Source organism: Meriones unguiculatus, chromosome 5 (assembly GCF_030254825.1).
Source record: "Meriones unguiculatus strain TT.TT164.6M chromosome 5, Bangor_MerUng_6.1, whole genome shotgun sequence".
Classification (NCBI taxonomy): Eukaryota; Metazoa; Chordata; class Mammalia; order Rodentia; family Muridae; genus Meriones; species Meriones unguiculatus.
Window position 1 is genome coordinate 113,312,158 of NC_083353.1, and position 71,630 is coordinate 113,383,787.

General features: G+C 41.8%; 2 protein-coding genes across 3 annotated transcripts; both read left to right on the top strand.

The window, feature by feature from the left end:
* Positions 1 to 26,329: 26,329 nt before the first annotated feature.
* On the top strand, positions 26,330 to 48,119 carry LOC110565035 (C-type lectin domain family 6 member A-like). Its single transcript, XM_060384177.1, has 6 exons — positions 26,330 to 26,529; positions 27,113 to 27,202; positions 28,692 to 28,793; positions 39,461 to 39,615; positions 46,329 to 46,441; positions 47,972 to 48,119. The coding sequence occupies exons 1-6, from the start codon at positions 26,505 to 26,507 to the stop codon at positions 48,111 to 48,113; spliced, it is 627 nt and encodes a 208-aa protein (XP_060240160.1). The 5' UTR covers positions 26,330 to 26,504; the 3' UTR covers positions 48,114 to 48,119.
* Positions 48,120 to 60,248: 12,129 nt separating this feature from the next.
* Positions 60,249 to 68,655, top strand: LOC110565034 (C-type lectin domain family 6 member A-like). 2 transcript variants are annotated; one of them, XM_060384172.1, is made up of 7 exons: positions 60,249 to 60,491; positions 62,653 to 62,754; positions 64,360 to 64,508; positions 65,304 to 65,416; positions 67,739 to 67,892; positions 68,270 to 68,385; positions 68,537 to 68,655. In XM_060384172.1, exons 3-7 carry the CDS (start codon positions 64,467 to 64,469, stop codon positions 68,565 to 68,567), a joined length of 456 nt encoding a protein of 151 aa, XP_060240155.1. In that variant the 5' UTR covers positions 60,249 to 60,491; positions 62,653 to 62,754; positions 64,360 to 64,466; the 3' UTR covers positions 68,568 to 68,655. The 2 variants fall into 2 exon arrangements, with proteins under 2 accessions (XP_060240155.1, XP_060240154.1); XM_060384171.1 differs by having other exon boundaries at positions 67,739 to 68,651.
* Positions 68,656 to 71,630: the final 2,975 nt, after the last annotated feature.

Genomic DNA, 71,630 nt, shown 5'->3' on the forward strand with positions numbered 1-71,630 from the left:
CCCAATGCCTTCCAGCGGTGATGACGCACTGCACAACCCTCTCCTCCCCACCGTGGCTGTGCTGAACCCCGTGTCCCCCCCACCCCTGCCACCCCCAGCTATGCCTAGCCCTTGAGGAGCCAGCCACCCAAATTTTAAGTTTTTTGCTGCCAGTCCCCCTTCTGTCTCAGGCACTCAGGCCCTCCTTCCTGCCCTGGGACTGTGGAGATGGGAGACAATATGGCTGCTCTTGTCAGTGGTTCAGTGGGAACTGTCCATGGTGACTCTCCATCTTCAGCTGATTGCTATGGGAACCAGACACCTTTCCTGCTTCAGAAAGCCTACTTCAGCCCCCGTGGAAGCTGCCCATGATCAGGACAATATTTCCTGCTTCAGCCTCCTGCCTTCACAGTGGACTGTTTGTAAATTTTGGACTCTTTGTAGAGTTTATTATCCCTCAAGGCAGAACAGTGGCCAGACCCCTGCCTGGGAAAGCTCCAGCTGCCCATCTTCTCTCCCCATGTCCAGACCTCTGTAACTGTCATCTCCAGCCCCTCAGTAGGACTCACCCCAGATTATGCAATTTGAGGCGAAAAAATCTGGACAAAACCCCCACCAATCCCTGAGCAGGAAAACTGACCCACCCCTGAGCTTCCCACTGAAACTCACCATCGCTGATACGAAAACCTACCAATCCTTGAAGAGGAAAGTCCACCAATTCCTGAGTTCCCCAAGATCAGGATATGAAATCCCACCAATCCACACTCTAGAAATCCTTGCTCTAGAAGGCAGTGTCCCCTATGAATTCTTATATAAAGGTTGTGTCTGTCCTTTCCCTGCTGCCTTTATCTGGGAGTAGAGGCAGCCATTTCTAGATTCATCCCTCCTCTCCTGGCTTTGTCCCTCTAATAAATGTCTTTAAGAGATTTACTTCCTCCTGTGACTCACTACTCATCAGAAAAAAAGAAAGAGAGACGAAAGAACAAAGAAGGAGCAGAGCTCAGGCTCCTAGGCTCCTCGGCTCCTCAGCTCATCAGGAATTAGGGCAATCCTCTCCTGGAAGCTGCAACATCTCTGCTGAGGAGACCTCCTCTCATGTCTCCTGATTCCTGGGCTCATGTGCCTCAGGATAAACTTGGGACACTCTCCCACCACAGAGCTGTGAGGTTTCTGGACTCCTGTGCCTCAGGATACGTGTGGACACAGTTCCACCTCAGAGCTGGGATACCATCCCAGTCCTCAGAGCTGTGAGTTCTCACAACACCTTCCACCTGATCAGGAAGGCAGGCCAGTAGTAGCAAAACACAAAAACAACAACATTTGGTGCCATGACTTGGATTTTGGCCTTGGAGTTGTAGGTTTCCTGGACACCCTTCCGTTGGAGAAACCGAAGGCAGGCCAACAAATCAACAGGAGAGTCTTTGAGTTATAATTATGGTCAATTAAGGACACATAATCCTGATAGATTTTATAATTGCCTTATGTCACCTTGGGATGGGCAGGTCATTCCATCTGCACTATCTCATAACTCCCAGACCCCATTCTATGCCACCTACTTTAACCATTCCTTTCTGGGCTACCTTCCACCCACAATCCCAAGATACTCACTTGTATTCTTCCTCTGGACTGCCGCTTTCCACAACATTCTCCCGGTCTTGGTCTTTCTCCCTGCCCATGTGGTTCCTCTTCCAAGCTAACCTATGATCTCTTTCCTTCTTCTCTCCATGGCTCTCTTCCTCCCAAGATCCTCTCTGTCTTGAACCTTAGCCATGTCTACCCCATTCACCCTGCCTAGATATGTTGGCTTTTTATAGGTCAAACAGAAATAAATTTTTAGGAAAGGTCACAAACATCATTTTGGGGTACATGAATTGCTGATCTTTTGGGCAGCAACCAGATCTTGGGGGCCAATAATTAGCATCAGAATATATAACACCAGACCAACCTCCAACAAGACACTTAGGGAACATTACTAAACAAATTCTATGAGGCCACAGTCACTCTGGTATCTAAACCACACAAAGAGTCAACAAAGAAGGAAAATTTCAGACCAGTTTTCCTCATGAACATTGATGTTCTGAATAAAATACTCACAAACTGAACCTCAGAACACATCCTATGCATTATATACCAGCAGGGATGCAGGGATCGTTCAACATAAGAAAATCCATCAATGTAATACACTATATAATCAAGAAAAAGAGACCACATCATCATCTTACTAGATGCAGGAAAAGCCTTTGACAAAATCCAACACCCTTTCATGATAAAAGTCTTGAAGAGATCAGGGATACATGGCCCATACCTAAACATAATAAAAGCAAGCCAATAGCCAACATCAAATTAAGTGGAAATTCAACATAATCCCACTAAATTCAGGGTCAAGACTAGGCTGCCCACTCTGTCTATATTTCTCCAATATAGTACTTGAAGTTCTAGCTAGAGCAATAAGACAACTAAAGGAGATCAAAGGGATACAAATTGGAAAAAAAGCCAAATTATCCCTATTCACAGTTGATGTAATCATATACATAAGAGACCTCCAAAATTCTACCAGAGAACTCGTACAGCTGATAAACAACTTCAGCAAAGTGGCTGGATACAAAATTAAATAAAAAATAAATAGCCCTCCTATATACAAATGACAAATAGGCTGAAAAAAAGTAATTAGAGACACAACACCCTTCACAATAGCCACAAATAATATAAAGTATCTTGGTGTAACTGTAACCAAGAAAGTGAAAGGTCTGTATGACAATAATTCAAGTTTCTGTTGGGGAGCTTTTTGGCCCACAGCAGACTCCAGCCATTTCACCTGCTGCTGAGAACAGAGCACAACTGCCTCTGCTGAGTAGGAGTACTTCCTGGAAAAATGTCTGACGTGCAATTAAGCATTTGCCAAAGGCCATTAGGCTTGGAGCATCTTAAGATCTCTTAGCAGACATACTTGCGGTACCTCTCTTAGCAAAACAATCTTGCAGTACCGTGAATCATTACAACCCTATCTTGTGTAAACACTCTGTGGTCTCTTGTATCATAAACTATCCTGGTATCTCTCACACACAATAAAATACCTTGCTATTCTGCTATCTCCTGCATCCATAAAATATCCTGCTGACATATTTTCCCTTCCTGCCTTCTCCCTATAAAGTTGTGTAAAAAATTCGAATAAACGAAGGCCTTGAACAGACAGCCTGTCTTGGTCTTCATTCTTCTTATCTCTTGTCTTTCCATTCTCAATCCCCCATTCAGGGTCTCTGTTGACAGACCTGTGGGCCGGGTCATTTCTGAAAAAAGAAATTGAAAACGTTATCAGAAGATGGAAATCTCTTATGCTCTTGGATTGGTAGGATTAACATAGTAAAAATGGCCATCTTTCCAACAGCAATCTATAGATTCAATGCAATTCCCATCAAAGTATCAACACAAATCTTTACAGACCTAGAAAGAACAATCCTCAACTTCTAATGGCAAAACAAAAGATACCCAGAATAGCTAAAACAATCCTATGTAATAAAAGAACCTCTGGAGATATCTCCCTTCTTGACTTCAAGCTGCAATGCAGATCAACTGTAATAATAAAGACTGCCTAGTACTCGCATAAAAACAGAAGGGTTGATCAATGGAATTTGAAATCCAGAAATAAACCCACATACAAATGGACGCTTGATTTTTGACAGAGATGCCAAAATCATACAATGGAAAAAATGAAGCATCTTCAACAAATAGTGCTTGTTTATCTGGATGTCTATATGTAGAAAAATTCAAATATATCCACACTATCAACCTGCACAAAAATCAAGTCCAAGTGGATCAAAGACCTCAATATGAAACCGGATACACTTAATCTATTTGAAGAGAAAGTGGGAAAGAGCTATAAACTCATTGACACAGGTGTCAACTTCCTGAACAAAACACCAACAGCTCAGCTCTAAGATCAAGAATCAATAAATGGGTTCCTCTCGAAACTGGAAAGCTTCTGTAAAGCAAAGGACACTACCAACAGAACAAAATGGCAGCCCATAGATTGGGAAAAAATCTTCAACAACCTGACACCTGTCAAAGGGCTAATACCCAAAATAGTATAAATAACTCAAGAAATTAAACACCAACAGACAAAAAAATCCAATTAAAAATTAGAGTACAAAGCTAAACAGAGAATTCTCAGCAGAAAATTCTTGAATGGCCAAGAAGCATTTAAAGAAATGCTCAGCCTTGTTAGTCACCAGGGAAATACAAATCAAAAGGATTCTGAAGTTTCATCTTACACCAGTCAGAATGGCTAAGATCAGAAACTCAAGTGACAGCACATCCTGGCAAGGATGTGGAGAAAGGGGAATCCTCTTCCATTGCTGGTGAGAGGGAAGACTAGTACAACCACTTTGGAAATCAATCTGGACTTTGACAAAAAAATTGGAACAGCTCTACCTCAAGAGCCATACCACTCCTGGGCATATACCCAAAAGATGCTCCACCATACAACAAGGACATTTGGTCAACTACACTCATAGCAGCTTTATTCATAGTAGCCAGAAACTGGAAATAACCCAGATGTCCCTCAACTGAAGAATGGATAAAGAAACTGTGATACATTTACACAATGGGCTACTACTCAGTTCTTAAAAACAAAGAAATCTTGAAATTTGCAGGCAAATGGATGGAAGTAGAAAAAACCATTCTGAGTGAGGTAACTCAGACACAAAAAGAAACAGATGGTATGTACTCATTCATAAGCGGCTGTTAGCCATACAATACAGTATAACCATACTACTATTCACAGACCCAAAGAAGCTCAGTAATAAGGAGGGAGCAAGGGAGGATGCTCAAATCTTATTCAGAGGGAGAAATATAATAGTCAGTGGAATTGGTTGAAGAGCAGGAACAGGATAAGGGAGGGGACACTGAGGAAGATGAGGGTGGGGTCACATAGGAGGCGAGTGGGGGCGGGAGGAGAGAGGGCTTGAAGAGAGAAGAGAAACACTGGGTGGGGACATCTCTTGGACAAGCTGGAGACCTGCAATAGATTGAGCCCTGGGGAGATCTGGGGCTGCCTCCAGCTGAGACCCTTGTTGGCTGGAGTCATGAAGACTGGAGAGGCCAGCCTCTAACCATGCAAAACTCCTGGTGGAGGGAGGGAACTACCAACCTACTCACAAAAACCTCCACTCAGAATTTACCCTGCCTCCAAGATGTGCAGGGATAAAGATAGAGCAGAGATCTAGGGGATGTGCAACCAATGCCTGGCCCAACCTGAGACCACCCCATGGGAGAGAGCCAATCCCTGACAGTACTGATGACACTCTGCTGTGTGTGCAGATGGGAACCTGGCATGGCTGTCCTCCGAGAGGCTCTGTCTACTAAGGGATAGAAACAGAAACAGACTCCCAGCTAAACATTGGGCAGAGTGTAGGGAGCCTTGTAGAAGATTGGGGGAAGGATAAAAGGACCCAGAGGGGAAAGGAGCTCCAAAGAAAACCAACAGTCCCAACTAACCTGGCCCCAGAGAGGCTTATGGAGACTGAAGCACCAAGCAAAGCATATGCATGGATTAGATCTAGGCTCTCTCTGTATGTACCCAGTGGCCAGCTTAGCCTCCATGTGGGTTTTCTAGAAAGGGGAGTAGGGGCTATGTCTGAAATGGTCTCTGTTGTATACTTTTATATCACTTCTCCCCAGTGTTGTTTCCTTGCCAAGACACTGTGAGATAGGAAATGCACAGTCCTGATATGACTGGAGGTGCTGGGATGGAATTTGGCGGTTCTCCTTTTCTGAGTGGCAGGGGAAGAGGCACAGGAAGATAAGGGATGGATGGATGGAAGGGATCAGGTGGAAAGAAGGGAGGATGATAAGATTGAGAAGTAAGGAAAATAACAAAAATAAGAGAAGAAAAAAAGAACTAATGAATCATTAAAAACAAACAAACAAACAAACAAACAAAACAATCCCAAACCATGAGGAGCTCAGGAATCTAAGCCTTGTTTCCCATCTTCCCTTCTTCTCTTTATTACTTCTTGGCTTCTACTAATGAGAGAGTAACACCAGGCAGCAAATCTCATAAAGGAGACTTATCTGCAGGGTCCAGAGTATGGAGGGACAAATTCAAAGCTGGCTACCCTCACTTTCTGGAGATGAATGCAAGGGAACCAAGTAGAAAGAGCCTTTGCATAGGATGTATTAATGGGTGGACCTTTATAGGGCAGAGATTTACTAGGTAAGGAACAGTGGAATTTAAAGTCCTGAGACTGGGGCGCTTTGGTGGGTTTTCCTGTTCAGGGACTGGTGGCATTTTGTTCAGACTTTTCACCTATAATTAGCATATTATGGATGGTCTTATTGAAGGGCTAGAGATGAACTTTGTGACAATTACATAGGCTGGAAATGCTGCTCTGACAGGTCTGTGGAGCGGCCTGGCTGCTGGAGCTCCTCAGGTAGGGGTCTAGCCATTTCATGCCTGGAGGACTTACAAAATTTACAAAGTATCCAAACATAACAAAGGGAGTTGACATGATTCAGCCTGAATAGCCAACAGTGCTACAATGTTGATTAATAAAAAAACAGATGAAATTACCTACTTACTAAAAATATGAGAAGTAGTAAATATTCTTTATTTGATATTACATAAAACCCACACTGAAATGCCTTTCAGTAAGTGAAAGGTAGCAACTTTTGACACAAAAATTTTGATTAAGTTGTCATAGAAAAGAATTATATAGAAATTGCTTCCTTCTTTGCAGACATTTCCAGTAGCGCAGTAATGATGAGAAATGGAAATGTAGGCAATTCTTGCTCAGCCGTGAGCCAGTGAGACATTTGTGTGTGTGTGTGTGTGTGTGTTCAGATACATTCATATAAGTAGTTTTATATTTCAATGTGTGAAACAAAACTGCAGCAGCTTCTGAGGTGGCTTTCCCATATTTGTGGAAAACTTAACATTACTAATTCAGCCAAATCTCTTTAGAAAAAGAAAGCAGGGACAGCATTCTCTAAGCTGGGATAGCTGTTTTTAGAAAGATGGCTTCACTTCACCACAAGCCAATCTCTCTTTAACTCAACAAGATATTCTGCTAGCCCTGAATGCTGAGGTATGAATGAAATCATGGTGCTCTTTAGAGTTATGAGACAATTGGTCTGTAGTTAAGCAGGCAGTGGGTAGCAGTCACCAGTAATCTCTTTAAGGCAAGCCATTAAGTCTGTATCTTCTCCTGTCTTCTTAATCCCGGCGTCATCCCTGTTCCAAGAATGTTCTGATCCTCCATCAGAATACCCTCCCCGGTAAGGTGTCTTGTGCTTGGTGGTATTTGTGTAAGAGAATTCCGTGGTCTGAGCTGTTGATTCAGGCCAGAGTTGAGTTACATCTCTTCCCCACAGGGTGGCGCTCGGCACACTTCTGAATAAAACTCTTGTCTTTCTCAACAAACCCTCATTTGTTTGTTTATTATTTTATTTTTTGATTTTGGAGATACAGTCTTCCTATGTAGGTGACCCTGGCTGCCGTCAACTCACTATGTAGACCAGGCTAGCCTCAGGGTCACAGAGATCTACCTACCTCTGCCTCCCAGGTGCTAGGATTACAGGTGTGCACCACCATGCTTGGCTAAATCCTGTTCTTAATTTGCTCATCTGTCACTAACACCATTACCGATTGGAAGCTGGGCTGTTTCTGTAGTCTGTTGGATGTTGCTGTACAGTCGAATGTACCTATTTTGTTGAGAGTCTTTCAAAATATAAATGTATGCTAAGGTTTTCAGATACATTTGACAATTTATCAAGTTTTTTTTTCTCTTTCATCCTGTTCATGTAGTTAAATGCATTGACCATTTTTCACGTGCAACTAATTTGTACCTATTTTGATCAATCCCATCTGATCATGAGAAACAATCCTTTTAACGTCTGCTAAAAATCAGTTTGCTGGTTTTTATTTATTTATTTGCTGATTATTGCATCTATACCATCAAGAATACCAGCATGAATTATGTCTCCTTTTAATATATTCTTGCCTCACTTTGATATTTTTGCTATATTAGCTCCCTCTATCAGAAAACAACCTCAATCCAAGACATATGTTTTGAGTAAAACTTACTGCTTTCTAGAAGACACGATTTTCATCTCAATTGTCTTAGAGCATCGAAGGAGAAACTGAGACTCATAGCCAAACTTTGGACAGAGTTCAGAAAACCTTATGGGACAAGAGGGAGATAGAAAGACCTGGAGAGGACAGGAACTCCACAAGGAGCCCAACAGAGCCAAAAAACCTGGGCACAGGGGACCTGCAGAGACTGATACTCCAACCAAGGACCGTGGAAGCCTATAAGCTGCTCAGTCTCCAAGTGGGTTCCCTAGTGAAGGGAGCAGGGGCTGTCTCTGACATGAACTCAGTGGCTCTTTTATCACCTCCCCTAGGAGTGTGCAGCCTTGTCAGGCCACAGAGGAAGGTTATTCAGTCATCCCTGATGAGACCTGATAGACTAGGGTCAGATAGAAGGGGAAGAGGTCCTCCCTTATCAGTGGACTAGGGAAGGGGTGTATGAGGAGAAGAGGGATGAAGGGTGGGACTGGGAGGAGTGAGGGAAGGTACTATAGCCAGGATACAAAGTGAATAAATTGTCAAAAAAAAATCTTGTCCTGGTTTTCTTGGAGTCTCACTAGTACTCAGAAATCTCATACAACTCTATTTTGGACTGTGTTTCAACAAAAGCACCACTTTATGGACCCTTACTCATTTTACTATTTCTGTGCAATCCAAATAAAACACACTTACTTGAAAATAAAACTAATATGCACAAATGAGCCAAAAGAAGAACCATTTGTCTTTCTAGATCTGGGCAAACATACCACACTTCTGTTATCCATTCATTATTTGATGCACATGTAGGCTGTTTCCATTTCCTGGCTATTGATAACAGAGCAGCAATGAACATGGAAGATCAGAGTTAAAATGGATTTACCGTACACCAGCGTGGCTGTGCCTTTACTGCACACCCCAGGCTTACAAATACAAGTCCAGTGCCTGGAATTTGTCACCTCTTTTAGAGTTGTTGGACAATGAAGTCCCATAGACCCCTGCTAAACACAACAGGCTATTTCGGTTCTCTTGTTTACATTCAGCTCTTGACCGTAAGTCTCTGTTACTTAAGGTACCACATGCTTGAATCATAGATCATGGGGAAATCAAGCTGGTACTCATAGGAAAGCTTCATTCCCACTGGATAGCTTTCATAGTGCTGGGAGGCGTTTTCCACAGTGCTAAGAGAGAAAAATGATCACAATTGTATCTATGTGAATGTGCAAGGAACATTACTAAGCAGGAAAGACCTGCCCACAGATACAATGGCGGCATGAACACCATGAGAGTAATCAACCATTTCCTTATTGGATTTAGTGTCCACTCCTCAAGTTGGAATGCATAGTTGGTGCCGTTCTTGGGGCCAAGAATACATGACTAGATATGTCATAGGCCCGAGGGGGAGAACCTACTGCTTTTATTATTATTATTATTTGCTAAATTAAACTCTCTTCTAATGACATTGTTATACACATAGATTAATGCGCCTCTAACCCACCATCTGAGAAGCTTCTACTTGCAATAGGTGATGGTTCACTGAGACCCACAACTGGTCAAGTTGGAGAAAACAAGAGACTGTGAAATGCTCAGTCCTAATTGGGACATGCATATCACATCCTGTCTTCCCAAAGCTCAGTGTGGAAGAGCGGGTGTGGAGAACGTAAGAGCCAGAAGCAGTGCATAACTACAAGGAAGCGGTGTTTCCCGGACACGGGAAGGTAGCTGCCAATGTGAACCCAGTGGTTGCCGCACCATGCAAAATATGTCCACACTCCCAAGCAGCCTAATCTCAACAGGAGTAGGGGAGTTGGCTATAAAATGCTACATGTAGTCATGGAGCTCCTAGGAGCTAATAGCTGCTGAGAGAGGTAAGTCAGTTGTCGTGAAGAGGGTAGCTCTTGGTGATGCGACCATCCTCTGATGGATGGCCACACATTGAAGAGTACTTGAGCAGTGAAAGGAGAGGTTGAAAGTCATTGCCTGGTGGTCACCTCAGACCCCACCAGTCCCGATACACTGTATAACTTCTTCAGGTCCTCAGGTCACTGCCAGTTGGGCACACGGTCCTTGGTGTCCAGTTGACACAGGGCTCTGTCACTTCCCCCTGGTGGGGCTGCCTTGCCAGGCCGCTGTGGAAAAGGATGTGGCCAGTCCTGAGGCAACTTGAAGTGCTAGGGCAGGTTAGTGGGGGAGGGGCCTGTTCTGAGGGATATGGGAAAGGATAGGAGGGAGAAAAGCATACTGCTCCGCCTGCCATCTTTATTGCTCTCTCTGGAGCAATAAAGCTTGCTGTGTCTGGCCAGTGCCCAGTCACTGCAGCCTGCTTCTCTGAAGCAATCGCCCTTGGAGTTCTTGTCTTTTCCAGGGTATCATTTTGACTGCTTTCTTATTTCATTGATGAGATTTTTAATTTATCATCTTAACTAGGGGTCAGCATTTATCATGACCTGCAAAATTTCACATAGTATTTATGAAAAAATTTGTTAATTAGGTCAAAGCTTTCATTACGATGTGAAATGAATTTCTGGTCCACAGAAGCTTTTTTTTTAAATATATTATTGTTTAATATGGAGCATTTCCATCTTCCCCAGATACTTATTCTGTGCCCTTTTTCCAATCAATCTCCACTTCCTCCCGGACAACTACTGCCATGATATTTTTAAATTTCAAATTATTCTTATTCATTTTAGAATATTCTTCAATAGGATTATGATATACAACAACTGTATACCATAATTAAAAATGGGAGATATTTTAGATTTCTCCCTCATCTCTCCTATTGTTGTGCTTATGTTGTTATAAGATTTCAGACATTGAACTATAGAGTTCTGATAATTTGATGGAGCACTGGCTGCTTATTATGCAGTCACAAACTTGAGATTTTAACTTCCTCCTGGTTGTCTTCTGGAGATAGACTTAGAGGTACTTCTCATCATGCTAAAAACATCTGTCCGATGTATATATCTGACCTAAAAGCCATAGGTTTTACTATGGTATTCTTAATATCTGCCAATGCTGAGGTAGACTTTGACACAGGATTTAGGAATATCTTAGACCTAATCATTCTAGTTGCTTTGTTAAGGAACGTCCAAGCATCCAGTGTTTAGCACTAAAGCCATTAATCTATTTCTGCCTAACTTTCCAGTGTGACATGGAGGTGGGGTCTAAAAGTAGATGATGAGTGTACAAGAAGTGGCTGAGCTTTGTTTGTGGCTGATTGCCCACAGGAAAAGCGTTAGAGTTTCAGACCACAGACACACTTAAATTGTTCATAAAGGCTGCAAAACAAACAGCTAAGAAGAACTAATGTGCCTTCAGTTGGATGCAGTTTTACCTGTTACCTGCAGAATGTTGTTTATATTAGATTTGCTGATATGTTACTTTTCTGAGTTTTTTCATATGTATAATCTTTGTGAGACAGTAAATGCTTTGTTCTCATATATTCAGTTGATGTGCTTATGCCTTGGTTTTGGGTTTCCTTACTTTCCCTAATTATTAGACAAATTTTAAATTCTGTCTCTAGTCTGAATTTGTCTCAGCAGATTTTCACCTGGTTGACTCTATTTGGGGATCAGCTATGGACTGCAAGCTGAAATCCAGACTTGCTAGAAGCTGAAGTAAACCAGTCCAGCCAATGTGATGGCTCCATGTCTCTCCAACTGGTTTGCTAATTCGATAGTGCCCCATTTCCCAGCCAATGACTGGCATTTCAGCCTTCCTAAACCTTTGATGTCGACGGCCTCATGATCAGCACTGAAGTCACCTCAGAAGAAGAGATCCACCCAAAATCCCACCTAACAGGCTGAAATGCTAAGTCAGAAGGGGCTTCCTGACATTAGCTATTATCTTGGGGATCTGCTTAGCTGGAGTAGGAACTGGTATTGTAGCACTGGATGTACAAAGCCAGAATTATAATAGCTTAAAGACAGATATTGATAAAGATATTCAATGCCTTGAGAACTCAATCACCCATTTAGAAAAGAATGTTGATTCTCTGGTAGAAATTGTGCTGCAAAACAGAAGGGACTTAGATTTGTTGTTTTTATAGCAGGATGGGCTATGTGCACCCCTTAGAGAGAAATGTTGTTTTTATGTATACCAATCAGGAAAGATTGGGAATCCTTAGTAAGAATAACAGAAAGCTTGGAGACCCTAGAAAGAAAAAATTCCAGAGGATGGTTTAAATCCTGGTTTAATTGTCCTCCTTGACTAACTACCCTTATATCCACCCTGATGGGACCCCTACTCATTTTGGTTTTCACCTTTGGACCTTGTATTTTAAATCGCTTGATGGCTTTTTTGAAGAAATGCTTGGGACCAATATAGCTAATAGTACCCAGATCCAATTATGAAAAGGTAAATCTGGAGGATTCCAGGGGTCATATCTGGAAGACACAAGACTGGGTCTTCTAGTGATCCTTGGGAAGGGGGGAATGAGAGACCAAAGAATTGAAAATTGTTTTTATTGGGTATTAGTTTAAAGTTTAAAGCACAAGCCAGAATGAAGGCCAGCCAGGTGGAGACATGTCTAGCCACCTGCAGGGAAAGAACCAGCCTTACTGCATTCTTTCCTGCCCCCACTAGAGATACAATTGCTAGGAATCCAGCCCCTCTTCCCTAAGAATGGTTTGGGGCCTTCCTATAGCCAATCAACTCAAAACGCAGTAACTCCCTTTGTTTTTTGACCAATAGATGCTTAACAGGCAGGTATTCCCCTGCTTCAGGCAAGCTGGGAGGGACTGGACTCTTTAAATCACCCGCCAAACCTGAGCATGAGGCTTTTTGCTCTCAACCGCTCTGGTGGTGAGGGTATGAGCCCAAGCTAGATTGTAATAAAAAGATCCTCATGTGTTTTGCAACCAGCTTGGCTCTTGGTGGTCTTTTGTGGTTTCACAAATTGGGCATGACATAGCGAGCCTAAATCCAGTCATGCATGGTCCTTGGTTTGTGCTTCAGTCTCCATAGCACCCCTATTGAGCCCACATTAGTTGGCTCTGTTGGTCTTTTTGTGAAGCTGCTGTCCTCTCTGGGTCCTTCTATCCTTCCCCAAACTCACAAGGCTCCTTGGGCTCCAACCAGTCTTTGTCTGTGAGTCTCAGCATCTATTTCAGTTCTTTGCTGGTTGAAGCCTCTTAGAAGACAGCTATGCTAGGCTCCCCTCTGCAAACATAACAAGAGCATCATTGTTAGGGTCAGGGATTGGCTCTTTCCCATGTGTGAGTTTCAGGTTGGGCCAGGGGCTGTTTGGACACTCCCTCCATCTCTGCTCTCCCTTTATTCCTGCAGGTCTTGTAGGCAGGGTAAATTTTGGGTTGAAGTTTTTGTGGGTTGCTTGGTGTTCCACCTCCCTCCACTAGGAGTCCTTTCTAGTTAGAGGATGACCCCTACAGTCTCCATGACCCCCGTTACTAGAGTTCTCAGCTACAGTCATCCCCCTAACCTCCCTAAAGCCCACCCTGTTGTAGGTTTTCAGCTTGTCTCAGAAATGCCCCTGCCTCTGGTTTCTCTTCTCTCTGCCAGCCCTCTGTCCTCTCAAAGCCAATCTCTCCATATATGCTCCCCACCCTTGTTTTCCTTCATTTTGCCTCTCCTATCCTGTTCTGTCTCTTCAACTACTTCTGCTGCCCATTTTATTTTCCCTCACAAAATGAGAGTACTCTCCCCCCAAAACACATGAACCCACCCCAGCACATCCAGTCAAATCAGGACTGTGTACTTCCCTTTTTGCAGTATCCTGGCAAGGCAGTCCTGCCAGAGGGAAGTTATCAAAAAGAATGCAAGAGAGACTATATCAGAGACAGCTCTTGGTCCCTTTCTAAAGGACCCACATAGAGGCCAAGCTGGCCATTGAATATATATGTGTAGAGAGTGTAAGTCTAGTCCAGGCATGGCCCTTGATTGGTGCTTCAGTCTCTGAGAACCCTTTGGGCCCATGTAAGTTGGGACTGTTGGTTTTCTTGTGGTGCTTCTGTCCCCTCTGGGTCCTTCTATCTTTCCTTTGTCCCCCATCAACCACTCTTCTAAAAGGCTCCCTAGCCTCTGCCCATTTTTTGGCTGTGTGAGTCTCAGGTTTCTGATTGGATCCATTGCTGGGTGGAGGCTCTCAGAGGACAGTCATGCTGGGCTCCCATTGGCAAACACAGTAGAGCATCACCACTACTATCAGGTGTTGGCTCTCTCTGATGGAGTGGGTCTCAGGTTGCGCTAGGCATTGGTTGCACATTCCCTCAATCCCTGCTCTATCGTTTTTTTTAATTACATCTTATTTACTTTGTATCCCCTCCCTTGTATCCGTGTAATTCAGCTGTAGCCCCCTCTCTTGTATCCGTGCAATTCTGCCCTCCCTTCCTCTTCTCCTCCCCCATCCTCCCCAGTACACTGATAAGGGACATCCTCCTTCCCTTTCATCTGACCTTAGCCTATCAGGTCTCATTAGGACTGGCTGCATTGTCTTCCTCTGTGGCCTATTAAGGCTGCCCCACCTCAGGTGGAGGTGATCAAAGAGCTAGCCACTGAGTATGTGGCATCCCCTGTTCCCCTTACTAGGAAGCCCATTTGGAGAATGAGCTGCCATGGGTTACATCTGTACAGGGGTTTTAGTTTATCTGCATGTATTATCCTTGTTTGGAGTGTAAGTTTCAGAAAAGACCCCTGTGCCCAGATTTTTTGGTTCTGTTGCTATCCTTGTGGAACACCTCTCTCCTCCAGGACTTTCTATCTCCCCCTTCTTTCATAAGATTCCCTGCACTCTGCCCACAGTTTGGCTATGAGTCCCAGGATCTGCTTCAATACCCTGTTTGGTAGAGTCTTTTGGATGCCCTCTGTGGTAGGCTCCTGTCCTCTTTTCTATTTTCTCCCTCTTCTGATGTCCATCCCATTTGCTTTTCTGAATGAAGATTGAACTTCTTACCCAGGATCCTCCTTCTCACTTAGCTTCCTTAGCTGTACAGGTTTTAGTATGATTACCCTATATTATATGTCTAATATCCACTTACAAGTGAGTATATACCATGTGTGTCTTTCCACTTCTGGGATACCTCACTCAGGAAGATCTTTTTTAGTTCCATCCATTTGTTTGAAAAATTCATGGTTTCCTTGTTTTTAATTTCTGAGTAATATTTATTGTGTAAATTACCACAATTTCTGTATCCATTCCTCAGTTGAGGGACATCTAGATTGTTTCCAGATTCTGGCTATTATGAATAAAGCTGCTATGAACATGGCTGAGCAAATGTCCTTGTTGTATACTTGAGAATATTTTCGATATATGGCTAGGAGTGGTATAGCTGGATCTTGAAGAAGCACTATTCCTAATTGTCTGTAATAGGCCCAGGTTGATTTCCAAAGTGGTTGTATAAGTTTACATTCCCACCAGCAATGGAGGAGGGTTCCCCTTTCTCCACATCCTCTCCAGCATGGTTTGTCCCTTGAGTTTTTAATCTTAGTCATTCTAATGGTTGTAAGGTGAAATTTCAATGTTATTTTGATTTGCTTTTCCCTGATGACTAAGTACATTGAGCATTTCTTTAAGTGTTTCTCTGCCATTCAGTATTCCTCAGTTGAGAATTCATTGTTTAGCTCTGTACCCCAGTTTTTAATTGGATTTTGTTATTGATTTACCTTTAATATTGATTTATCTTTTAGTTAGACAGTGGTTATTCCTAAACCAGCTGTATACCCAAATCACCACACAGAGACTAGGATTTATTTAATTAACCTAGAACACAATGCAGGGCAATAGTTACTTCATCCTAAACTTCCATGGCTGCATAGTTTTCTCTCATTCAGCATTCCCACATTATATTTGCTTTTCATCATATCTTAGGTCAGGTTTACCTCTCCTCATGGTTCTAAACCCACTCCCCCTGATCTCTCTCTGACTCCTTCCCACTTGCTTCTTTCTTCTCCTCTCCAGATCAGGATATCCCACCCTATTCTCTGCATTGCTCAGCACTGGCTGGATTTTAATTGACAATACAGAGAATAAATGGTGGCATGTTTACACAAACTCAGGACAGGTGATGCTTAGAAGAAGCATCACAATGGAATATCTGGATTGAAACCAGATAGTGGGGTAGAGAAATCAACATTTGAATGAAGAAGGGTAAATTGTATACATTCTGCAAGAACATTATACCAACAGATTACTTGATTTGTTGCTGTTTAACTTCTTGAGTTCTTTATATATACTGGATATTAGCCCTCTGTCAGATATAGGGTTGGTGAAGATCCTGTCCCAGTCTGTAGGCTCTCATTTTTGTTCTGATGACAGTGTTTTTTGCTTTACAGAAGCTTTTCAGTTTCATAGGGACTCATTTATAGATTATACCCTGCTCTGTCATTATCCCTGGACATTGTTTCCAACTTCCCAGCACTTTAGCTGCAATGCCTCAATCCTCTGATAAGGATTAAGAACAACCAAAGTTACACAGTGAAACAGTTCTACTGCAGAAATGTGGAAACAGCCTTTTTTCTTTTGTAATAAAGCTTTAATTCTGAATTTTTTACTATTTTTTTTCTTTATTAATTGCACTTCATTCACTTTGTATCCCCCATGTGGTTCTCTCCCTCCTCCAGTCCCAATCCCTCCTTTCCTCCACCCTCTGCATGCATGCCCCTCCCCAAGTCCACTGATAGGGGAGGACTTCTTTTCCTTCCTTGTGATCCTAGTCAATTAGGTCTCATCAGGAGTGGCTGCCTTGACTTCTTCTGTGGCCTGGTAATGCTGCTTCCCCCTCCGGGGGAGGTTATTAAAGAGCAGGCCAATAAGTTCATGTCAGAGACAGTTCCTGTTCCTATTGCAATGGAACCCACTTGGATACTGAATTGCCATGGGCTACATCTGTGCAGGGGCCTAATCAAGAGGGAGGACTCTGGCTAAAATGCTCAATCCCTATCCAGAAAGGCAAACAGGATGGACATCAGAAGAAGGAGAAAAGAGGAAACAAGTCAAGATCCTGACACAGAGGACCTCTTATAGGCTCTGCCCTGCAGATTATCAATGCAGATGCTGAGACTTATGGGCAACCATTGGGCAGAATGCAGGGAATCTTAGGAAAGAAGTGGGAAACAGTAAGACCTGGAGAAGACAGGAACTGCACAAGGAGAGAAACAGAACCAAAAATTCTGAGCACAGGAGTCTTTCCTGAGACTGATATTCCAACCAAGGACTATGCATGGAGATAACCTAAGGAGACAGCCTTTTTTAGACCAGTCTTCATATGAATAACAGCTTGGAAGAGAAAGCTGGTGTCACAGCCCAGGGGTATGTGTCATGAATTGAGGATTCAAGGCATAAGCAGTGTGATTTACCTCATAAACCATTGTCAGATACTCTGATCTCTTTAGTGTCTCACCTTTGGCAATTCCTAGAATTGTGATACTATCTTAGGGCCTGATCAGACTAGCTTATAAGGACATAGATTATAAGGAATTCCTAATTAGCTAGATCAATAGGAATCATTCTCTAAAAAAAAAAAAAAATCAGATAGGTTCAGTCAAAGCAAAATAGCATTCTTCTTGTCTGTGTCTCCGTGTATACCAAATACTTTTAGCTTACTCTTCAGTGGTTACTATGTTCTCTGTAGTGAGTATTTGCACTTTTTTCTGTCGAGACAGATATTTTACATTTGTCTGCATGTCTGAATTTCGCTTACTCACATCTTTGCTTATGCTCTGACTTTCCATTTTCCCTACCAATTTGCTTCTTCTGTTTAATTTTATATTTTATTTCAGGACATGTTTTGGCTGGACCTTTTTCTGTCACATCACATTCTTTAGTAAAAGGCCTTTACTAAATAATCTAGAGGCTAAGGGAGCAGAGACTAGAGGGCAGAGTGTTAATGGCCCAGACAGAAATCAGTTAGGGGAGCGCATGCTGGAGATGGTTCAGGAGGCAGAGAAGCTTGTCTCTGCACAGCTGAGAAAACAGGGGGTGTTTTCTCTTCCTTGACAGTCAGTCAACTCAGAACTATAGTTTGTGCTTCTTCATTCCCTAGGGGAGCTGGAAACAGTTGCTAATGCATTTGTGGTAATAATTACTTCTTCCTCCCCTTATCTCAAACAACCACAGGAAAAAAGGTTTGGGGCTTTTAAAATTACTAAATCTATGCCATCATTATCTATAGGCACTCGTATGCTGTTACTTGAAAAGCTTCACTGATTTAATCTAAGTTTGATATCTGTTTGCAGGCCTGTAATTGGTTACTGGTGATTAAAGTCAGTCTTCAGTTCTTTTCCCATTCTGAAGTGGTGGGAGTGAGGGTTCCAACTGTCTGATCACATGGTTGGTCCCATTTCAAAACAATCTTGAAGACTGGTAAGACTCATCTCATTGTCATAAAGTAGGGCCTGGTTAAAATGGAATTGTTACATTTTACATTTGTTGCTCTGTAATTACATTTGGAATTTTAAAAATAACCCACAAATTTGCCACAGAAAATGTCCTATAATCAAAAGACTTTTAGAAGCTCTGTGCTAAGAAAGGAGGATAGAGTCCATATGTTCTGTATCTCAGTATCATAGTCATCCCATTGGAGACTGCCTTCTTATGAGTGTGGAGGTGCTGGTGATGATAGTAGAGGGAAGGTTCCAGATAATGTGTGTGAGGAGGGAGTGAGGACAGGCTTTATGAAATCAGCCTGCCTCTGATTTCACAGCAATTTCCACTTCCATTAACCTAAATTGGAAACTCAAAAGATGTTACTACTCAACTTTTCCAAATGTAAATTGAATTTTGTCAGATTAGACCAACAAGGTCAGTATGTTTCCTTGGTACCAGGCAATAATCTCAAGCTCAAAGATTATAACTCCTTCCAAAGAACAGGCTCTTTTCTTTCCAGTCAAATGTCAAGTCAGGTCCCATGTGAAAACATTCCACAAAGGCATTAGCTCTTTTCAAGGAATGCAAAGGCAGAACACACAAAAATAAGGGAAAGGAATGGATATATAGGCAAAAATGAGTAAAAGAAAATTAGTTGATACACAGCTTTAGGGATGAATGAACCATGCCTTCCTGAATGAAATCCTGTCGTTGGTTACAGAGGTCAGTCCCTTCCATGATGAAATGGAAAAGGTCCAGACTGCTCTGAAGTCATCAGCCCTGAAGAAAAGGACTCAATTGTCCCAATAGAGTCTCCATACCTATAGCTGAGAGAGAGTTGTAGAGTTAGGAGATGTGTTTGAAGTGGAAATTTACAGTTTCTTTGAAGACTGAATTTTGTCCTGTGATGTTTTTCTGCAAGCTGGGCAAGTGATGTTTTGCCCAGGTTGGCTTGTGAGAAGGCACGTGAAGTTTGCTGTGACCCCTCACCTGTGACAGTTAAGAACATCTGTGGGTAGAACTTTGTGGAGAGGATATATATAGAGGTCCATGGACAGGAGACATCACTTTTTGGATAGACATCACTACTCTGATCTTCATGCTTTGACCCTTGAATTTGCAGAGAGAATTGTTCCAGAGAGCTTCTCTGGACAATCCAATTTGGTCTCGAAGCTTTTGCTGACTTTGTGTTGGTACTTCATGTTGGCCTTTGGACTGGACTTCTGGTATCCTGACGACTGTGTCTGGTAATTGCCTACTGACCCATTGACCCTGATCAGCAGGAAGTAGATAAGAGAGGTCTACATCCCTTTTCCCTATCAATCTCCTATCTAAGTTGGGGGGATGTTGGAAGGGAGGTAAAGGTGCTTAAGGACCCTAAATAAAGTAGGTTTGGTGAAAAATCTGGCAGGCATGGTTAAGTTGCTCCATAAAAGGACCAACTCTCTACTTTGTCACTCTCTTGCCCTCTTTTCCTCCTATTCTCTCACTCTCCTGTTCTCTCCTCTTTCTCTGTCAGGGTTTCTCCTCTTTTCCCTCCCACTCTCTCCTTCTCTCTGTCTTCATCTCCATCTAATAAACTTCTTTCACATAAAAATCTGTGTGAATCATAGTTCATTAGTCCTAACATTGGTGCATTGGCCGGGAAGGGCTCTCCTGGTAGCACCTGGTTATGTCAGAACCACTTTAACAGGACTATGACACCTGCACCAGATTTTTCTTCAGTTCTACCTATCTCTAACCATCCCTTGACCATATATGACTTAAAAGGTACACTTTCTCTCTACTCTCCTGCCCTTACTGTGCACATCTGTCCCTCTGCTTGTTACTCAGACTTGGTGTCTTGCCGTGTTCTCCAGGCACCCAGGACAAGGGAGACACTCGTGCTGCACCAAAATTGGCTTGGGGAAACTAAAATGTTCATGCCAGACACTGAACCTGCTGGTTGGTACACTGACACAGTCTATTTCTAAATTATTGGTGTTTGGTAAACAATTATTGGGGACCCTGTGCACACACACTCAGATGGCTTTAGATTGTACCACTGCCTCAGGCCCACAGGTAAGGTTTTCAATATCCCACAGAATGCCTGCCTCGAGAGGCTGGATTGCAGAGGAGGGTTTTCAGTTGCACAGACTATTGATCAGCTATGCAATGTGCATGCAGAGAGTTTTGGGCAGCCATCTGGTCTCACTATGCCCCTATAGTCATGCACCCCACATGGTAAGCTTCCATGTTGATTTTAAAATAGAGAAACCATGCCATGCACTCAGCCCTCCCCCACTACTGCAATACACCACACCACACATTCTAAACACTGGCTCTTAAAATATTTCTGACCTCTAAGGTCGTACTTCCAAGCTTTTAAGTATCTTTTCTTCCTGATTTCTGTACACTCTGCTCTCTCTCTTCATATATATATGTATATTAGAGGTCAGAAATATTTTATAGCATATATATATGCTGTAAATTCTTATCTAAAAATTTATATAATTTGCTCATTTGGTTTACATTTATAAAACATCCTTAGTCATACCTAAATGTTTATGTTATCTCCTTTTAGACTAACAGCAAATATGTCTCATTTTAAATGGGTATGTATTTTTTAATTTTTTATTTTTTAAATATTAGTTACAGTTCATTAACTTTGTATCCCAGCTGTGTACCACTCCATCATTCCCTCCCAATCCCACTCACCCTCCCTCTGCTCCTCCCTGCCCCTTTCCAAGTCCACTCATAGGGGAGGACCTCCTCCCCTTTCATCTGTCCCTGGTTTATCAGGTATCTTCAGGACTGGCTGCAAAGTTCCCCTCTGTGGCCTAGCACTACTTATCCCTCGGGGGAAGGGGCAGGTCAAAGGGTCCACCATTGAGTTCATGACAGAAATAGTCCCTGTTCCCCCTACTAGGATGCCCACTTAGATACTGAGCTACCATGGGCTACATCTGAGCAGAGGTTCTGGGTTATATCCATACATGGTCCTTGGTTGGAGAAACAGTCTCATATAAGACCCCTGTGCCCACATATATTTGATCCTTGTAGAGCTCCTGTCCTCTTTAGGTCATATTAACTCTCCCTTCTTTCATATGATTCCCTGCATTCTCCCGAAGGTTTGATTATGAGTCTTAGTATCTGCCTTGATACACTGCTAGGTAGAGCCATTCAGAGTCCCTCTGTGGTCAGCTCTTGTCCTGTTACTTGTTTGCTCCTACATCCAATGTCCATCCCATTTGTCTTTCTAAGTGAGGATTGATCATCTTACCCTGGGTCCTCTTTCTTGTTTATCTTCTTTAGGTGTATAGAGTTCAGCATATTTATCCTATCTTATAGGTCTTATAAATATATACCATGTGTGTCTTTCTGCTTCTGGGATACCTCACTCAGGATGATCTTTTCTAGGTCCCACCATTTGCCTTCAAATTTCATGATTTTCTTGTTTTTAATGCTGAGTAGTATTCCGTTGTGTAAAAGTACTACAATTTCTGTATCCATTCCTCAACTGAGGGACATCTGGGTTGTTTCCAGATTCTGGCTATTACGAATAAAGCTGCTACAAACATGGTTGAGCAAATGTCCTTGTTGTGTACGTCAGGATCTTTTGGATATATGCCTAGGAGTAGTATAGCTGGATCTTGAGGAAACACTATTCCTAATTATCTGAGAAAGTGACAGATTGATTTCCAAAGTGGTTGTACATGTTTGCATTCCAACCAGTAGTGAAGGTGGGTTCCCCTTTCTTCAAAACCTCTCTAGCATTTGTTGTCACTTGAGTTTTTGATCTTAGGCATTCTGATGAGTGTCAGGTGAAATAAAGTTATATATTTACAACATCCTATGTATACATGATTCAATCCTGGTTCAAAATGATTTTTATATGATGCTAAAATTTCAAGGATAAAAAAGGTCTATTTAAGTTAAGCTAATTAAAAATTGTATATCTAACTGCATAAGTCTTTATCAGTTCTTCAATGAATGAATAAATGCTGTTTCTTCCATCACAAGCTGCCTATGATCTGGAATCACAGCCAGGCTTTCTGGTTAATAGGTTTGATATAATACATTCAAATGTAATTTTATACAGTTCTACTATATTTTTGGTTTTAAAACTCATAACTCAGCGGTTACTACATACAAGTTTTTACCAATACTCTAAATTAAGATTTATTAATGTTAGAGGCATTTATTTATGTATATTAAAATTTGATCATTGTGCTCTATCTTCATTATCAAAAGGTTAAAATATTCTTGGTTTTGTTTTCTAAAAATGGTAATATTAATAATCCATAGCCTTAGACTTTTGTAAGCTATGAATTTTTTATATACTAAATAATACAGGAATTTGTTAAGCTCTCACTTTAATGAACTAACTATAATTATGACTTTTAAGACTTCAACTTATCAGGGTCAAAACCTAAAGTCCTAATATTTAATGGTTAACAAATGCAAGTTAATAGTCAGTCATCTCATAGATGATCAAGTCCTTTAACATGTTCAAAAATATATTTATAGTCCTATAGATGCAGTTATGGACTCACTGCATTCTTTAATTAACAGCTGAGGAGGGTCTCTGAGTCACCATACTGGAGTTGGTAAAAATAATAAGAGAGGAATCTTCCTGATAGGGTCATCTACAGCAAAAACTATGTTCCAGAGAGGCTGTTAGCATTACCACCTAGAAAACAAGATGTCTGTAATGCCTATCCCGCTGAGGCAGAGCTAAATGTCAACTCTGCTAGGCAACTGTTTCAAATACAGCCAAAGGAGACACCGGTCCCATAGCTGCCTCAACAAGCCACACACTGCCTGTTGGCAGATTGGTTTCTGGAAGTCAAAATGCTCCCATGAAGGCTTGTTCTCTGTGTCCACCATGGAGGCTCAACCAGCACAAGAGCCATAGACACTTCCAGACTTCGATGTCCTTGGTTTGGCAGGACATCAGGTTTGGCTCCTAGATTCATCAACTTCCACCACCCTTGCCCAGTCCAGGGTAACTTTGCAGGTCTGTTTTGGCCTCACACTGGAGCCCCATGGACATATTCCCAACTGCTGTCCTGGGAGACTTCAGATGCCTTCTCAGTTCTTTTCATGTGCAGGAGACCAGGCCTTAAGCCTGAGTCCCAGAGTTGCTATTGTCAGGCCTAGAAACAACATGCCTTGTTGCCTGACTCAAGAAACAGGCCTCAGATGGAACATTTTACCATACCTTTAGCTAAAGGACAGTAAATGTTCATAGCAGTCTCACCTATATCTCATGGCAAATAACTAGGTACAAATGCCTAAGAAAGAAATGATGTTTGAGGGTCTAAGAAAATGTTTTAAGGTTGGCAAACACAAGTTATAAATGTTTGAGGGTCTAAGAAAGTGTTTTAAGGTTTTACGGAAGTTAAAAGCATTGCAAGGTCTAAGGTGATTTAAGGTATCCCCTAAATAGGTAAAATGCGTACTATTTCCTCCCGTTGCTATGCTACTGTTATAATGACTGTCCAAAGCTTTGACCTTTATCAATAGGGCTCTGATTTATTAATCTTACTCTAATACAAACACAACCCACTATCATGGTTCCAAACTCAAGATTCTAAATCTCCTTTGGCTTGTCTTTTAACTATAGATTTTAAAATTGTTTCTCATTGTGCTAGACTTATGTACATACAGTCTTTTCTGGACAGTGAGGAAAAAGCCTCTCTTCCAGAATGTGTAATCATACTAAAGGTTAAGATCAAGTGAGCCTTTTCCCCTTCCACTTCACAAAAGTCTTCTGCCTGTTCAGAGCTCACCTTAAAGAATGGTTATGCTGTTAACAAAAAGATTTATGCCTACTGCCTTTTCTACAATGTGCATTTCACTGCAAAGTACAATTTTGATGCTAACATGTCTCAAGTTTTATCACCATGCTAAAACTTAAAAGGAATTCCTGTAAGCTGCAAGAAATCTACTTAAATCCTCCTCTGTGTGGAGCCATAGAATGGCTGTTTGACTCTTGCCTGCTTGGAATCTATGATGCACATTGCGCCTTGCATGGTATAGTGATTTTCCATCCCTGGACCACAGGTGCTGCTTTGAGCTTTGTAGAGTTTTGCCCAGCTGTTTAGATTTGGCAAGGTATAGTATGAGAACTTTCCTCCCGCTTTGAGAATTTCCTTGAGAATGTCCTGCTTTGTGATTTTCACTGAAACTAGTTCCTCCCCTTGAATTGCCCATTCTTACTCTTTATAAACTGTAACCTAAAGAACAATAAACTGAGACTTGATCAGAATTTTGTCTTGTCTCCATTCTTTATGTCTCTTTTCCACCCCATTTTCACCCCCTCTCTATGGGTCTCGTTCAACTGACCTATGGGAAGGGTCACTCCTCCCAGGTCATTTGGGCTCTAGATAAGTACTGCACCTATTGCCTGTCTCAGAGGGTGGGATTCCTTCCTTTTCCCTGGTTTTGGAACTTCCCTCTCCTGGCTACTCATTGCTACAAGCCTAAATCCAACACTGGTTGATTGGTGGTGAGTCTTCTCTTCTGGTTGGCATTGATTCCTGGCCACAGATCGCTACATTCCTACACCCAACCCAACAGGTTTGTGAGCCTTCACGTCTGGTTGGCACAAACACGTCTGCTGCTCTCGCCAACCTACATCCAAATGCTTCATCTAGGACCTTCTTCTCCCTTGGGTAAGATTTTCCCTCCTGACTCAAGCTCCACAAGGAGACTAACAGAACCAAAAAAAAAAAAAAAATCTGGGCCCAGGGGTGTTTTCTGAGACTGATACTCCAACCAAGGACATTCATGAAGATAACCTAGAAGCCCTGCACAGATGTAGTCCATGGCAGCATAGTCTTATTTACTCTGAATCATTCCAGGTGCTTCTGGCTATGCTCTTCCTAATATCTATAATGAATACTTCAACATCTTAGGAACAGTTAAGTCTTCATTTTGAGTTTTTATCCCATTCAACGACAACCTCATGTATAAAATCTCAGTAACATCATCCACTTCTTTTGAGGCAGGAATTTTCCACTCATGGGTCTGGAAAACATCCTTAGCATTGACTGGATAGACACAAAACTCCCAGGGATCTGCCTGGCTCTGCTATCTCAGCGCTGGGACTGCAAGCATGGATCATCACACATGACATTTCCAGGTAGGTTCTGAGCATCAGTCTCAGGTCCTCATGCTTGCAAGGCCATCAAGAACTCTACCGTCTCCCTGAACTTATTATTTACTACATTAATTTGTAATATTTAAGTTCTGGCCATTTAATCAACTTTTTTGTTGCTTCACCAGTTGAATACACAAAAGAAGCATTATACAAACCAAATAACCCACATAATTTTTAAAAATTCTTTATTAATTACACTTTATTCACTTTGTATCCCCCCTGTGGTTCCCTGCTTCCTCCCATCCCAATCCTTCCCTTCCTCCACCCCCTGCATGCATGCCCCTCTCCAAGTCTACTGATAGGGGAGGTCTACTTTTCCTTCCTTCTGATCCTATTCAATTAGGTCATCAGGAGTGGCTGCATTGTCTTCTTCTGTGGCCTGGTAAGGCTGCTTCCCCTTCAGGGGGAGGTAAATAAAGTGCAGGCCAATCAGTTCATGTCAGAGACAGTCCCTGTTCCTATTACAATGGACCCCAATTGGATACTGAACTGCCGTGGGCTACATTTGTGCAGGAGTCTTAGGTTATCTCCATGCATCAGTCTCAAGAAAGACCCCTCTGCTCAGATTCCACATAAATTTTTTAAGTAATATTTAATTTAAATTAGGTTTACATATAAATTCCTTTGAGATTGAAAAAATGTCTATATTAGGAATGAGCAAGTGATGGGAATATTCTTATCAGCGTTTTCACAAACAACTTGAGGCGTGTTTCTCAATTCCTTCTTTCATTGGAAGACTTTTAAGTATCTTTAGTCACATGACTAGTGTGAACTAGTCTGTGTGTGCAGTGTGGGCCATCTGTGGGAACATTTAGCTCAGAGAATGTAGAAGTTAATTAGAGCTCTGGCCTGTCTGAAAGAAGAAGAAGGAGGAGGAGGAGGAAGAGAAGGAGGAGGAGGAGGAGGAGGAAGAAGAGGAGGAGGAGGAGGAGGAGAAGAAAAACACAACGATGACAACGAAGAAACCCTTGACCTTCTAAACACAGACTTTAACAATGGCGCACGAAAGACAGCCTCAAGGTGAGGTGAGCAGTCCTGTCTCAGTTCAGAAAAGACAGCTGAAGTGTGTGATGTTTTGAGTAGTTGCCTTGGGTAAAGATGCAGACAAGTGGGCAGGCTGAGGGGATAGAACAGCGTTAAGACAGCAGACCTACAGGAATTTGAATTGAGTGTAATATCTCAGATCCACAAGTCCTTGAAAAAACAAGAAACCAAATATAGAAAAGAGATGTATAAAGTAATAAATCAATGTAATGATGTGATACTTATGAAGCATATGGAAGGATATGGGAATTGTAGGTGCCTGAGGTGAATTTTTTCCTAGATATTTTGTGTGTGTGTGTTGTGTGTGTTTTATATATATGAATGTGTGTGTGGTGTGCCTGTGTGTATGAGTATGTTGTATGCATGTGGTGTGTCTGAGTGTATTAGTATGTTGTCTGCGTGTGTCTTGTAAAGAGTCTTTACAGCTGACTTGGTCCTTTATTCTAGGGTTCTAGCTTTTTCTGTCTTTAAATTTATTATTAATCTGAGTATTTTGTCTGGTTAGTCATTGCTCTATTTTTCAGTCTTGTGGTGAGTATACCTGCTTGCTCTCTCACAGGGAAGGGAGTCTGCTGGACCCTGAGTCTCTGGTCAGTTGCTGTGGTTTCCATCCTCCTCCTCAGCGCCTGTTTCATTGCGAGCTGTGTGTGTAAGTTCTTCACTGACTGGTGTCTCTTCTGGGCACTTTTTTGTCTGTTCTGCAGAGACTCCCAGGTGATGCTTTGTTTGGTGTGGTTTGGTTTTGGCTTTTAGAGACAGTCTTTCTCTGTTTAGGCCTGGCTGTCCTGGAACTCTCTCTGTGGACCATGCTGGCCATGACTCACAGAGGTCAGCCTGCTTCTGCCTCTCAAGTGCCTGGATTAAGGGCAAATGCAACCACTCCTGGCTGGGGCTGTTTTGTTTTGAATTCCATTAACCAGTCATACCTTACACGCAATTCCATGTTTTTCTTGGCTCCTCTTCTCCTTTTTTCTTTCTATATTTTTTTGACCACTGACATTTCTGTGTTTTTTCACATAGCTTTTTTCCATCACATGTTAGTTATAACCATTGTTGTTGACAGTTCCTTCCAGCACTGAGTTAACCAGTAATCACATTCTCTGGTCACAGCATCTGTCTATCGGGAGTGCAACTCCAGTTCATTTCATAATGTCGGCAGCTTACAGGCTTTGATTCATAAAATATTTTTTTTCAATACAAGGGGAAAAGTAACCAACATAAATAGTGAAGACTGAAGAAATAAAATATATCTGGCCTGTTTCATCTGCCCACAAAGCCATATCTGAAGTCTATTGTGTGAGAAGCTTTGAGGATGTCCTTTGCAGTCTACAGTCTGCTTCTCTATTTGCTGTGAAAAAGATCACAGTTCTCACTGCACAGTCCAGGAGGGAGTGGGAGTGACTTACACCAAGTGACTCATGTCTGCAGTCTGTCTGCGATGAGGCATCATTCTCACTGAGACAGGATCTGCTCTAATTGGCACAATCAGGCCTCCAGAGGGTGGGGTAGGGTAGTTAAGGATATGGAATAAACAGAAGTTCAAGTCCTAAAAGAGGAACTGGAAAGGTTGAAACATTTGTTTAAAATAGTGAAGAAAGTCTGTGTTTGTTAACATTGTTTAATAAGCACACTCATGAACAAAATGCTAACTTAAAAATCATTTTCATTTATTCTTTGAAACTTGCATACTTACATACCATGTATCCTGATCATATCCATCCCACTTAAAAGTCTCCAGATGTTTAAAGAACTCCTACCTACAATTGGGAATGGTTAGGATATGGTAACATAGCCATTATTCTTGCTAAGAAGTTGTTCAAATAAAGGAAGCCGGACCCTGGTGAGTCAACAGGTCACCATGAAGAACTTTGCTGATGCGGGGGTTTGTGATTAACTGATGTAGAGGATGGGATGTTTGTCTCAGAAAAAAAAGCTGATGTCATAGCTGGGGAGCAACTAATAAGGAGATATAGATATGAGTGATATACCTGAATACAGGGGAGCAATACTTTAGTGTGGGCTTCAGTGGGTTTGCCTGGAGAAGTGGGGGAGGTGGAGAGGAAGTGCACTGTCCTGGCCCACGTAGAGGACATGAAGCTCCAGGGTGTATGGATGCTCATTCTCTTCTTTCTTCACAGTGACTTACCAGCTGACCATGGACAACCCCAATGGAAGACTGTCTGAACGTCATACAAATCATTCCAGTATCAGCTGCGTCAGCGTAGGCACTATGGTGTCAGGTGTGTAGTGTGTGTACATGTGTGTATGTATGTTGTGTGTGTGGTGCATGTGTGTCAGGGTGTGTGTGTGCATTTGTGGTGTATATGTGTGAGTAATGTGTGTTTGTTTGTGTTCTGCTTCTCTTTTTCTTGGTTTCCTTAAATAATATATTTCTTCTTTATATATAATATACAATATATAATATATGTATAAAGTGAGATGAGAAAAAGCAAGTGTGCAGAGATGTTCAGAAAGAAGTAGAAGCTATATAAACGTAACAGTAATAAAACTTTGTTCACAAAAATACTTGTGTAGACAAATAGAGGTGCACACATCAGATTTTCTGAACAGCACGTCTCAGCACATGCCAGCTCAGAATCTATTAGAAACTTAGGTGAACATCCCCTACTCATGCAGGACATGCCAGCCAGAAAAACAGGCAGCTTCCCGGTGGGACCCTCTCACTGACACAAGTCTCTACCATGCCTGCCCTGTTGCTGATTAATAATAGTTTTACTGATCTATCATTTATTTATTTATTTATTTATTTATTTATTTATTAACTTTTATTAATTACACTTAATTCATTTTGTATCCCCCCATACGCCCCTCCCTCCTCCCCTCCCGGTCCCACCCTCCCCCTCCTTTCTACATGCATGCCCCTCCCCAAGTCCACTGATAGGGGAGGTCCTCCTCTCCTTCTTTCTGATCTTAGTCTATCAGTTCTCATCAGAAGTGGCTGCATTGTCAGGGTTCTAGGTTATCTCCATGAATAGTCCTTGGTTGGAGTATGAGTCTCTGGGAAGTTCCCTGTGTTCAAATTTTCTTGTTCTGTTGCACTCCTTGTGGAGTTCCTGTCCTCTCCAGCTCTTACTATTTCCCACTTCTTACATAAAATTCCATTCTTCTGCCTGTCAGTTGGCCATCAGGCTCAGTATCTGCTTTCACAGTCTGCATGGCAGAGGTTTTCAGAGGCCCTCTGTAGCAGGTTCCTAGGTTGTTTCCTGTTTTCTTCTTCTGGCTTTCAGAGGCCCTCTGTAGCAGGTTCCCAGGTTGTTTCCTGTTTTCTTCTTCTTCAGATGTCCATCCTCTTTGCCTTTCAGGATGGGGATTGAACATTTTAGTTAGGGTCTTCTCTTTTGCTTAGTATGTTTAGATGTACAGATTTTAGTGGGTTTATTCTATGTTGTATGTTTATATGAGTGAGTATATACTGTGTGTGTTTTTTTGCTTCTGGGACAACTCACTCAGGATGATCCTTTCCAGGTCCCACCATTTACCTGCAAATTTCATGATTTCCTTATTTTTCATTGTTGAGTAATACTCCATTAGATGTACCACAGTTTCTGCATCCATTCTTCAGTTGAGGGGCATCTGGGCTGTTTCCAGCTTCTGGCTATTACAAATAAAGCAGCTACAAACATGGTTGAGCAAATGTCCTTTTTGTGTACTTGGGCCTCTTTTGGGTATATGCCTAGGAGTGGTATGGCTGGATCTTGAGGAAGCACTATTCCTAACTGTCTGAGAAAGTGCCAGATTGATTCCCAAAGTGGTTGTACAAGTTTACACTCCCACCAGCAGTGGAGAAGGGTTCCCCTTTCTCCACAACCTCTCCAGCATGTGTTGGTCACTTGAGTTTTTGATCTTGGCCATTCTGATGGGTGTAAGGTGAAATCTCAGGGTTGTTTTGATTTGCATTTCCCTGATGGCTAATGAGGTTGAGCATTTCTTTAAGTGTTTCTCTGCCATTCGATATTCCTCTACAGAGAATTCTCTGTTTAGCTTTGTTCCCCATTTTTTAAGTGGATTACTTGGTTTGCTGCTTTTCAGCTTCTTTAGTTCTTTATATATACTTGATATGAGTCCTCTGTCAGATAAAGGGTTGGTGATGATTCTTTCCCAATCTGTAGGCAGTTGCTTTGTTTTGATGACTGTGTCCTTTGCTTTACAGAAGCTTTTCAATTTCATGAGGTCCCATTTATTGATTGTTGCTCTTAGAGCCTGTGCTGTTAGTGTTCTGTTCAGGAAGTTTTCTCCTGTACCAATGAGTTCTAGGGTATTCCCCACTTTTTTTTCTAGCCGATTTAATGTGTCTGGTTTTATGTTGAGGTCTTTGATCCACTTGGACTTCAGTTTTGTGCAGGGTGATAAGTATGGATCTATTTTCATTTTTCTACATGTAGACATCCAGTTGGACCAGCACCATTTGTTGAAGATGCTATCTTTTTTTCCATTGTATGGTTTTGGCATCTTTGTCAAAGATCAGATGTCCATAAGTGTGTGGGTTTATTTCTGGGTCTTCTGTTCGGTTCCATTCATCCACCATTCTGTTTCTATGCCAGTACCATGCAGTTTTTATAACTGTTGCTCTATAGTACAGCTTGAGATCAGGGATGGAGATACCTCCAGAAGATCTTTTATTGTAGAGGATTGTTTTAGCAATTCTTGGTTTCTTGTCATTCCATACGAAGTTGAGAATTTTTCTTTCCAGGTCTGTAAAGAATTGTGTTAGCAATGTGATGGGAATTGCATTAAATCTGTAGATTGTTTTTGGTAAGATGGCCATTTTTACTATGTTAATCCTGCCAAGCCATGAGCATGGGAGATCTTTCCATCTTCTCATATCTTCTTCCAGTTTTTTCTTCAGAGACTTGAAATTTTTTTCATACAAGTCTTTGACTTGCTTGGTTAGGGTTACACCAAGGTACTTTATGTCATTTGTGGCTATTATGAAGGGTGCTGTTTCTCTAATTTCTTTCTTAGCCCTTTTGTCTTTTGTATACAGGAGTGCTACTGATTGTTTTGAGTTAACTTTGTATCCGGCCACTTTGCTGAAGGTGTTTATCAGCTGTAGGAGTTTCCTGGTAGAGTTTTTGGGGTCACTCATGTATACTATCATATCATCTGCAAATAGTGATAATTTGACTTCTTCCTTTCCAGTTTGTATCCCCTTGATTTCCTTCAACTGTCTTATTGCTCTAGCAAGGACTTCCAGAACTATGTTGAAGAGATATGGGGAGAGTGGGCAGCCTTGTCTTGTCCCTGCTTTCAGTGGGATTGCTTTAAGTTTCTCTCCGTTCAGTTTGATGTTGGCTATAGGCTTGCTGTATATCGCCTTTACTATGTTTAGATATGTGCCTTGTATCCCTGATTTCTCCAACACTTTAAACATGAATGGATGTTGGATTTTGTCAAATGCTTTTTCAGCATTTAGGGAGATTATCATGGGGTTTTTTTTCTTTCAGTTTGTTAATATGGTGGATCACATTGATGGATTTCCATATATTGAACCACCCCTGCATACCTGGGATGAAGCCTACTTGGTCATAGTGGATAATATCTTTGATGTGTTCTTGTATTCGGTTTGTGAGTATTTTGTTAAGTATTCTTGCATCAATGTTCATAAGGAAGATTGGCCTGAAATTCTCTTTCTTTGTTGAGTCTTTGTGAGGTTTAGGTACCAAGGTGACTGTGGCTTCGTAGAATGAGTTTGGTAATGTTCCTTCTGTTTCTATTTTGTGTAATAGTTTGAAGAGAATTTGTGTTAGCTCTTCTTTGAAGGTCTGGTAGAATTCTGCCCTGAAGCCATCTGGTCCTGGACTTTTTTTGGATGGGAGACTTTTGATGACTGCTTCTATTTCTTTGGGGGATATAGGACTATTTAATTGATTTACCTGGTCCTGATTCAGCTTTTGTAAGTCAAATCGATCAAGAAAATTGTCCATTTCATTTAGATTTTCAAATTTTGTGGCATATAGACTTTTGAAGTAAGTCCTAATGATTGTTTGGATTTCCTCAGTGTCTGTAGTTATGTCCCCCTTTTCATTTCTGATTTTGTTGATTTGGGTGGTGTCTCTCTGCCTTTTAGTTAGCTTGGCTAAGGGTTTGTCAATCTTGTTGATTTTCTCAAAGAACCAGCTCTTGGTTTCATTGATTCTTTGAATTGTTTTGTTTCTAATTGATTGATTTCAGCCCTGAGTTTGATTATTTCCAGCCGTCTACTTCTTCTTGGGGTGTCTGCTTCTTCTTTTTCTAGGGTTTTTAAGTGGGCCAGTAAGTTGCTTGAATGAGCTGTCTCAAATTTCTTCTTGAAGGCACTTAGTGCTATGAACTTTCCTCTTAGCACTGCTTTCATTGTGTCCCACAAGTTTGGGTATGTTGTGTCTTCATTTTCATTGAGTTCTAGGAAGACTTTAATTTCTTTATTTCTTCCCTGACCCAGCTGTCATTTAGTAACAAGTTATTCAGTTTCCATGTGTATGAAGGCTTTTTGCTATTTCTGTTGTTGTTGAAGTCCAACTTTATTCCATGGTGATCAGACAAGATACAAGGGATTATTTCAATCTTCTTGTATCTGTTGAGGCTTGCTTTGTGACCAACTATATAGTCTATTTTGGAGAAGGTTCCATGAGGTGTTGAGAAAAAGGTAAAATCTTTTGTGTTTGGGTGTAAGGTTCTGTAAATGTGTGCCATTTGATTCATGACCTCTGTCAGAGATATTGTTTCTTTGTTTAATTTCTGTTTTGTTCACCTGTCCTTTGTTGAGAGTGGGGTGTTGAAGTCTCCCACTATCAATGTGTGGGGATCTATATGTGGTTTAAATTTTATCAATGTTTCTTTCACAAATATGGGTGCTCTTGTATTTGGGGCATAGATGTTCAGGATTGTGATGTCTTCCTGGTGGAATTTTCCCTTGATGAGTATGAAGTGTCCTTCCCCATTTCTTTTTATTAATTTTCGTTGAAAGTCTATTTTATCAGATATTAGAATGGCTACTCCTGCTTGTTTCTTGGGTCCATTTGCTTGGAAAGTCATCTTCCAACCTTTTACCCTCAGGTAATGTCTATCTTTGTGTCTTAGGTGTGTTTCTTGTATGCAACAGATTGCTGGGTTTTGTTTATGTATCCATTCTGTTAATCTGTGTCTTTTTACTGGAGAGTTGAGTCCATTGATGTTGAGAGAGATTAATGACCAGTGGCTGTTAGATCCATTGATTCTGATGTCGGCTGTGGTCATAAGGTTGTGTTCTTGGTTGCTTTTTGTTTTACTGTGGTAAGGTTAATTATTTCCTGTGTTTTCTTGAGAGAAGCTAATTTTTTTGGGTTGTATTTTCCCTTCCAGTGTCTTCTGTAATGCTGGATTTGTATGGGGGTATTGCTGAAATTTGTTTTTGTCATTGAATATCTTGTTTTCTCCGTCTATGAGGACTGAGAGCTTTGCAGGGTATAGTAGTCTGGGCTGACATCTGTGTTCTCTTAGGGTCTGCATGATATCCGTTCAGGCCCTTCTGGCTTTCATAGTCTCTGTTGAAAAGTCAGGTGTGATTTTAATGGGTTTGCCATTATATGTTACTTGGCCTTTTTCCCTTGCAGCTTTTAATATTTTTTCTTTGTCCTGTATACTTACTGTTTTGATTATTATGTGGCGGGAGGATTTTCTTTTCTGGTCTAATTTATTGGGTGTTCTATAGGCCTCATGTATTCTTATTGGCTTCTCCTTTAACTTGGGAAAATTTTCTTCAATGATTTTGTTGAAAATATTTTCTGGGCCTTGGAGAAGGGAGTCTTCTTTTTCCTCTATACCTATTATTCTTAGGTTTTGTCTTTTCACACTGTCTTGGATTTCTTGGACGGTCTGTGTCAGGAATTTTTTGGATTTAACATTTTCTTTGACAGATACATCGATTTTTTTCCATTGTATCTTCTACACCCGAGATTCTTTCTTCCATCTCTTGTAGTCTGTTGGTTATGCTTACCTCTGTAGTTCCTGCTTTCTTCCCTAAATTCTTCCTCTCCATTATTTCCTCCATTTGTGTTTTCTTTAATTTTTCCAGTTCTATTTTCAGGTCTTGATTTGTTTTGTTTACTTCCTTCACCTGTCTGATTGTATTTTCCTCTTTTTCTTTTAGTTCCTTCAACTCTGTGTCTTTTACTTCTTTCAGTGATTTAATTATTTCTTCTCTGAAGGCTGTAAACTGTTTGGCTGCATCTTCCCATATTTCTTCACGGATGGCCATAATCTGCTTGTCTTTAACTTCCTCCATTTCTTTATGGATAGCCGTGATCTGTTTGGTTTTATCTTCCTCTAATTCTTTACGTATTTTATTTGTTTCCTCTATTATCCTCTTCATCAGCATAGATGTTAGGTCATCTTCTTGATTTTCTATTATGCTGCGTTGTCTAGGGTTGTTCGCCCCTGGATGGCTGGGTTCTGGAGATGCCATATTGCTCTGTCTTTTGTTGGTTGAATTTATGCTGATCTCTACCCATTAGGCTGTTTTAGGTGTTGGCTGTTAGTTTCTGTGCTTTCTGGAGTCCTGATGTAGGGAGAATCCCCTTGGCTGGAAGATAATTTTTCCTGAAGGAGTCCTCCTCTGCTTTTTGGTTATGGTCACTGTATGGCCAGTGTTTCTCAGGAATTGTCACTGCTCACCTCAGGTGTATAGCCCTGAGTAGTAGCTGTGGTCTTTGTTAGGCAGTCGGGGCTCTCCTCTTACCCATAGAAGTTCTCAAGACAGCTGTCCCACTGCTGGGTTTCTCGTTATAAATTTAGTGAGCTGCTGCTGTTGTTACAGTTTTCCAGGTACAGTCCTCTTGATGAACCTGCTGATTCCCTAGCTGTGGGGTTTTCTCCCAACAGGGAAACTCAGTCTGTTATCCTGGGGCACACAGTTCTGTCTGAGAAAGTGAGAGGAGCACCCAGCAAGTCTCTGGGCCAGAGGCTGAGTGCTCCGCTCTGGGCCTGGAGAATGTGCACCTAGGTTGAGTTGGCACCTGGGGGCACCGCTCTGGTCTGGAGCCTGGGTGCCTCAGTCTGGACCGGAAGCTGTGTGTTCCTGTCTGGGATGTCAGCTGCAGGCACTGCTCTGGTCCAGATGCTGTGGGTGCAGCCCTCTTGAAGATACCAGGGATTCCCACAGTTTTGTCAGTCTATCTAGGGGTAACTGGTTGATCCTTGGCACAGAATCTGAGGGCTGCTGTAATGGCTCTCTGGCTTTTGTAGGTCTGAGGATGCAGCTGTGTGCCCCAGTGCCCTAGCAGTACTCAATAATGGCAGATGAGCACAGCGCTCCTGCCTGCAGTAGAAAGCTAGAGCCTAGAGTCTGCGTGAATCCAAAAAGTCTTTTGATGCTGGGTGTCCTGAGCATTAGACCTGATGATCCCCCCCGCTGGGGGTTTCTTCTGCCAGGGACACCCAGTCTTTGCTTTGGGGACTGTCGTTCTGTCTGGGGTGGAGGCAAGTAGAACCCACAGGCACAGATGCCTGCCCGTGGCTCTGCCTTTCTGGCCGTTGGGATCATGGGCGTCTCCCTAAACTGGGTAATTTTCCCGAGACCTTTTCGGGGTGGTGGTATCAACTGAGTGCTCTAAGATCAGACCAGCCGTTTCCCTCCCTGTGAGTTTGCACCCAACAGTGAAACTGAGTCTCTGGTGCCCTGGGGCCCACAGTTCTATCTGAGGTGGCGAATCAGGCGCAGAGGAAGGCCGGGCTCTGCGCAGGCACCTGGTTCCCTGGCTCTGGCTCTGGGCTGGCTCCTGGGGCGCCCACGGAACCCGAGTCTTTTCCAGGGGATGTCTGGGTGACCTAAGGTCGGTCCCAATCATTATCTCTTGACTGGAAAATCCAGTCTGTGATGTTGTGGGCCCACAGTTCAGTCTGGGACAGTGACTAGATCACGCTGGCATGTAGCTCTGGGCTGGCGACCAAGCGCCTGGTGGAATCAGGGTCTCTTCCTCGGTTTAGCCAGGTGAGTTAAAGCTGATTGAATCCCCCACCATGAGGTATCCTCTCACTTGAGAAACACAATCACTTGTGTTTTATGGCCGCTAGTTCTGCTTGCTGGTCACTGTGCCCGTCCCGCTGTGCTGCTGTTCAGAATGAGAGTCCACCCAGCGCTGCCATCTTGCCCCGATTTATCTTATAGTTAAACAGTTTGGTTATTCCCAAACCAGCTGTATACCCAATCACCACACCGAGATTAAGATTCATTTACTTAACTTAGAGCACAATGATGGGGAATAATTACTCCATCCTAAACCTCCAAGCCTGCATAGCTTCCTCCCTTTCATATTTCCCACAGTATACTTGCTTTTTAGTCATATCTTAGGTCCAGTTCATTTCTCCCGATGTTTCCAGGTCCTCTCCTCTCAGCTCTCTCTTCCTCAATTTGTCCTCCCTTTCCCTCTGAACCTAGTCTATCAGTTCTCATCAGGACTGGCTGCATTGTCTTCGTCTGTGGCCTGGTAAGGCTGTTCCTCCATCAGGGGGAGGTGATCAAAGAACCAGGCACTGATTTCATTTCAGAGACAGCCCCTGTTCCCCTTATTAGGGTACCCACTTGATGACTGAGCTGCCTTGGGCTGCATCTGTGCAGGGGCTTTAGGTTATCCCCATGCAAGGTCCTTGGTTGGATTATCAGTCTCAGAAAAGACCCCTGGGCCCAGATAGTTTTTGTTCTGTTACTCTCCTTGTGGAGCTCCTGTCCCCTCTAGGTCTTTCTATCTCCTTATTCTTTCATAAAATTCCCTGCACTCTGCTCAGAGTTTGGCTATGAGTTTCAGCACCTGCTTCAGTACCCTGCTGGGTAGTCTTTACATGTCCCTCTGTGGTAGGCTCCTGTCCTCTTTCCTGTTTTCTCTCTCTTCCTATGTCTATGCCTTTCTGAATGAGGATTGATCATTTTACCCAGGGTCCTCCTTTTTGCTTAGTTTTTTAGGTGTACAGATTTTAGTATGATTATCCTATAGTATATGTCTAATATCCATTTATAAGTGAGTATATGGCATGTGTGTCTTTTTGCTTCTTGGATACCTCACTCAGGATGATCTTTTGTAGTTCCCACCACTTGTCTGCAAATTTCATGTTTTCCTTGCTTTTAATTGCTGAGTAGTATTCCACTGTGTAAATGTACCACAACTTCTGTATCCATACTCTTTTATTTTTTAAAAATTTATTCCTAGTGGTATAAATTCCAACCACAGCCTCCCCTCCCTCCTCTCTACCTAGTCTCCTGCCACCTCCTTATCCCCCACTGCTCCCCTCTTTTCCTTCAGCAAACAGCAGGCCTCCTTCTGCTCCTGGGACCTTTATTCTCCTACTTGGTTGCCTCGACCAGTCTTGATATGGGGGTTTGTCTAGCTGTATTTCATCTTGTTATGCTGTGCTCGTTTGATAAAAGCTTACCTTTTATCTTGATATTAGATAACCAGTTTGGAGGCTCATCCCTGAAGAAGATAGATTCTCCCTCTCTCAGTAGTTATCAATTGCCTGTAGTTCTAAAAACAATAGAACTAAGCCATGAATTTGGAAGGCAGGAGGGAACAGACATAGATTGGTAAGAAGAGAAGTTGCCAAAAACTATATAATTACATTATAATTAAATGTAAAAAGCTGGTATCTTTTCTGCATTTTTCACAGTATAATTTTATGTTGCCCTATATAGCCCTTACTCATGTGTGGATTGTGGGTTAGATTTCTCAATAGACAGAGTAAGTTATCTGTGTATATCTATCCAAGTTCTTGCAATGGTGCACAATACTCTTTGTTGTCTGAGCCTTGTTTGTGTTTACCACTGCAAATGTAATTTCTCAGTTCTTCACTTAACACTGAATCCTTTGGATATTCGTTCTTCATCTTCTCCCCTTGTTTGATGTTTTCTCATCTTTTTGACATTCTTGGCTTCCATATAAACACACTTCATATATATTATATATATTATATAATATATATATATACAGTGTGTGAATATACAATATATATAATATTATGTAATGTAATATAATATATATTTATATATAAAGTGTACATATAAACACAAGTTATATATTATATATATTTAATATATAATACACACTTTATATATATTATTATATATAATATATAAAAAGTGTTTATATATAGTCTTTGAATCTGTCTCCGTATATCTGCTACAATGTGCTTCTCAATTCTTTGATTTATTTTTCATATGTTTTATACCTTTCTTACTTGGTATAGGCAGATTAGGGATCATGATTGGAGACTGGATTTATTTAGTTATTTCTGTCTTCTTTGTCTCTGTTATTTAATTCAACTTCTTTGGTTTTTGTATAATTAAATGTGTTCTTTTACATGTCCATGCCATTATAGCCACCACATTTAAAAAAGATTATTATATTAAATGTTTTTCAATTATAAAATGAAAACCACATTGGCACAGATATAAAAAGTTATATTTATATACATTATGTTTTTATTTACATTTTTTTTGCTTTCCTGAAGCATTCTACTGTATATTAATTTCTAGATTCTTTGTAAAATTTTTGTGAAGAATTTTTTTCATTAATTTAAAATTTTCTGCAGGATATTGCTGCCACGATTATTGGCATGGATTATTTAAATGCAGTATACATGTTATGAATTTTTTTGGTTCTTAGTATGATTAGTTCTTTTCTTCAGAGATCCAGTTTGACAGTATATTCTCAGACTCTGGGTGCTCTTTACACTCGGTTTTTCTGGCTTTTCCTGGTAGCACTCTAGCAGGACAAAGAGGTCCTGACATCAGTGCCATTGGAGGTAGACATGGCTGCTGGCACCTGAGAGGTGAGGGGCTCCTTGTTGTATCTGGAGAAGTGGGGAGTTGCAGCTTCCATGTGGTCTCTTTAAAGATGACTTCATTACATTGTACTTACATTGTCTTCTTCCCCCAAAGGCAAAGCCTGGAGCTGTTGCCCAAAGGATTGGAAGTCATTTGGTCCCAACTGCTACTTCATTTCAACCACGTCTGTTGCATCTTGGAAAAAAAGTAAGGGGAAGTGCTCCAGCATGGGCGCTCATCTGCTGGTGATCCACAGCAAGGAAGAACAGGTGCATCCTGGGAGAGAGTGGGGTCTGGGCCGGGCCTGCTGTCTGCCTCTTTTTACTAAGAGGGAGTTGTGTTGACATGTGTGTGGGTGCTGTGCAGAAGGTGTTCTATCAGATAGGCAGAAAGGTTGATTCAGCCTTTGTGTTCTACGCCATGTTCCTGCTTCAGTGAAACTAACAACAACAACAACAAACAACAACAACAACAACAACAAAAACCTCCAAGGTACTGTGGCATCAGAAATGCAACACAAGGAAGTGGGGGAAAAGATAAAATATTTCTGCTTGGAAGACCAGTTTATGATCAATGTTTAGTTTATGGTTTTGAAGCAACAGGGCTCTAATGCCTCCTATAGTAACAAGTGCCTAGCAGAGGAGGGTGTAGGGAAATAGGATGAAATCTGGAGAGTCACAACCAACCATCAGAAAGGGAATAACTGAAGCTATGAATAGAACATGGATAAAAAAATGTGCAAAATTCTCTCATGCATAACTTTTAAGAATGGTGTTGGAATGTTGATCATCTTTCAGTGGAGTCCTGGTGCTCTGCTGGTGTCCTGGAGCTTGGTTTCTGGAAGGGAAATGGGGGTTCTGTTTCTCTCAGGGGCAGCTAGAGTGCTCTAGGGTGAGGCCTGTGTGCTAAGCAGGGGTTTGCTGGTGGCAATGGAAGCTTGGGCATTCCCAAAGCATTACAGCTCTTGCTTAAGCTTCTTTGCTAAGCATGGCAGAGGAGAAGAGGGGCAGGCCAAAGCCCATTCCTGGTTGGCTTTTAGCCAAGACACAGGTTTGGTGAGGCTCAGGCCCAGTGTGCCAAAGGGCAAGCCAGGTGAGATGCCACCATAAAAGATGAATCTCAGATGGTCTTGATGTGAGAAAGTGCATACCTGCATACCTTTATTCATGTGCAATCAGGGCAATATAAACCCTTGGCAGAGAGAGGGATTTCAACTGTGAATGTGTTGCTGGGGTCAGAGGGTCAGGGATACTTAGTGGTTCTTTCACAAGAAGGAAAATACAGTTCTTAATTATTCTTTGGGTAGGTGGATGTTCCCTAAGTGTAATTGAAGGTCACTGCTGGGCTAAGATCCTTAGCAGGTTGGGGCATTTCTAGGAATACACAGCTAGGTTAACCAGTTTCTTTATCAGGAAAGAGTCTGGCCTGTAATCAACCCTGAGGGCTATGTGCTGCTCCTTACAAGACCTGAAATCACCCAGATCAGGGGAGACTGTCAGCACCCCACTAAGAAAAGGGAGTCCATTATCATGGACTGAGCACAAATAAATGGTATCTGGAGATGACTGACTTCAACCTCATACAGCAGAGCCCCACAGTGGTGAGGAAAAGAGGGGCGTGAGTCTGAGATGAGAATTCATTATTGTTATGATCAGAGATTGTTTCCTGGGTCATGAAAATATGAGCGATGACTTTGTGTCCTGATCAGCCAGAGAAAATGTGCACTCCTGGGAGTGGTGGTGGCTCTTCTATTCCTTGATCCTTTCTTTGTCTTTTCATCTCTGTATGGCTAGAAAAAAAAATCAGCCAAACAATCACAGTGTACCTCTCAAATGTAAAATTACTGTATAGTAATCTAAAAGTTAAAAAGTCTTTGAGAGCCTAGAGAGATGAACTAGGATTTAATTATTATGTACTTCTGCATGTGCATCACATTGGACCCCATATTTTGTATCATTAAAATAAATTTTCTTTGTTTTGTTTTTTAAAATTTATTGATTTTTTAAAATTCATGTTACATTCTGGTCGTAGCCTCATTCCTCCTCCCCTCCCAGTCTCACTCTTCCTCCCTCCAGTATTCTCCCCTCCCCTACTCCTCAGAAAAAGAGATCTCCCTTTCTCATCTACCTCAGCTCATCATGTTGCATCAGTACTTAGCTTGTCCTCTTCCTCTATGGACTGGCAAGGCAGTTCCTCCAGGGGAAAGTGATCAAAAAGCTGACAAGTGGATCCATTTCTGATGCAGTCCTCACTTCCCTTACTAGAGGACCCACATGAAGCCTAAGCTGTTCATTGGCCACATTTTTGTAGGAGGCCTAAGTCCAGTTCATGCATGGTCCTTGGTTGATGCTTCAGTCTCAGCAAGTCCTCTGGGTCCTGATTAGTTGTCTCTGTTGGTTTTCTTGTAGAGCTCCTGTCACCTTCAGGTCCTTTTCTCTTTCCTCCTATTTTTCCACAAGATTCCCTATGCATCACCCAATGTTTGGCTATGAGTCTCTGCATCTATTTTGAGGTTCTGCTGGGTAGAAACTGTCAAAGGACAACTGACCAGCTCTTATTGCAAGGTTAGGACAATATGTTTCATAGTATCTGAGGTTGGCACTCTCCCATAGGGTGGGTGTTTGGTTGGGCGATGCATTGATTGGGCATTCCCTCAGTCTCTGATCTATCTGCTCTGTCTTTATCCCTGTACATCTTGTAGGCAGTGTAAATTTTGGGTGGAAGTTTTTGTGGGTGGGTTGGTATTCCTTTCCATCTACTAGGAGACTAGTCTAGGTAGAGGATGTCCTCTTCAGTCTTTATGGCCTCTGCTCTTAGGAGTCTCTGCATACCACTCATATCCTCCCAGGATCCTATGCTGACTTAGGTCTCCATCTTGTCACAGAGTTACCCCAACCCTCAGGTTTTCTTTTCTCTACAGTCCTCTGTCCTCTCACCCTCACTTCCCCCAGGTCTGATCTCCACCCTTTTACGTATGTATCCCCTCCTCTCCTACCTTGTTCCCTTTCTTCAACCACCATCTCTGTCTATTCTATCTTCCCTTCCAAGTGAGATTCATCTATCCTTGGATCCTCCTTTTTATTGATCTTCTTTGGGTCTGTGCCTCATAGTCCTATACTATATCACTGAGATCCACTTATAAGTGAGTACATAGCATGCATGCCTTTCTGGGTCTGGGTTACCTCAGTCAGAATGATCTTTTCTTGTTCTATCCATTTTGCTGAAAATTTCATCATTTCTTCTTTTTCAATGGTTGAGTAGCATTCCATTGTGTAAATATGCCACAGATTATCTATTCTTCAGTTGAGGGACCTCTAGGTTGTTTCCAGATTCTGACTATTACAAATAAAGCTACTATGAACATGGGTGAGCAAATGTCCTTGTATGGTTGACCATCTTTTGGATATATACCTAGGACAGGTATAGCTGGTTCTTGAGGCAAAGGTATTCTCAATTTTCTGAGAAAGTGCCAGATTGATTTCCAAAGTGGCTGTACAAGTTTACAGCTCCACCAATAATGGAGAAGAATTCCTTTTTCTGCACACCCTTGCCAGCATGTGCTATTGCTTGAGATTTTGATCTTAGCCATTCTGACCATGGTGAGATGGAATCTTGGAGTTGTTTGGTTTGCATTTCCTTAATGACTAAGAAAGTTGAGTTTTTTTTAAAGTACTTTTTAGCCATTTGAAATCCCTCTGTTGATAACTCTGTTTAGTTCTTTGTCCCATTTTTAAACTGGGTTGTTTTGTTTATTGGTGTTTGATTTGTTCAGTTCATTAGATATTTTGGATATTAGCCCTTTGTCCAATGTAGGATTGGTGAAGATCTTTTCCCAGTGTGTAGCCTGTTATTTCGTTCTATTGACAATGTCCTTTGCCTTACAGAAGCTTTCAATTTTAAGAGGTCCTATTTTTAATTGTTGATCTTAGAACCTGAGCTATTGGTGTTCCGTTTAGGAAGTTGTCTCCTGAGCCAATGAGTTCCAGGGTCTTCCCCACTTTCTTTTCTAATAGATTTAGTGTATCTGGTGTTACACTGAGGTCTTTGATAACTTGGATTTGAGTTTTATGCACGGAGATTAATGTGGATCTATTTTCATTTTTCTACATGTAGATATCCAGTTAGACCAGCACCATTTGCTGAAGATCCTTCTCCCCACAACCCATTGTATGGTTTTGGCTCCTTTGCCAAAAATCAAATGTCCTTAGATGTGTGGGTTTATTTCTGGGTCTTTGTTTCAGTTCCATTGATCAACCAGTCAATTTCTATTCTGGTACCATGCAGGTTATTATTATTTTTACTATTGCTCTGTAGTATAACTTGAAGTCAGGGATGGAGAAACCTCCAGAAGTTCTTTTATTGTACAGGAGTTTTAACTATCAGAATGTTTTTTCCTTTTTCCATAAGAAGTTAAGAATTGTTCTTTCAAGGTGTGTCAAGAACTGTGTTGGTAATTCGATGGGGATTGCACTGAATCTGCAGATTGCTTTTGGTAAGATGGCCATTTTTACTATGTTAAGCCAACCTATCCATGAGCATGGGACATCTTTCCATCTTTTGATATCTTCTTCAATTTATTTCTTCAGAGACTTGAAGTTCTTGTCATACAGGACTTTCACTTGCTTGGGTAGAGTTTCACCAAGATACTTTATATTGTTTGTGGCTATTGTGAAGGGCATTTTTTTTCTCCAATTTCTTTCTCAGCTCATTTGTCATTTGTCTATAAGAGGGCTACTGATTATTTTAAATTAATTTTGTATCCAGTTACTTTCCTGAAGCTGTTTATCAGCTGTTGATGTTCTCTGGTCAAATTTTGGGGTTTCTTACATACACTAGAATAGCATACACTTACTACCTCCTTCCCAATGTATATCTCCTTGATTGTCTTTAGTCATGTTACTGCTCTATTTTAGTTGTGAGCCTAGCCTTTGATGGCTGAGCCAACTCTCCAGCCCATGTTATTGGTTTAGATGAAACATCACATATTATATTTAAGAGGTATGGAGAGGATGGGCATCCTTGTCTTATCCCTGATTTTAGAGGGATAAGTTTCTTTCCATTTAATTTGATGTTGGCTCTCTGCTTGTTATTTATAGCATTTATATGCTTAGGTATGGTCCTTGTGCTCCTGATCTCTCCAAGACTTTCATCCAGGTGTGGTGCTGGAATCTGTCAAAGGTTTTTCTGCATGTAATGAGATAATCATGTGATTTTTTTTCCCTTTGACTTTGTTTCTATGGTGGATTACACTGATGGATTTCTGTATATTTAATCATCTCTGCATTCTTGGGTTGAAACCTACTTGATCATGGTGGATGATGGTTTTGATGTGTTTTGGATTTGGTTTGTGAGTTATTTTATTGAGTATTTTTGTATCTATGTTCATGAGTGAAATTGGTCTGAAATTCTCTTTCTTTTTTGATCCTTTGTGTAGTTTAGGTATCAGAGTAACTGTGGCTTCATAGATTGAGTTTGGCGATGTTCCTTCAGTTTATATTTTATGAATAGTTTGAGGAGTATTGGTATGAGTTCTTTGAATTCTGTGCTAAAACTATCTGGTTCTGAGCTTATTTTGGTTGGGAGACTTTTGATGTTTGCTTCTATTTCCTTAGGGCCTTATAGGACTGTTTAAACTGTTTAAATTCTTTACCTTCTCTTGATTAACTTTGCTAGGTGACTCTGTCAAGAAAATCCATTTCCTTTAGATTTTCCAATTTTGTAGAATATTGGCTTTTGAAACAAGACCTAATGACATTTTGGATTTCCTCATTTTCTGTTGTTATGTTCACTTTTTGTTTCTGATTCTGTTAATTTGGATATTCTCTTTCTGCCTTTTAGTTAGTTCACTTAAAGGTTTGTCTATCTTGTTGATTTTCTCAAAGAACCAACTCTTGGTTTCATTGATTTTTTTGTACTGTTCTCTTTGTTTCCAGTTTATTGATTTGAGCCTGAGTTTGATTATTTCCTGTCATCTGCTCCTCTTTGGTGTGTTTGCTCTCTTCTGTTCTGGAGCTTTCAGGTGTGCTGTTAGGTTACTAGTATGGGATCTCTCCAACTTCTTTATGAAGGCACTTAGAGCTATGAACTTTCCTCTTAGCACGGCTTTCATTGTATCAGGTAAGTTTGGCTATGTTGTGCTTTCATTTTCATTGACTATTAGAAAGTCTTTAATATCTTTTTTTTATTTCTTTCTTGACCCAGTGGTCACTGAGTAGGTAGTTGTTCAGTTTCCATGAGTTGTAGGCTTTCTATTGTTGTTAGTTCCAGCTTTAATTCATGGTGGTCTGATAAGACACAAGGGTTTATTTCAATCTTCTTATATCTGTTGAGGCTTTCTTTGTGACTCAGTATATAGTCAGTTTTGGAGAAAGTTCAGTGAGGTTCTCAGAAGGAGATATATCCTCTTGTGTTTGTCTGAAATGTTTTGTTATGTCCATTTGGTTCATGACTTCTGTTGGTTTAATGATTTCCCCATTTAGTTTCTGTCTTGATGGTCTGTCAGTTGGAGTGAGTGGGGTGTTGAAACCTCCCACTATTAATGTGTGGAGTTCAGCATGGGATTTAAGGTTCAGTACTATTTCTGTTACGAATGTGGGTACTACTGCATTTGGGGCATAAGTGTTCAGAATGGAGACTTTGTCTTGGTGTATTTTTTCTTTGATGAGTATGAAGTACCCTTTCCCATTTCTTTTCATTAATTTTGGTAGAAAGCCTGTTTTATAAGGTACTGAAATGGTTACTCCATCTTGCTTCTTGGGTCTGTTTGCTTGGAAAACCTCTTTCCTGCCCTTTATTCTGAGGTAATATCTATCTTTATTTCTGAGGTGTGTTTTTTGTGTGTAGCAGAATGATGGCTCCTGTTTTTGCATCTATTCTGTTTCCTGTTCTCATTAAAATAATTTTATAAGGTTTTATAAAAATTTTATAACAGAAAAGGAAGTGCTCAATCCAGACTGAAAGCGGTATCTTTCTTTCCTCTTAGGATTTCATCACCAGGATCCTGGACAAACAGACTGCTTATTTTATAGGGCTTCGGGATCCAGGCCATCGACAGTGGCGATGGGTTGATAAGACACCATACAATAAGAGTGCCACGTGAGTACAGAGTCACATGGAGGAGTCCTGGGTCCCGTAGCACTTGGTGAATTTTGGGTATTCCAGCTGTCATTTATGAAATGAAAACACCCCACTCTGGGTTTAAGTGCTAGGGATGGAGTTACTTTTACTCCTTTGTTTACTCATTTCCACAGTCCTGTGTGACACACATTATTGAGATGAAGGAATTGAGTTTGGAGAGTATAGAATGCTAAGTAGCCAGGGCACTTAGCCAATGTTTTTACACATAGATGTACTTTTTATGTTTTAAGTCTCTCATCTATATCCTTAAAAATAAGATTTAATTTATTTTTATTAGTGTGTATGGATGTGTATTGCTGTGAGCATCTGCCATGTTTATGTTGGTGTCTATGGAGCCTATAAGGGAGTGTTTGACCTAGAACCTCTGCAGAGATATAGCCCATGGCAGCTCAGTCTCCAAGCGGGTACCCTAGTAAGGGGAACAGAGGCTGTCTCCGACAGTTACTCAGTGGCTGGCTCTTTGAGCAACCTCCCCCTGAGGAGAGGAGAAGGCTTATTGGGCCTAAGAGGCAGACAATGCAACCAGTCCTGATGAGACCTGATAGGCTAGGGTCAGATGGATGGGGAGTAGGACCTCCTCAATCAGTGGACTGGGGAAGGGGCATGGGAAGAGAAGAGAAGAGAGAGGGTGGGATTGGGAGGAGACAAGGAAGGGAGCTACAGCTGGGGTGCAAAGGAATTAAACTGTAATAAATTAAAAAATATATTATAAAGAGTATGTTTGATAACCTGGAGCTGGTATTAGAGGTGGCAGGACCTTGATAATATGGATACTGTGAACAGAATACTCCACTTTTCTGGAAAAACAGCAAGCAAGCTTAATGTTTGAGTCACCTCTCTAGCCATCCTTTATATCTCTATAAGAAAAATTTACATCAGGGTCATAACTGAGTATTTCTCATGAATCCAAATCCCTCAATCTGATATTGTTTTGTATTTTATTTATGTCATTACTTACAAAAATTAGTATTTCAGTATGTTGTCATATTCTATACTAATATTTGTTGTGAGACATATGTAGTAAGGTTATTTTTTTTATCAATTTTTGGAAAGAAAACTAGAATTTTAAGTTATTTGTTCTTGATGATACCAAGAAGTAGATTATCCAGAGATTCCAGCTAGTTCTCCAATGTCTAATATAGTTTTTCTGTAAGATGAAAGAAAAATATACTAATACATGGAATAAGGAGAGGTCTTTTCATAGTATAAATAATCACTATGGGTTGACTGTCTCCTAGTACCAAGACTTAGGGGTGGAGAAATAGCAGCTTCCGAGAGAATGATTCACTATCACAGTGATATTACATTGAGTGCCATGGGCCCTGTTATTGAGGGAAATGTCAGATGTGGGTGATGGAGAAAGCTTTTTGGTACATACTGAATCTGATATCCTCAAATTTCAACCTCATCCTCAGGCTTGCATACTCTTGCTTTCTCTTTTCAAACCTTATTGTGGGAAACATCCTGATGCTCTTTCCTCCCTTTCAGATTCTGGCACAAAGGTGAGCCCAACAATGAGAATGAGCAATGTGTTGTAATAAATCATCGACCTGCTGGTTGGGGCTGGAATGATGTCTTTTGCAATCATGGTCACAGCTCAGTTTGTCAGATGAATAAAATATACTTATGAATCCCACATTCTCCATGGAGTTTGGATTGAATTGTTATTCAGCATGACACAGACACTGAAAAGTTCTTCATGTGGCTGAGATGTCCCCAGAATTTTAGTAGGCAGTAAATGGTTATACATATAAAAACACTGGTACACATGTACTTGTATAGTCATCCAGTCATGCTTTTACAAAATGCTCTTTGGTTTAGAATTTTCCCTGTGCACAGTGTCCCTTTTGTGCACACATGGCGCTTTGCCGCCAACTCCCCAAGGTTTCATTGACTCGCCCAATTGTATGCTATGTTCTCTCCATCTGTTTTTTTTTTTTTTTGTCATTTTAGATCTTCCTTTGGCTTTATTGACATGAAATTGAGGAATAAAATTATTTAAATATATTACTTAAATATATTTAAGTTATAGTGTCTGGCTTGATTCATGTATTTACTGTGAAACAATTATCCTCAGTAGGTTAACAGTACCTTTCATTATTTAAAAAAGTTTCCAGTGTGTATGTGTGTATGTATATATGCATGTATGTATGTATGTATGTATGTGTGATAAGAACACATATGATCTTTAAAAAAAGATTTATTTATTATTTTTACAGTGTCCTGCCTGCATGTGTGCCACAGGGCAGAAGAGGGCACCATATGTCACTATAGATGGTTATGAGCCACCACGTGGTTGCTGTCAATTTGTACTCAATACCTTTGGAAAAACAGCCAGTGTTCTTAACCTCTGAGCCATCTCTCCAGCCCCACTTATGGTCTTTTTAGGAAATTCAGGTAGACAGGATAGTGCTAACTATAGTCATTCTATAGTACTTTGGATCCTCAGTGTTTTCTTATATATATTATCTAGTAGTTTGCTCACTTTCATCAACATCCAGCATCTGCTCTTTTACAATCATGTATTCTTTGCCATAATTCCTGAGATTTACTTTTTCAGACATCATTTATAAATGAGATCATTCAGTAAGTACTAATCTTTCTTTGAGATATTTCTCATAGACAAACACTCTCTAAATCAATGAAACTTTCCAAATTAGTGGATGTTCATTTTTGTGATGGACTAATGTATCAGTGTATTTAATACACACACAGATAGGTATTAAATCATTATATTTCATTCATTTACTGACATATAGGTTGTTTTCAAGTTTTTACTTTTGTTGGTGATACTGCCAAAAACATAAATGTGCATGTCTTTAGGTGTTGGTATTTTATGTATTAGTGTATATACCCCAAAGTGAGATTGCTACATCCTGTGTAATTCTATAGCCAGTGCTTTAAGACGCTTCTATAATGTTTTATGAAATGATTGTACCAGATTTCTTTCTTGGCAACAATGCAACAGAATTTTACCCTTAAATGTTTTAGCATGCTTAGACATGGATTTCTTTCTATTTCTGTGGAACTGTAAAGGACTTTTCTATGATTACAATTTATCTTGGGACTTTATCAAACTTGTTTATTATGTCTAATGAGTGAGCTGTGTGTGTAACGTGTAGAGTTTTTAGGGGTTTCTCTATAGACGATGATGTTATCATTAAAGAGAGACAAGCACACTTCCATTCTCTATGTGTCAGTGTTGACAGTGGGTAATCACTGCTCAAAGACTGCTTCCTACAGCGTCTGCTTCTACTGAGAGGACCTGACCCTACCTCCTTGTTCGCTTGTATATACTAAAGACTCTGTGCTTCTGGGGTGCTGTGGCTTCTCCATCAGAGAGGCCACCCACCTGATCCCAGCTTTATTGTATCTGTGTCTTTGTTCTTCCTTCAGTGTCTGCCTGTCTTCATTCTTTCATCTCCTCTGCTCATGGTTCTGGAATCCAAACCATGCGTGATGTAGCACATTCCAAATGGGAAACCTTCTGAATTCTCTTCCTCGTCCACTTTTCCCAGTCAGGTCTTCTAGGTCCATGGTGAATAGGAGTGGAGGGAGAGGGCATCTTTGTTCCTGTTGTTAAAGGCCTGATTTCAACTTTTCAGTGTTGATGTGGTGCTAGCTGTGCATGTTGTCATTAATATATAATTCTTTTTTGTTTGTGATTTGTGCAGGGCGCCCTTCTCATTGGTAACACCCCACTGGGGGTTCACCCTTCTTTAGCTCTCATGTGACCCAAGGAGTGATGGCTGCATCACCTGGTGCTGGCAAGGAGGCCCTTCCCCCTAGCCTGCAACTTGATTAGCTTTGGGCCCTCACTTCAACTGCCTCTGTCTGAGGCCACACTTTGGAGCAGCAGGTTAGATGCAGCAGCTCAGTGTAGGGCGCTGGCAGCCTCCAGCTGTTCCCCCATCCCTGGCCCCCACTGCACATGCTCTCAAATCCCAGCATGCAACGCACACCCCTGGAGGCACAGGATCTTGGGTCTCCAAAGACAAGGCCTGACAAAGCTTTTCCTTGAGTAGTACTTTCATCACTGTGGCGCTGGCAGTGATCAAAGCTGCTGCCACCCATGGCACTGATCAAAGTGACTCACAGCCCAGAGGAGGCTAGTCCCTCTGAGGACAGATTGACTACTGCACTGAAGAGCTTAGATCTGTCATGGCGGCCTGGCTGCCTCATCTCCAGCCCACAGCAGTGGTCATTGGATGGAGATACTGCCCCCAGCCGGCAGCCCACTCCAAGCTGAAGGCCCACCAGTGCAGTCCCAATGCCTCCCAGAGGTGGTGATGCACTGCACAACCCTCCCCTCTCCACCGTGGTTATGTCGAACCCCGTGCCCCACCCTCACCCCAGCCACCCCCAGATATGCCTAGCCCTTGAGGACCTGGCCACTAAAATTTCAAGTTTCTTGCTGCCAGTCCCCCTCCTGCTTCTGGCACTCAGGCCCTCCTTCCTGCCCTCTGGTTGTGGAGATGGGAGACAAAATGGCTGCTCTTGTCAGTGGCTCAGTGGGAACTGTCCATGGTGACTATTCCTGCCTCAACTGATTGCTATGGGAACCAGACACCTTTCCTGCTTCAGAAAGCCTACTGCCGCCCAGATGGAAGCTGTCCAGGATGAGGACAACATTTCCTGCTTCAGCTTACTTCCTTCACAGTGGACTCTTTGTATGTTTTGGACTCGTTGTAGAGTTTATTATCTCTCAAGGCAGAACAGTGGCTAGACCCCTGCCTGGGAAAGCTCCAGCAGCCCAGCCTCTCTACCCCCCGACCCCAGACATCTGTAACTGTCATCTCCAACCCCTTGGTAAAACTCACCCCAGGTTATGCAATTTGAAGTGAAAAAGTCTGAAAAAATCCCCACCAACCTCTGAGCAGGAAAACTGACCCATCCCTGAGCTCCCCACTGAAATACACCAATCTCTGAGCAAGAAAACCTACCAATCCCTGAACAGGAAGCCCACCAATCCCTGAGTTCTCCAAGATCAGGACTTAAAATCTCACCAATCCACACTCTGGAAGTCCCTGCCCTAGAAAATAGTGTTCCCCTAAGAATTCCTATATGAAGGCTGTGTCTGCCCTGGGAGTAGAGGCAGACATTCCTGGATTCATCCCTCCTCTCCTGGGTTTGTCTCTCTAATAAATCTCTTTAAGAGATTTACTGCTTCCTGTGACTCACTACTCATCAGAAGAAAAAGAGAGAAGAATGAACAAAGAAGGAGCAGAGCTCAGGCTCCAGGCTCCTAGGCTCCTCAGCTCAACAGGAATTAGGGCAACCCTCTCCTGGAAGCTGCAACATCTCTGCTGAGGAGACCTCCTCTCATGTCTCCTGGTTCCTGGCTCATTCGCCTCAGGATACGTGTGGACACAGTTCCACCTCAGAGCTGGGATACCATCCCAGTCCTCAGAGCTGTGAGTTTTCATAACACCTTCCCACCTGATCAGGAAGGCTGGCCAGCAGCAGCAAAACACAAAAACAACAACATTTGGTGCCATGACTTGGATTTTGGCCTTGGAGTTGTAAGTTTCCTAGACACTCTTCCATTGGAGAAACCGAATGCAGACCAACGAATCAACAGGAGATTCTTTGAATTGTAATTATAGTCAATTGAGGACACATACTCATGATAGATTTTATAATTGCCTTATGTCATATTGGGATGGTCAGGTCATTTCACTTGCAGTATCTCATAACTCCCAGACTGCATTCTATGCCACCTACTTTAACCATTCCTTTCTGGCCTACCTTCCATCCATAATCCCAGTATACTCGCTTGTTTTCTTCCTCTGGGCTGCCGCTTACCACAACATTCTCCCGCTCTTCCTTTCTGCCAATGTCGTTCCTTTTCAAAGGTAACCTATCTTCTCTTCCTCTTTCACTCTTCTCTTCCTGTCTCTCTTCCTCCCAATATTCTCTGTCCACAAAGCCCTTGAACCTTAGCCAGGCCTACCCCATTCACCCTGCCCAGCTATGTTGGCTTTTTATTGGTCAAGCAGAAACAAGCTTTTAGGAAAGGTTACAAACCGCATTTTGAGTTAGGTGAGTGTCTGCTCTTTTGGGCAGCAGCCAGATCTTGGGGGGCAATAATTAGCATCAGAATATATAGCTTCTAACCAACCTCCAACAAGAAACTGAGGGAACATTACCAAACAAATTCTATGACGGCACAGTGACTCTGCAATCTAAAATACACAAAGAGTCAAGAAAGAAGGAAAATTTCAGACCAATTTCCCTCATGAACATTGATGTTCTGAATGAAATACTCACAAACTAAAGCTCAGAGCACATCATATGCATCATACATCACTCGGGACACAGGGATCGTTTAACATAAGAAAATCCATCAATGCAATCCACCATATAAATAACCTGAAAGAAAAAGAGACCACATCATCATCTTATTTGATGCAGAAGAAGCCTTTGACAAAATCCAACACCCCTTCATGATAAAAGTCTTGGAGAGATCAGGGATACAATGCCCATACCTAAACATAATAAAAGCAATATACAGCAAGCCAATAGCCAACATTAAATTAAACGGAAAATCAAAGCATTCTCCCTAAATTCAGGGACAGGACTAGTGGCCCACTCTATCCATATCTCTCCAATGTAGTAGTTGAAGTTCTAGCTAGAGCAATAAGACAACTAAAGGACATCAAGGAGATACATATTGAAAAAGTAAACACCACAGTATCCATATTCACAGATGATATGATCATATACATACACGACTTCCAAAATTCTACCAGAGAACTCCTACAGCTGATAAACAACTTCAGCAAAGTGACTGGATACAAAATTATGTAAAAAAATAAATAGCTCTCCTATATACAAATGACAAATAGGCTGAGAAAAGTAATTACGGACACAATACCCTTCACAATAGCCACAAATAATATAAAGTATCTTGGTGTAATTCTAACTACGATAGTGAAAGGCTATATGACAATAATTCAAGTTTCTGAAAACAGAAATCGAAGAAGTTATCAGGAGATGGAAATCTCCCATGCTCATGGATTGGTAAGATTAACATAGTAAAAATGGCCATCTTTCAAAAAGCAGTCTATGGATTCAAGGCAATTCCCATCAAAGTACCAACACAAATCTTTACAGGCCTGGAAAGAAAAATCCTCAACTTCTAATGGCAAACCAAAAGAAACCCAGAATAGCTAAAACAATCTTATACAATAAAACCTCTGGAGATATCTCCGTCCTTAATTTCAAGCTGCAATGCAGATCAACTGTAATAATAAAAACTGCATACTATTGGTATAAAAACAGAGGGGTTGATCAATAGAATTTGAATCAAAATCTAGAAATAAACCCACATTCCTATGGACACTTGATGTTGGACAAAGAATCCAAAATCATACGCTGGAAAAAATAAAGCCTCTTCAACAAATGGTGCTGGTTTAATTGGATGTCTACACATAGGAAAATCCAAACATATCCATATTTGTCAGCCTGCACAAAAGTCAAGTCCAAGTGGTCAAAGACCTCAACATAAAACTGGATATACTAAATATGATGAAGAGAAAGTGGGGAAGAGTCATAAACTCATTGATACAGGTGTCAACTTCCTGAACAAAATACCAACAGCTCAGCTCTAAGATCAAGAATCAATAAATGAGATCCTCAGGAAATTGGAAAGCTAGTGTAAAGCAAAGGACATTACCAACAGAACAAAATGGCAGCCCACAGATTCGTGAAAAATCTTCAACAACCTGATATCCGACAAAGGGCTAATATCCCAAATATATAAATAACTCCAGAAATTAAACACCAACAAACAAAGCAATCCAATTAAAAAAATAGGGTAGAAAGTTAAACAGAGAATTCTCAACAGAAAAATCTTGAATGGCCAAGAAGCTTTTAAAAAATGCTCAGCCTTGTTAGTCATCAGGGAAATGCAAATCAAAATGACTCTCAAGTTTCATCTTACACCAGTCAGAATGGCTAAGATTAGAAACTCAAGTGACAGCACATCCTGGCAAGGATGTGGAGAAAGGGAACCCTTCTCCATTGCTGGTGAGAGTGAAGACTAGTACAACCACTTTGGAAATCAATCTGGCAGTTTCAGAAAACATTTGGAATAGCTTTACCTCAAGACCCAGCCATACCAGTCCTGGGCATACACCCAAAAGAGGCTCCACCATACAAAAAGGACATTTGGTCAACTACGCTCATAGCAACTTTATTCATAATAGCCAGAAACTGGAAATAACCCACATGTCCCTCAACTAAAGAATGGATAAAGAAACTGTGATACATTTATACAATGGGATACTACTCAGTTCCTAAAAACAAAGAAATCTTGAAATTTGCAGGCAAATGGATGGAACTAGAAAAGATCATCCTGAGTGAGGTGAGCCAGACCCAAAAAGAAACAGATGGTATGTACTCACTCATAAGTGGCTATTACCCATACATTACAGTATAACCATACTACCATTCACAGACCCAAAGAAGCTCAGTAACAAGGAGGGCTCAAGGGAGGATGCTCAGATCTTACTCAGAGGGAGAAATATAATAGTCAGTGGAAGTGGTTGAAGAGCAGGAACAGGATAAGGGAGGGAACACTGAGGAAGATGAGGGTGGGGTCACATAGGAGGAGAGTGGGGGTGGGAGGATAGAGGTCTTGAAGAGAGAAGAGAAACCCTGGGTGGGGACATCTCTTGGACAAGCTGGAGACCTGCAATAGATTGAGCCCTGGGGAGATCTGGGGCTGACTCCAGCTGAGACCCTTGGTGGCTAGAGTCATGAAGACTGGAGAGGCCAGCCTCTAACCATGCAAAACTCCTGGTGGAGGGAGAAGAATACCAACCTACTCACAAAATCCTCCACTCAGAATTTACCTTGCCTCCAAGATGTGCAGGGATAAAGATAGAGCAGAGATCTAAGGGATGTGCAACCAATGCCTGGCCCAACCTGAGACCACCCCATGGGATCTCTCCAATCCCTGACAGTGTTGATGATGCTCTACTGTGTGTACAGATGGGAACCTGGCATGGCTGTCCTCTGAGAGGCTCTGTCTAGTAACAGATAGAAACAGAAACAGACTCCCAGCTAAACAATGGGCAGAGTATAGGGAGCCTTGTAGAAGATTGGGGGAAGGATAAAAGGACCCAGAGGAGAAAGGAGCTCCAAAGAAAACCAACAGTCCCAAATAACCTGGGCCCAGAGAGGCTTATGGAGACTGAAGCACCAAGCAAAGAACATGCATGGATTCGACCTAGGCTCTCTCCGTATATACCCAATGGCCAGCTTAGCCTCCATGTGGGTTCCCTAGAAAGGGGAGCAGGGGCTATATCTGACAATGTCTCTGTTGTATGCTTGTACATCACTTCCCCCCTTGCCATGACACTGTGAAAGAGGAAGTGCACAGTCCTGATATGACTGGATGTGCTGGGGTGGGATTTGTGGTTCCCCTTTTCTGAGGACCAGAGGAAGAGAGACAGGGAGATAAGGGATGGATGGATGGAAGGGATCAGGAGGAGAGAAGGGAGGGTGCCAAGATTGAGATGTAAGAAAAATGACAAGAAAAAGAAAAGAAAAATAACTAACAAATTATTTAAAAAAAACCCACACAAAAACATGGGAATAAGGAGAGACTTTTTTTTTTAGCATATAAATAACCACCATAGGTTGATTATCTTCTGGTACCAAGGCATAGGAATAAAGAAATAGCCTCTGGGATACATGGTGGGAGAATTTTTGAGCAACAAGCTAAGAGAACATGGAGTGTGGTGGGACCTGTTATCAAAGGAAACGTCAGATATGGGTGAAAAAGCCTCTCTTCCAGAATGTGTAATCAAACTAAAGGTTAAGCTCAATGAGCCTTTTTCCCTTCTACTTCACAAAAGGCTTCAGCCTGTTCAGAATCTACCTTAAAGAATGTTTATGCTGCTAACAAAAAGGTGTATGCTACTGTCTTTTCTACAATGTATATTTCACTGCAAATTGCAGTTGTGATGCTAACATGTCTAAAGTTTTATCTCAATTGTAAAACTTAAAAGGAATTCCTGTAAGCTGATGGAAATCCAGCTGAATCCATTTCTCAGGTCAATTGGGCTCCAGATAAGTACTGCACCTATTTCTTGTCTCAGAGGGTGGGATTCTTTCCCTTTCCCTGGTTTTGGAACTTCCTTCTCCTGGCTACTCATTGCTACATGCCTATATCCAACACTGGTTGATGGGTGGTGAGTCTTCTCTTCTGGTTGGCATTGATTCCAACCTGGCCACAGATCGCTACATTCCTACACCCAACACCAACCGGTTGGTGAGTCTTCACGTCAGCACTTCCTACTGCTCTTGCCAACCTACATCCAAACCCTTCATCTAGGACCTTCTTCTCCCTTGGGTAAGATTTTCCCTCCTGATTGGAGCTCCACAAGGAGAGCAACAGAAAAAAACATCTGGGCTCAGGGGTCTTTTCTGAGACTGATACTCCAACCAAGGACATGGATGGAGATAATCTAGAAGCCCTGCACCTGCACAGATGTAGCCCATGGCAGCTCAGTCTCCAAATGGTCTTCCTAGTAAGGGGAACAGGGTTTGTCTCTGATATGAACTCAGTGGATAGATCTTTGATCACCTCCCCTTGAGTGGGGAGCAGCCTTACCAGGCCACAGAGGAAGACAATGCAGCCAGTCCTGAAGAGACCTGATAGGCTAGGGTCAGATAAAAGGGGAGGATGACCTCCCCTATTAGTGGACTGGGGAAGGGAAATGGGAGGAGAAGAGAGAGGGAGGGTGGCATTGGGAGGTGATGAGGGATGGGGCTACACCTGGAATACAAAGTGAATAAATTATAATAAATAAAAAATTGAAAACACTAATAATAATAAAATATTTTCTCTTTACCGGCATGGTTTCTCTCCCTCCCCCTAACGCTCATGTTAAAAATCCTAGCTAGGTAAATCGTGCCTGCTATGGTCAACTGTGCCCTTGGTCTCTGGTCAGTGCTCATGAGCTTTTGGAAGAGATTGTATCATACAACTCCCATAAGCAAAACCTTGTTCTTCAGATGCCTTGACAGGTCACTGACTCCTACCTGCACAATGGGAATGGTCTATTTGTCTCTTTCTCCTGATTGTCCTCTAGGATGTCTTCTGCAGAATTTCAGATTTCTATACCTAGCCCCTGCTTTAAGGGCCTCTAAGCTCATATACTTCTGTAACCAATGTAGGCCTCAGTTTCCTTCGATGACAAATCCAAAGCAAAACCTTTTTAATTACTACCAGTGATTAGGTAAATGGAGGTTTTTTCAGGAAAATGGAGGTTCCCATGTTCAAGTCTCTCTGATCCAAACCTTTCACCTCTGTTTGCTCTCCTAAAAGTTTTAAATGTACACCTAAAGGAATTTTCTCCATAACTTACTTAATTTTGTCTTTTGCCTATATATATGTTCCACTATCTTGCCAGACCCAGGTGCTTCCTATATCCACCAAAGCACCAAAGCAGCTACCATAGGTGTCCCAGTCTGACCTTACAGACCTCAGTCAAGCTGGACCTGCATTTTCCCTCCCAGCCATGGATGTTCTCATATACCCTGGACAGCATTAAAGCAGCCTTGGCCAGCATTTCAGCCTTTTGACCTCCCTACAGCACTTCCAGTGTCAGCAGGAAGTAGCCAGAAGGGAATCTGCACCCGTTTTTCACTTATTATTAACAAAAGCCTGGACTGGTGTGCTTCAGGCCCAGGACAAGTAGCTCCAGGTTCTCCCAGCATTCCTCAGTCCCTACCTGCTGCAGTGCATGGCTGGCAACTCTCTGCTGGCGACCCTCCACCTTGAACTTTCCAGGGAAGGGACTTCTTCTCCTCCTCAACATGTAACCCTGACATTTTGTTGCTATTACTTTTTTTTCTCCTCTCTTTCTCTTACCCTCTTGTATGGCAACTAAGAGCTGTTTCCAAGAAACCTACATTTATATATTTTAACTGGCCTTACATGAGAATCAGCCCAAGCTCCTAATTTTTTAATTATAGAAAAAAAGGAGGAATGTCAGTATTTAGGAAGCCTGCTTCTGGGTTGCCTAGCAACCTATGATGTCACCATGTATCACCTGCTAGGTAGCCACACCTGGCAGGTGTGGTTAAGTTGCTCCTTCAAAGGACCAACATGCCACTTTGTAGCTCTCCTGCCCTCTTACTCTCTCATTCTCCTGCTCTCTCCCCTTTCTCTGTTGGGGTGCCCGCTCCCTTACCCCTCACTCTGGTCATCTCCACCCAATAAACCTTTATCATAGAAAATCTGTGTGCATTATTATATCACTGGTCCTAACAAGTACTGTCAAAGTATAGTCACAATAGTCATAATTAAATACCAGTTTCCTCACATTCAAAAGAGCCAAAACACAACAAAAGTCACATCGCAATCCCCTTTCCATTTCATTATGGCAATTCTGAATATGGAACAAGTGCCTTGGTTTTTAAGTGTACATATATGTGTATATATATATTTGTGCATATTCATGTGTGTTCACATGCATGTGCATGTATGTGTAAATGGTTGAGTACTGCTAGGACTCCAACCTGGGACAGACAGCTAACTGAGGTGCCCATCAACATGTCAACGCAGATGCTGTTCACCAGCCTCTCTCAGAACTGCTAGTACTTGTTCCAGAGACATCCTGGCTGGCATACCCTGGCCCCTACCCTAAACTCTCTTGCCCATGGATTGAGCTGGGCCCCTCTCCCCAGCTTCTCTTCCCTATATAACTCAGCTATTTTGGCTAGATGGTCCCTTTGGTCTCCCGGTTTCTTGGCTCACCCCTGGACCTCTCTGTCCCTGGTTCCTGTGTCCTCTCCCTAACCCTCAGCCATGGCCTTGTTTTCTCTGGATCATTCCAGGCTTCTCTGGCTGTTCTCTGCCTTATTTCTACAAGAAATATTTCAACATCTTAGGAAGAATCACGTCTTCCTTTTATTTCCTTTTTTTCCCCATTCAAGGATAACCCCGGGATAAAATCTCAGTAACACCATCTACTTCCTTTGAGGAAGGGATTTTCCACTCATGGGTCTGGAAAACTTCCTTAACATGGACTGGATAGACAAGAAGCTCCCAGGGATCCGCCTGGCTCTTCTATCTCAGCGCTGGGACTGCAAGCATGGATCATCACACATGACATTTGCAGGTAGGTTTTGAGCATCAGTCTCAGGTCCTCATGCTTGCAAGGCCATCAAGAACTCTTCCATCTCCCTGAACTTCTTATTATTTACCACATTAATTCATAGCATCTAAGTTCTGGCCATTTAAGCAGCCTCCTAGAAGCAGTTAAATACATGAATGAAGCATTATACAAACTAAATAACTCAGAAAATTTTGTAAGGAATACTTAATTTAAGTTAGGTTTACAGAAAAATTCCTGTGAGGTGGAAGAAATTTCCATATTAGGAACTGAGCAAATGATGGGAATATTCTTATCAGAGTTTTCAGAAACTTGAGGCGTGTTTCTCAATTTCCTCTTTCTTTTTTTTTTATTTTTATTTTTTTTATCAGTTACATTTTATTAACTCTGTATCCCAGCCGTGTCCCGATCCCTCATTCCCTCCCAGTCCCTCCCTCCTTCCCTCATCTCCACCGTGCCCCTTTCCAAGTCCACTGATAGGGGGGACCTCCTCCCCATTCATCTGATCCTGTTTTATCAGGTATCTTCAGGACTGGCTGCAAAGCCCAATTTCCTCTTTCATTGGAGGACGTTTAACTGCCTTTAGTCACATGACTATTGTGAATTATTCTATGTGTGCAGTGTTGGCCATCTGTGGGTGCATTTAGCTCAGAGAATGTAGAAGCCAATTGGAGCTCTGGCCTCTTTGAAGGAAGCCAGGTCACTCATTCATATCAGAGAGAGAGAGACAGACAGAGACAGAGACAGAGAGACAAAGAGAAAGAGAGAGAGAGGAAGAGAGAGAGAGAGGAAGAAGGAGGAGGAAGAGGAGAAGAAGAAGCCCGTGACCTTCTAAACACGGATTTAAGTAATGGTGCATGGAAGACAGCCTCAAGGTGAGAGGAACAGCCCTGTCTCAGTCCAGAAAAGACAGCTGAGGTGTGTGAAGTGATGAGTCGTTGACTCGGGTAAAGACGCAGACAAGTGGGCAGGCTGAGGGGATAGAACAGAGCAAGACAGCAGACCTACACAAATTGGAAGTAAGTGTAATGTCTCAGATTCAGAAATCCTTGAAAAAAATGATTAACCAAATATAGAAAAGAGATGTAGAAGGGTAGAAAATCAGTGTAATAATGTGATACTTACGAAGCATGTAGAAGGATATGGAAATTGAAGGTGACTGAGGGTGAATTTTTTTTTCTAGATGTTTTTTGTGAGTGTTGTGTGTGTGTTTTATATGTATGAGTGTGTGTGGTGTGACTGTGTATATGAGTATGTTATGTGTGTGTGGTGTGTCTGTGTGTATTAGTATGTTGTCTGTGTGTGTGTTGTAAAGAGTCTTCACAGCGGGTGGTCCTTTATTCTAGGGTTCTAGCTTTTTCCGTCTTTAAATTTATAATTAGTCAGAGTGTTTTGTTTGGTTAGTCATTGCTCTATTTTTCAGTCTTGTGGTGAGTAAACCTGCTTGCTCTCTCACAGGGAAGGGAGTCTGCTGGACCCTGAGACTCTGGGCAGTTGCTATAGTTTCCATCCTCCTCCTCAGCGCCTGTTTCATCACAAGCTGTGTGGGTCAGTTCTTCACTGACTGGTGTCTCTTTCTTGTCTGTTCTGCAGAGACTCCCAGGAGATGCTTTGTTTGGTGTGGTTTGGTTTTGGCTTTCAGAGACAGCCTTCCTCTGTTTAGTCCTGGCTCTTCTGGAACTCTCTCTGTGGACCATGCTGGCCATGACTCACAGAGGTCAGCCTGCTTCTGCCTCTCAAGTGCCTGGATTAAGGGCAAATGCAACCACTCCTGGCTGGGGATGTTTTGTTTTGAATTCCATTAACCAGTCATAATTTACATGCAATTCCATGTTTTTTGTGACTCCTCTTTTCCTTTTTTTCTTTCTATTTTTTGACCACTGAGATTTCTGTGGTTCCTTCACCTAGCTTTTTTACCCACATGTTATTTATAACCGTTGTCTTTGACAGTTCCTTCCTGTATTTGGTTCACCAGCGATCACATTCTTTGGTCACAGCATCTGTCTATCGGGAGTGCAACTCCAGTTCATTTCATAATGTCGGCAGCTTACAGGCTTTGATTCATATGGGATTGTTTTTTCAATACAAGGGGAAAAGTAACCAAATTAAACAGTGAGGATTGAGGAAATAAAATACATCTGCCCTGTTTCATCTGCCCACAAAGCCATATCTGAAGCCTATTGTGTGAGAAGCTTTGAAGATGTTCTTTGCAGTCTACAGTCTGCTTCTCTGTTTGCTGTGAAGAAGATCACAGTTCTCACTGCAGAGTCCAGGAGGGAGTGGGAGTGACTTACACCAAGTGCCTCATGTCTGCAGTCTGTTTGCAATGAGGCATCATTCTCACTGAAGCAGGATCTGCTCTAATTGGCACAGCCAGGCCTAAGAGGGTGGGGTAGTGTAGTTAAGGATATGGAAGAAACAGAAGTTCAAGTCCTTAAAGAGGAATTGGAAAGGTTGAAACATTAGTTTAAAATAGTGCAGAAAGTCTATGTTTGTTAACATTGTTTAATAAGCACACTCATGAACAAAATGCTAACTTAAAAATCATTTTCATTTATTCTTTGAAACTTGCATACTTACATACAATGTACCTTGATCATATCTACAAAACAACATAAAAGTCTCCAGATGTTTAAAGGACTCCTACCTGCAATCGGGAATGGTTAGGATATGGTAACATAGCCATTATTCTTGCTTAGAAGTTGTTCAAATAAAAGGAAGCTGGACACTGGTGAGTTAACAGGTCACCATGAAGAACTTGAGCTTTGCTGATGCGGGGGTTTGTGATTAATTGATGTAGAGGATGGGGTGTTTATCTCAGAAAAATAAAGCTGATGTCATAGTTGGGGGGCAACAAATGAGGAGATATAGAAATGAGTGATATACGTGAATACAGGGGAGCAATACTTTAGTGTGGGCTTCAGTGGGTTTGCCTGGAGAAGTGGGGGAGGTGGAGAGGAAGTGCACTGTCCTGGCCCACGTAGAGGACATGAAGCTCCAGGGTGTATGGATGCTCATTCCCTTCTTTCTTCACAGTGACTTACCAGCTGACCATGGACAACCCCAATGGAAGACTGTCTGAACTTCATAGAAATCATTTCAGTCTCAGCTGCTGGAGTGAAGGGATTATGGTGTCAGGTGTGTAGTGTGTGTACTTGTGTGTATGTGTGTTGTGTGTGTGGTGTATGTGTGTCATGGTGTGTGTGTATGTATAGTGTGTGGTGTGTGTGTGTATGTGTATGGTGTTTGTGTGTGTGGTGTTATGTGTGTGTGGTGTGTGTGTGTTTTCTGCTTCTCTTTTTCTTGATTTCCTTAAGGGATTTATTTATTTCTTCTTTATATACAATATATAAAGTGAGATGAGAAACAGCAACTGTGCAGAGATGTTCAGAAAGAAGTAGAAGCTAGAGAATTATAAGAATAACAGAACCCTTTTCACAAACAAGACTTGTGTAGACAAATGGAGGCATACACATTCTGGTCTGATGTAAATGTACATGTGGACTCCACCTCCCAGGACAGGCCACCTCAGAATCTATCAGAAATGTTGCCAACTTAGGTGAATATCCACTACACAAGTGTAGGCCATGCCCGCCAGAAAAACAGATAGGCAGCTTGCCCATGGAACACTCTCAGTGACACAATTCTCCACCATGCCTGCCCCCAACACCAGAGACTCTCCCCTGCTGACCTGCAGGCCACACCAGCCTGAAGAAGAGTAGACACACTCAGGACTCACTGCTGGACCAGTGGACACATCGTCTGCCGGAACCTCAGATAGACCACAGGCCCTGAACCTCCTCCACTCTCTTAGTGCACCCCAGACACTACCCTCAATACCACTCCTCTCTTCACCACTCTGTCCAGCCCTCAGCTCTAATGGACACGCCATGCTCCAAAAGAGGCCATGCCTGCTATCAGAGGTTCAGCTGTCAACTCAGGCGGAGACCCTCCGCTCAATCACAGGACACTGACCAGAAGACCAGAGAGGAAACAGAAACCAAAGGAAGAAAACACCCATCCAACACACACAAACCCCCAAACTGGCACCTTGACCTATAATCATCTTTTATCTTGGTATTGGGCAACCAGTTATGAGCTCATCTTGAACAAGATTCATTCTCCTTCTCTCAGCAGTTATTAATTGCCTACAGTTCTGAAAACAATAAAATTAAGACAGGGTTTCTCTGTGTAGCCTTTGATGTCCTGGACTCATTTAGTACACCAGGCTGGCATTGAACTCACAGAGATCTGCCTGTCTCTGCTTCCCAGAATGTTGTGATTTCAGAGGTGTGCCATGGTGCCTGGTTATTGTGAAGTATTTTTATCAGGGCTAATTTTAACATCTCTGTCAGAATATTGCTGCCATGATTAGTGACATGATTGTTTACATACTACATATACATTATGACATTTTCTGGCTATTGGTATCACATGTTCTATTCTTTGTATATCCAGACTGTTTTGTATTATGTTCTACGAGTCTGGATGTCCTTTACACTTTCTTTTTCTTTCTGTCTTTTTGTTTGTTTGGTTTTTTCGTGATAGCACCCCAGAAGGACAAACACGTCCTGATGTTAGTATCAATGGAGATAGACTTGAGTTGTTCGGTACATTAGGGGTGACAGGCTCTTGCTGTATCTGGAGACGTCGAGGGTCCCAGCTTCCACGTGGGCTCTGCACTCAGGCAACCTTTAGAATGACTTTATTACCTAGCACTTCCATTTCCTTCTTCCCCCAAAGACAAAGTCTGGAGCTGCTACCCAATGAACTGGACGCCATTTGGTTCCAACTGATACTTCATTTCTACTGTCTGCACATCTTGGAGAAAGAGTGAGAAGTGCTCCAGCATGGGCACTCATCTGCTGGTGATCCACAGCCCGGAAGAACAGGTGCATCCTGGGAGAGAGTGGGGCCTGGGCTCGGCCTAGTGTCTGCCTCTTTTTACTAAGAGGGAGTTGTGTTGATGTGGGTGTGGGTGCTGTGGCAGAAAATTTTCCACGAGATATACAGGAAAGGTTGCTCTCTGCCTTCTACACCTGCTTCCCCTTCAGTAGACCTAAACAACCGCCAAAGAAACATGGCACCGGGAACGCAACACACAAGGTGGAGGGTAGGATGGAATGTTTTTGCTTGAAAGAGCAGTTTGTGATTCCAGCACTCTAAGGCTTTCTGTAGTCTAATGCTTCCTCCCTAAAGCAGAGGAGGTTTTAGAGAAACAGGATAAGATTGAGAGAATCACAACCAACCACCAGAAATGAAATATCTGAAGTTATGAATGGAGAATGACGAATTGTGCAAAATTCTCTCATGCACAATTCTCAAGAGTGGTATTAGTAAAGAAAGGTGAGGAGTGAGTCTGAGATGAGAATTAATTATGGATGATCAGAGGTTGTTTCCAGTTTCATGAAAATATGAGTGATGAGTTTGCCTGTGTCCTGATCAGCCAGAGAAAATGGGTACTCCAGGGGATGAGGGGGTGTCTCTTCTATTTAAAATTTGAAAAATATTTAAGGGCCTAGGGATATAAACTAGGATTTGATTATTATGTATTTGCATAAGTGCATATTATGGAACCATAAAATTTTGTATCATTAAAATAATGTTTAAAAGATCTTATGAAAATTCTTTAACAGAAAAAGAAGCCTTCAATCCAGACTGAAAGCTGAATCTTTCTTTCCTTCTAGAATTTCATCACCAGGATCCTGGACCCTGGTGATAACTATTTTATAGGGCTGGGGGATCCAGGTCATCGACAGTGGCGATGGGTTGATGGGACACCATACAATGAGATTGCCACGTGAGTCTAGAGTCACATGGAGGAGTCCTGGGCCCTGTACATGAGGAGAATTGAGGGTGTTCCAGCTTCAGTTATAAAACTATAATAGCTCACTCCTGGTGTAACTTCTGGTGATAGAGTTACTTTAACTCCCCATTTACTCATCACAAGAGTCCTGTGTGACAGACATTGTTAATTCTTCTAGTAGAGATGAGGGAGTTGAGTTTGTAGAGTGTGGAATGATAAGTAGCCTGAGCATCCAACCAATGTCCATATACATAGATGTATTTTATCATGCTTTCCGCCTCTCACCTATACCTTTAAAATAGGATTTAATTTATTTTTATTTGTGTATACGTGTTTGTGTCTGTGAGTGTCTGCCATGTGTATGTGCGTGTCCTTTGAGCCCAGAAGCAGTGTTGACTCCTCTGGAGCTAGGGTTGCAGGTGATAGGACCTCGCCAATATGAGTGTTGGGACCAGCAACACTCATGAGTTCTGGAAGAACAGCAAGCACTCTTTTTTTTTTAATTTCTTTAAATTTTTTTTTTATTAATTACACTTCGTTCATTTTGTATCCCCCCCATAAGCCCCTCCCTCCTCTCCTCCCGATCCCAACCTCCCTCCCCTTTCTGCATGCATGCCACTCCCCAAGTCCACTGATAGGGGAGGTTCTCCTCTCCTTTCTGATCTTAGTCTATCAGTTCTCATAAAAAATGGCTTCATTGTCCGCTACTGTGGCCTGGTAAGGCTGCTCCCCTCTCAGGGGGAGGTGATCAAAGAGCAGGCCAATCAGATTATGTCAGAGGCAGTCCCTCTTCCCATTACTATGTAACCCACTTGGACACTGAACTGCCATGGGCTACATCTGTGCAGGGGTTCTAGGTTATCTCCATGAATAGTCCTTGGTTGGAGTATGAGTCTCTGGGAAGTTCCCGGTGTTCAAATTTTCTGGTTCTGTTGCTCTCCTTGTGGGGACCCTGTCCTCTCCAGCTCTTACTATTTCCCACTTCTTACATAAAATTCCATTCACTCTGCCCGACAGTTGGCCATCAGGCTCAGCATCTGCTTTGATAGTCTGCAGGGCAGAGACTTTCAGAGGCTCTCTGTGGTAGGTTCCTAGTTTGTTTCCTGTTTTCTTCTTCTGATGTCCATCCTCTTTGCCTTTCAGGATGGTGATTGAGCGTTTTAGTTAGGGTCCTCTCTTTTGCTTAGTTTCTTTAGATGCACAGGTTTTAGTGGGTTTGTCCTATGTTGTGTGTTTATATGAGTGAGTATATACCGTGTGTGTCTTTTTGCTTCTGGGACAACTCACTCAGGATGATCCTTTCCAGGTCCCACCATTTACCTGCAAATTTCATGATTTCCTTACTTTTCATCGGCAAGCATTCTTAATGTCTGAGCCACCTCTCCAGCCTTCATTTATATATTTATAATCAAAATTGATGTCCAGATCATAAATGATCATTTCTCACATATTAAAAGCCCTCAATTCTTATATTTCTTTTATTGTTTTATTTCTTATTTCTAAAAATTATTTAAAAACTCTAATATTTAATATGTCCTAATATTTTATCCTGATATCTGTTGTGAGAAATATATAGTGTCGTAATTATTTTCAATTTTCAGAGAAGACTAGGAATCCAGGATTTTAAATTATTTTGTTTAAATTGTTCTTGATGACAGAAATAAGTAGATTTTACAGAGATTTTATCTAGTTCTCCAGTCTCCAATCCAGTTCTTTTGTAATATGTAAGAAAATTACCTTAATACATGGGAATAAGGAGAGACCTTTTCAGCACATAAATAAGCACCATGGGTTGACAGTCTTCTGGTACCAAAATGAAGGGATGAAGAAATAGTAGCCTCTGGGTTGTGTGCTGGAAGAATGGTTAAGTATCTCACAGCTACTGCATTGAGTGCTGTGGGTCCTGTTACTGAGGGAAATGTCAGATATGGGTGATGGAGAATGTTTGAAATAAGCACATTGGAATCTGATTTCCACAAATTCCATCAGCCGCCATTGTTACTGCCATCTCATTGGCGGCTGTTGGAGCTACCACAGCGGCATTAGCCATGAGTCATACTATGCAGACTGCTCAGACCCTAAATAATCTTTTAGCCAATGTAGTTCATGCTTTAGATGTACAAAAAGGAATTAATGCTGAACTAAAAGGAGACTTGATGGTGTTCTATCAGAGGATTGACCTGTGCAGGAGCAAATTGATACCCTATGGCAAATCGCTCAACTTGGTTGTCAACGGAAGTATGTTGGACTTTGTGTCACTAGCATACAATATGAGAATTTTTCCTGTGCTGCAAATCTGTCTAAACAATTGTCTAGCTATATTTTAGGTAATTGGACTGGAGAATTCCATACTATGATGGAGCAGCTGAGAGTGGCCATTGTTACGGTAAATTCTACCAGAGTGGACCCAGGACTACTCACAGGATTATCATCATGGATTGCTGCAGCCATGAATCATCTGAAAGAATGGGTGGGCATGGGAGCGTTAGCAGGCCTTCGGGTGTTGGTCTCCTTGGTTTGTCTGTGGTGTATATGCAAGATTAGAGTCTCACAACAGCGTAATGCAGCCATGATCATTCAGGCCTTTACAGCCATTGAAGCAGGACAGTCTCCCCAAGCATGGTTGGCTACCATAAAAAGCTAAAATGTTATGCTCAGGATGCGAGGCTAAGCACTGCACTCAGGGTCAGCTGCTTTGGACCCAGAGAAGAGCATGTCTGATTGCATGCGGGTTGATGCCCCAGGTCCCGCCTCTGAGAAAAAGGTATCGGACAGGTCTGATGCTCTTTGGGTGGATGACACCTAAATGAACATTGGTACAAAGTCCCAATTTATTTCTAATATCAGAGATCAAACCTCTACTCTTGCCTGATGCGTCTAAAACAGAAAGGGGGAACTGTAGAGAGCTGCGTAATGCCGCACCTTAAAGATGGAGCTGGTTTCCGCCTTCCACCTTCCCAATGGTGAGTGCTCTCTGTCACAAACAACTCCATATTTGGTTAAGGCTGAGTATCTGGCTTGCTTCCCTGTATGTGGACCTATCTGCATTGCCCACAAGGCACGCTGGGGTTGGTTACCCAGAGGCTATTTAAGCTGTGGGCTGGCTTTCCCCAGGGTCAGAAGATTGTTCAAGGTTCCTGAATAAACTGCATTGAGAAGAAGAAGAACAACAAAAAGATCAGAAAGAAGGAGAGGAGGACCTCCCCTATCAGTGGACTTGGGGAGAGGCATGCATGCAGAAAGGGGGGGAGGGTGGGACCGGAAGGGGAGGAGGGAGGGGCTTATGGGGGGATACAAAAGGAATAAAGTGTAATTAATAAAAGTTAAATAAAAAATTTAAAAAAAATTTTCAATAAGGTTACCCCATTTCCAACCTCATCTATCTATCTATCTATCTATCTATCTATCTATCTATCTATCTATCCGTCTGTCTATCTATCTATCTGAGCTTCTGTAGAACTAACTTTCCATGCAACTCTATTGAAAGGTCTTTGTTATTAATAATCTCTCCCTTTATTGCCTTCTCTATCCTGTCCTCTTGGCCTTTACTCCAATATAACCTTTCCTGTTACATTATTTCCCTTTAATCTTCTATCTCTATCTCTTTTTCTGTAAGAGCCTGTTACCTGCTCTACAGATAGTGGGACTTGGTGGAATGGAGTCAATAAACGAGCCAACTTTATTCAGACCATCAGACAATTTACACTCTGAGGATTAAGAGGAATCCCATGAGTAAAGTGTACTACCATAAGGGCAAGCTGCACGTGGCACACAAGCCACATATGGCAAAAACATGTTTTCCCATTAAGGCATATAAATGAATAACAATAGCTAGTTGTAAGGTAATGCTCAGTTGTAATTTGAAGTACCCTCTCTCCTCTTCACTATCCCTGGGAGAGACGTTGACCTAATGATTTTGTGGACTGTGAACAGTTTACCTTTGTCCATTCAAATGCTGATTTTTCTATCCTACTATCTTGTTTCAATCCAGATATTGCATTGTGATGGTTATTCTAAATATTTCCTACCTCAAGTTTGTGTAAAGAAGTTCAACATTGGTTTTCTGCTTTTCAGCTTCTTTAGTTCTTTATATATACTGGATATGAGTCCTCTGTCAGATAAAGGGTTGGTGAAGATTCTTTCCCAATCTGTAGGCAGTCGCTTTGTTTTGATGACAGTGTCCTTTGCTTTACAGAAGATTTTCAGTTTCAGGAGGTCCCATTTATTGATTGTTGCTCTTAGAGCCTGTGCTGTTGGTGTTCTGTTCAGGAAGTTCTCTCCTGTACCAATGAGTTCTAGGGTATTCCCCACTTTTTTTTCTAGCCGATTTAATGTGTCTGGTTTTATGTTGAGGTCTGAAAAGCAGCAAACCAAGTAATTCACTTAAAAAATGGGGAACAGAGCTAAACAGAGAACTCTCTGTAGAGGAATATTGAATGGCAGAGAAGCATTTAAAGAAATGCTCTACCTCACTAGCCATTAGGGAAATGCAAATCAAAACAACCCTGAGATTTCACCTTACACCCATCAGAATGGCCAAGATGAAAAACTCAAGTGACAACACATGCTGGAGAGGATGTGGAGAAAGGGGAACCCTCCTCCACTGCTGGTGGGAATGTAAACTTGTACAACCACTCTGGAAATCAATCTGGCGCTTTCTCAGACAACTAGGAATAGCGCTTCCTCAAGATCCAGCCATACCACTCCTAGGCATATATCCAAAAGAGGCTCAAGTACACAAAAAGGACATTTGCTCAACCATGTTTGTAGCTGCTTTATTTGTAATAGCTAGAAGCTGGAAACAGCCCAGATGCCCCTCAACTGAAGAATGAATGCAGAAATTGTGGTACATCTATATAATGGAGTATTACTCAGCAATGAAAAATAAGGAAATCATGAAATGGTAAATGGTGGGACCTGGAAAGGATCATCCTGAGTGAGTTGTCCCAGAAGCAAAAAGACACACATGGTATATACTCACTCATATAAACATACAACATAGGATAAACCCACTAAAATCAGTACACCTAAACAAACTAAGCAAAAGAGAGGACCCTAAAACGCTCAATCCCCATCCTGAAAGGCAAAGAGGATGGACATCAGAAGAAGAAGAAAACAGAAAACAACCTAGGAACCTGCTACAGAGGGCCTCTGAAAGCCAGAAGAAGAAAACAGGAAACAACCTAGGAACCTGCCACAGAGGGCCTTTGAAAGCCTCTGCCCTGCAGACTATCAAAGCAGATGCTGAGCCTGATGTCCAACTGTTGGGCAGAGTGAATGGAATTTTATGTAAGAAGTGGGAAATAGCAAGAGCTGGACAGGACAGGAACTCCACAAGGAGAGCAACAGAACAAGAAAATTTGAACACAGGGAACTTCCCAGAGACTCATACTCCAACCAAGGACTATTCATGGAGATAACCTAGAACCCCTGCACAGATGTAGCCCATGGCAGTTTAGTGTCCAAGTGGCTTACATAGTGATGGGAAGAGGGACTGCCTCTGACATAAACTGATTGGCCTGCTCTTTGATCACCTCCCCCTGAGGGGGGAGCAGCCTTACCAGGCCACAGAAGATGACAGTGCAGCCATTCCTGATGTGATCTGACAGACTAAGATCAGAAGGAAGGAGAGGAGGACCTCCCCTATCAGTGGACATGGGGAGGAGCATGCATGCAGAAAGGGGAGGTAGGGTGGGACCTGGAGGGGGAGGTGGGTGGGGCTTATGGGGGGATACAAAATGAATAAAGTGTAATTAATAAAAAAATTGAAAAGTAAAAAAAAAAAGTTCAACATTTGTCCTCTGTATTGCCTATAAAAATCTAACCAGCCAGTGCTGAGCAATGCAGAGAATAGGATTAGATTTCTGTATGCAGCAAGGGGAGGAGAAAGAGGAGAGAAAGTAGGAGATGGAGCCAATAGGAGAGGGCTGAGAAACATCAGGAGAAATAAATCAGACCTAGAAAATGATTAAATAGCAAGTATAATGTGGAAAATCTGAATGGGCTGAAGCTGTACTAGTGTGGAGGTTTAGGATGGAGTAATTATTGCTCAGTATTGTGATCAAGGCTAATTAAATAAAACCTAGTCTTTCTGTGTGCTTATTTGGGTATATAGCTGGTTAGGCAGTAACCACTGCTTTACTAATAATATAAATCAAGATTAAATATTAATAATCATTCTACAGAGAGGCATAAAAGCATAATCCAA

What these genes read in the sequence shown, in the direction of transcription:
- LOC110565035 (XM_060384177.1), top strand. Translation starts at nt 26,505, where the DNA reads ATGGCGCACGAAAGACAGCCTCAAG. An exon ending in CGTAGGCACTATGGTGTCAG is followed by an intron (nt 28,794 to 39,460) that starts GTGTGTAGTGTG and finishes CTTCCCCCAAAG; the next exon opens with GCAAAGCCTGGAGCTGTTGC. An exon ending in TCCACAGCAAGGAAGAACAG is followed by an intron (nt 39,616 to 46,328) that starts GTGCATCCTGGG and finishes CTTTCCTCTTAG; the next exon opens with GATTTCATCACCAGGATCCT.
- LOC110565034 (XM_060384171.1), top strand. Translation starts at nt 64,467, where the DNA reads ATGGGCACTCATCTGCTGGTGATCCACAGCCCGGAAGAACAG. An exon ending in TCCACAGCCCGGAAGAACAG is followed by an intron (nt 64,509 to 65,303) that starts GTGCATCCTGGG and finishes CTTTCCTTCTAG; the next exon opens with AATTTCATCACCAGGATCCT. An exon ending in CCATACAATGAGATTGCCAC is followed by an intron (nt 65,417 to 67,738) that starts GTGAGTCTAGAG and finishes ACAATTGTCTAG; the next exon opens with CTATATTTTAGGTAATTGGA.